The 69,362-nt window shown below is 45.2% G+C and overlaps 5 protein-coding genes and 1 long non-coding RNA gene across 11 annotated transcripts in view; 4 read left to right on the top strand and 2 right to left on the bottom strand.

The window, feature by feature from the left end:
• her9 (hairy-related 9) overlaps positions 1-302 on the bottom strand; it is a 1,910-nt gene extending 1,608 nt beyond the window's left edge. The window contains exon 1 of one of the 2 annotated variants that reach the window (XM_057042239.1): positions 1-302. This exon is cut by the window's left edge and continues 51 nt beyond it. In XM_057042239.1, the coding sequence (XP_056898219.1) occupies positions 1-57 (57 nt within the window). In that variant the 5' untranslated portion in view covers positions 58-302. The other variant, XM_057042240.1, reaches the window with a different exon arrangement.
• A 21,459-nt stretch (positions 303-21,761) lies between these two features.
• LOC130529997 (uncharacterized) lies at positions 21,762-29,809 on the bottom strand. The gene is made up of 3 exons (XR_008951692.1): positions 29,688-29,809; positions 25,600-25,678; positions 21,762-21,890 (listed from the first exon to the last, which is right to left on the bottom strand). It is a non-coding gene; the product is annotated as an uncharacterized LOC130529997 (long non-coding RNA).
• On the top strand, positions 25,561-37,864 carry tmem201 (transmembrane protein 201). Of its 4 annotated transcripts, none has more exons than XM_057040771.1 (11): positions 25,561-25,716; positions 30,251-30,371; positions 30,500-30,694; positions 30,786-30,965; positions 31,284-31,642; positions 31,713-31,913; positions 34,849-35,069; positions 35,159-35,221; positions 35,291-35,575; positions 35,740-35,871; positions 36,595-37,864. In XM_057040771.1, exons 3-11 carry the CDS (start codon positions 30,536-30,538, stop codon positions 36,708-36,710), a joined length of 1,716 nt encoding a protein of 571 aa, XP_056896751.1. In that variant the 5' UTR covers positions 25,561-25,716; positions 30,251-30,371; positions 30,500-30,535; the 3' UTR covers positions 36,711-37,864. The 4 variants fall into 4 exon arrangements, with proteins under 4 accessions (XP_056896751.1, XP_056896753.1, XP_056896752.1 ...); XM_057040773.1 differs by having other exon boundaries at positions 25,566-25,716; positions 30,251-30,384; XM_057040772.1 differs by lacking the exon at positions 25,561-25,716 and adding an exon at positions 28,825-28,963.
• Positions 27,403-29,442, top strand: foxl2l (forkhead box L2-like). The gene has a single exon (XM_057040774.1). The coding sequence runs from the start codon at positions 28,241-28,243 to the stop codon at positions 28,991-28,993; it is 753 nt and encodes a 250-aa protein (XP_056896754.1). The 5' UTR covers positions 27,403-28,240; the 3' UTR covers positions 28,994-29,442.
• Positions 37,865-39,412: 1,548 nt separating the features above from the next.
• On the top strand, positions 39,413-52,688 carry pik3cd (phosphatidylinositol-4,5-bisphosphate 3-kinase, catalytic subunit delta). Of its 2 annotated transcripts, none has more exons than XM_057040982.1 (22): positions 39,413-39,707; positions 40,623-40,804; positions 41,883-42,111; positions 42,471-42,700; positions 42,961-43,137; positions 43,659-43,814; positions 44,078-44,164; positions 45,002-45,223; positions 46,070-46,166; positions 46,650-46,780; positions 46,886-46,936; positions 47,016-47,305; positions 47,401-47,544; positions 47,622-47,721; positions 47,835-48,001; positions 49,168-49,277; positions 49,420-49,498; positions 49,579-49,746; positions 50,138-50,261; positions 50,449-50,594; positions 50,683-50,815; positions 50,892-52,688. In XM_057040982.1, the coding sequence occupies exons 2-22, from the start codon at positions 40,664-40,666 to the stop codon at positions 51,027-51,029; spliced, it is 3,120 nt and encodes a 1,039-aa protein (XP_056896962.1). In that variant the 5' UTR covers positions 39,413-39,707; positions 40,623-40,663; the 3' UTR covers positions 51,030-52,688. The 2 variants fall into 2 exon arrangements, with proteins under 2 accessions (XP_056896962.1, XP_056896961.1); XM_057040981.1 differs by having other exon boundaries at positions 44,075-44,164.
• A 245-nt stretch (positions 52,689-52,933) lies between these two features.
• On the top strand, positions 52,934-66,649 carry ctnnbip1 (catenin, beta interacting protein 1). The gene is made up of 4 exons (XM_057041015.1): positions 52,934-53,108; positions 59,228-59,342; positions 60,152-60,242; positions 64,527-66,649. The coding sequence occupies exons 2-4, from the start codon at positions 59,247-59,249 to the stop codon at positions 64,583-64,585; spliced, it is 246 nt and encodes an 81-aa protein (XP_056896995.1). The 5' UTR covers positions 52,934-53,108; positions 59,228-59,246; the 3' UTR covers positions 64,586-66,649.
• Positions 66,650-69,362: the final 2,713 nt, after the last annotated feature.

The raw sequence follows: 69,362 nt of genomic DNA, 5'->3' as shown, positions 1-69,362 counted from the left end.
TGCAGGAGCGCCGGCAATAGGAGACGCCGTCTGCTTTTCCATAGTGTCAGCTGGCATTGTCAAAACCAGTAAAAAGTCTTTAAAAGTAAATCCTCTTTGGAAGCGAAGGTGGAGGAGAGGGAAAACCAAAACAAGGTTTAAAACACCCGCAGATGTTTCAAAAAAAGTTCAACTGAGGCGCAACACATTGAATTGGGGCCTGAAGATCCCACCAGTCACTTGGTGTTCTGTTATCACCGAGCTGCCACCTTCCGCCGCGCTGCGACTCGACGAGCCTCTGCCGCCGCCACGCGCGGCCGCGCTATTTATAGACGGCTCGCGTGCTCCCGGTTCGTGTGAATCCCTCTCTGCATTCTTTCCCACACTCGCCTCAGCCAATAGCAGCGAGGACTCACCCATTGGGCGCGGGGCCGACCGCTGATTGGACAACACCCCCGCGGGCCGTCAGTCACGCGCTGCTCAATCAGCCCTGCAGGGACAAACAACAAAGCGGAGCGAGCGGCCGCGTTGCGCTGCGCCGCGCGTGATAAGGGAGGAGGGAATGCGCTCGATGTTTGCCTCCAACTTTAAACCGAGCTCGTCAAAAATGTTGAAGGCTACTGTTCGCTCCCTCTCCCTCTCTCTCTCTCTCTGTGTGTGTGTGTGTGTGTGTGTGTGTGTGTGTGTCGTTAAATGTGGTCAGATTTGTGCAGATGGTGCACGAAGCGCTCCAATAATTAAATTGAGTTTTACATGGTTTCCTCCATATAGTCGTCACTAGAACTCCATAGTGGGATGCTTAATTATTCAGAATCATAGACCTAACCTTTATTTTATTCGTGAAACTGTCCACTTTAAGATTTTTCAGAGGGAGCGGAGGTCTGTAATGGCACGCGAGGCGGCTGCAGTAGCACGCACCAGCCCAATGGCATGCGGCCACTTCAAGCAAATCACGCAAGGAGCTTTTTGATTGGGTGTGAACTGCACCGTGTCAATCATCCCGGCGCGGGAGCCGTTCAAAGGCGGAAGGAAGGGAGGAGGAGGGGGCGGGAGGAGGGGGAGAAGGGGCCCACATCTGTCCGCGTGCCATTCCCACAAAATCTTCTCCGGTCTAAGCGGAGCACGTGCCACAACCAGCAGAATTTAGGCGATAGACCAAGAGCCATAAAATATAAGGCTTGACAAGGAAGTATAGGATAGAATAGAATAGAATAGAATTATTTTTAGCCTGCATGAGTTTTTTTTCCCAAGGAGTTTAACTTTAACCTTTAGGGGAAATATCACGGTAGGCGAAAAGGAAGAATTTAACAAACTAAAAGGTCAATTCCAACATTTTACCAGTCATCATAATTCGCTGCGCTCGTTGCCAATGCTGTTTGAACGACAACAGCGTCACCTAGCGGCTGATGTGTAACATAATGACAGTGGGCTCCAAAAAACAAACTGCCGCAGAAAAACTGTGTGTGTGTGTGTGCGTGTGTGGTGTGTGTGTGTGGAGAGAGAGAGAGAGAGAGAGAGAGAGAGTGCGTGTGTGTGTGTGTGCGCGCGCCAATCATTCGACAGTCTTTATATGCTCATTGAACTTTGCAGATTTTTTTGGACAAACGTGGTAAAACTGCGGTCTGTAAGAATACAGAAAAGTTTATTTCTTACTGTATCATGATGACCACAAGAAGGCGCATTTCTGACCGAGAAAACGACACCTTCCCTTATTGATATAGGACAAGAAATGGGGAAACGAAAAGATGTCATTAATAGCATCAAAAATAAATGTTAAAATTCTACAACTTACTTTTGAAAGTAAACAAAACATTTACATACATTTGTATTCTTTTTTTAATATTTCAATCCATGCACACACTCACACACATTCAAAGGTCTGATTTCGCTCCGTGTAGATTGTTCTGATGCAGTGTTTTTCTCTCTGTCTGGAACATGCAGTTCCATCATGTTTGAGCTTCATTATTCCCGGGAAAATGTTGGAATGCATCACTCTGTGACACACAACCAAGATGTGACAGCTAAACAAAAAATCTGCACTAAGTCACACAGAAACTATGAAGACTTTGTTGTTTGAGAGACATTGGCGTGAAAAACATTAATGGCAATGAAACCATTTTACCCTCCCGCAAGAAAACAGATAAATGCAAATTCGGCTGGTGAATCCCTGCATATTCTGCAACAAAAGGGGCATTATGAAGTCTTAGGAGTCAAAGATGTCATAGTAATCAGAAAACTGACGACAAAAGTCTGTGATCCTCCTTTGGTTGGCAGTCTATTGAAAGTGACCAAATGTAATAAAATTTTACTAAGCCCAGCCTCAGTGCAGTCTCTAGTGGAGTATCAGCCATTGTTCAGTGGCTCATGTCCCCCACCCCACCGTGGGTGAGCTGTGCTGAGGCGTGCTGGACACATGTTTACCAAGGATCCCGAGTCTTAAGGGCCAGCTGTGTGTGCTTGGGCTCAAATGGCCATTATTTGCTCACAGATTGGCCCAAATGATGCAGATCTAATTCTGCAGATCTCCACAGATTACAGGATTGCAGGATTTGCAGCATAACGGCCGTGCACAGGTGCTACGGCACCTGTGGGAGCCGGGCTGACGGCACTTGTTGCGCCACATTCGGTCCATCTATAATTCCCTCTCCTCATTCCTGCATTTCAAGGATATCAGGCTCAGATGACAAAGGGAGCAGGATTTCCCCTCCACCGGAACGTTGAGGAGCCCGCCTGCTATTAAAGCATCATTAAAGCTGATCACCGGCCTGAGGAATGTAGAGCACAGAAATCACTGCCGTTTATTAAAGCGACTAGCAACACTCACCAGACGAAAGCCACAAGTACTTGTGTTGTGACTTAGCTTCATAAGGCAGGTGTCTGCAGGAGGAGATGAAAGGGCCGGAGAGGGGGGAGAGGCTGTATTTGCAGATTTAGCAGAGTTCAGTAGTCTGTTGTTAGGATGCAGGGAATGCTCCGCGGGTCCTTTTGACTGCTGCTTGCTTAATTTGTTGTTCTACAATGAGCCAGTGCTCTTCTGAATATCCAGGTCTCGAGTGCACAAGGAGAGTCAATTACATCTGCATTAGCTGGTGTTGGCTGGACGATCCTTTTATACACACGGCCCAATAAAGTGGTAACAGGCGCTGAGTCGTCACAATGGCCTCGCTTCACATGCAGGGAAGAAGGTCAAAAAAAAATCCAAAAGAAGCTAGTTAAAAGTGTAGCAGCCATGAAGGGTTCTACTACCCAACACGTACTGTGAGTACTGTAAACAGCCTCTCTTCCAAGAGCCGAGGGTGGCCCATAATGTGATTTTCGGCAACAGCATCCACAGGAATTTCCAGTCCAGAGGTTCAGTGTCGTGGGTGCGTTCAGAAATGACGAGTAATACAAATACTTGTGTTCTTCAACCACTAGAAATAAAGCTCTACAATGAGTTGGCCACTCTAAAAAGCTCCTTTTCTCTGCAGGATTTGGACCTGTAACGACATGATTTTACAGCGTGGCGTTCTAAACGTGAGAGACATGATGGCGATCAGCAGACGACCATTTGATGTTGTGTTTCCAAATCAGAGATGACAGAACACTTCAAAGGTCCTGCTAGTACTAGTTAGCCCCGCGCGGTTCCCGAAACAAGTCAAGAGCCCCAGCTCCAGCAGATCTAAGCCCCTGGGTGAAAGGACACCTGTGGCTGTTGCATTCACCTTCCACTTAAAATAGGGGGATTTAAGGAATAAAAAAAACCCCACAAGCTTGGAAATTCATTAGGGAATTAAATTAAAGAAGGGGAGAGTGTGGGTCAACAAATATTTGTGCGTAAATGGGTTTTAAATTTGGCAAAAGATCTGACGGTTAATTTTTCCGGGAAGGCTGAAATATTTTAGGTGCTTTGGGGTTACGGATTTTTCTTATATTCAATTTTACACCTATCAAGTGTGTTGGGTTTTTTTTTTTAAAGCTACTTTCCCATTAGCTGTTCCATGTTTGATGTATTACCAGCCCAGCGTGGTGTTTCTTAAGAGGCTGGGATCAGAATAAATGAATCTGATGTTGGGAATACTCTCATGGCATCGCAGGAGTGGCCGCATTCAGCCGCAGACTTCAAAGCTGCATGTTTGCACCACAAACGTGGGAGAAAGTGGTATTTTTCATGGACTTTGACTTTATTCATCCTTAATCTCATTACTTCTTGGGCTGTTTTCATACCTGCATAAAAAAAAACCAAGATCAATTATATTTGCCTCACTTTTCAAGCGGCTTGTTGTCATTTTGCCATCTGCAGACCAGCATGTCCAGTACAATGTGGTGCATTCAAGGAGCCCCTTTTGGCTTTCTGAACAGAGAGAGAGAGCGGGAGAGACCCTTTTCTCTTGCTTCTCGCCCCAATTCAAGGCTTTCTTCTCCCTTTTAAGTGGGCTGTTGATGAGGTTAGTCTAATCAGATTAAGTCAACTCACATTGGTCTCTGCAGTTTGTTTTCCTTCCAAAGGCGTCCTGACATCTCCTATACTTTTCCTTTATCCCTCTCTCTGCACTTTTCATCCAGGCTTCCACCAAAAAAACCCTTTGAGCAGAGGTCCCAATGGACTCCTTTATACACCGCAGTTCCCCGATGATATAGGTTATTTAGAATGGGTCACTAGGCTGCTATAGACGGGAAAGGCCTTTAAAATTGTGCACTGACGCATTTGGACATTTCCACTGGTGTCTGTGTGAGTACCAGAGATTATGTAAACACAAAGCTCCAAATCAAATTTTGTAAATTGCTGGAACCTCTAATTTGATGCCTAAATAAATGTCTGAGGCATGTTTTGTAAACTACACGGCTAATGCAATCTGCACTTTCATCAACTCGCTTGGACCGGAGTGGCGCTTCCATGGACAACTTGGTAAATACTTTCTAAGTGAAATGAATAGAGTTTAATTGTTTTCATTCCTCAAGATGGGACTTGAATTGCCAATGGATGAAGGGATATGAGGCATTAAACAAGATTTAATTCTGAATGGAAAGAATGAAAAAAGACGCACACAACTTCACAACCATTTAAATGAAGCCAAAAGTGTGAAGCTGTAGTTAAAAACTGAAAACAAAGTTATGCCCCATACATCCATACTGCAGCATTGTTTATCTCATCTGTATGAGGACGTGATGTATAATCATTTTTCATACATTGCTTTAAAACCTGACTTCCGGTAAAGCAAAAACTCAAAACCCCTCAAATAATTCCTCTAACAGGGCTGAAGCAAATGTACATTCACCGAACACTTTCCACTTTCTTGGAAAAACAAATCTTCGTGTGCACGTGATAAAGTCAGAAATCAAACCTCTGTGTCCTTGCAATGACTGATAACACTGATGCACAAATGCTGCCGGTAGACTAAAAATTACACATTTAGCCTTGTTTTTAACTACGAGCCCTTTTAAGTTCTCATCAGTTTGGTAACTTGATTCCTCTGCTAATAACAGGCTTTCAAAGACAATGAGCACAATGAGTACAGAGGAGGTCTTTTCAGATGACTTACAACCCCCCCACCGCACCCTGACACACACACACACACACACACACACTCTTCGCAGGCCTCTGACTGAATGGGAGCTGCAGAACCATTTCAAGCTGACGGATCTGAGAGACTGTCCGCATAATTACATTAGAGCACTTCAGCAGCCCTCTGAGCTCCACACTTGCAGCTCGGGCGCGCCGCAGCACTTCATTCATATCAGAGCTCCCCACTGGAATGTGCTATGACAGACACGGCCCTCTCGGGTACTCTCCAACAGGGTTACGCTCCACGGGACTGGCAACCCCCTCTAGATACAAGCTGTGGGGGTTTCAAAGCAGAGGGTGGGCACGGCAAAGACAAAAGATCAAATGTGGCGGCCGGAGAAAATGTAAAAAAAACCCAAAAAAATCAACTTAGTGTCACAAGCATAATGTGCATATTTTCCTATTAGCCTTGATTACTCTTCTTGACTTGCTGTTAAAGTCACATGATGACTTTTACTTTCAGCTAAATGTCCCTGAAATGAGCGTTACACAGGCGACAATTCAGGTTGCAAACAGCTAAAATTCACACCAAAAAAATCAGGCAGAAAATTGTCTTTTTTCACCCTCTGTTAGTTGAAACCGGGCCTTGTGTCTAATCCGTTCCATCCAGCCCAAACACGTGCACGAGGGGAACACACCGTGGCGAGCGCGGCTGAATAAGTCAATCAGACAAACACACAGCAGAAAAAAAGGCGGATTTGTCGCCGCATTAGCATACAGACTCCTCACTCACTTTTGATTTATAGCATCCTGCCAAAGCTTTACAGGCCAAATTACTTCAATCAGAACCAATGCCGTCGAAATTCAGGACCAAAAGCGTGAATTTCACACACTAAGATGTCTATTCTGTCCCCTCAAACCAAGTGGAAAATCTTTCAAACCAATAATCTAACAAAGCCACCTTTTTTACTCTTCCCTCCATATCTTCTGGACAATAAAATGACTTCTATTGTGGTGGAGCAAAATCAATGCAAATGGATCCTTTATCCATTTCTCTGTGAATTATTCAAGCTTTAGTTTGGGTCCGTGAGCTAAAGAAATTTATTAGAGAGGTGGAAAATGGCACCGTTCATTGGCCAGAGCGAGAGGAGAGATGACCCCTCTTGTGGACCACAAAGACCTTTTTATGGTGCTGGTGTGAACCCATGAAGCGGGGCCATTCCGCTCTGACTGACCGGCACCGCAGGAGATCCAGCACGTGCGAAAATGGTGACCCGCTATAACCAATGCTTCTTGCTACACAATGAAAGGAGGTTGGAGAGCTGGAAAAAAGCCCAGCCGTAATCCTGTGAGGGAGGACTGTGACACGGCCAAAGTGCATTAGATTAATGTCACCAGGAAAGTTTCCTAACGCAGAATCTGCTAAAAGTTTAGCATGACAGCAGCAATCAGGCAGTCTTAGATTTATTGAGCATCACGTCTGCATGGAAAAACAATTAGGTCACTTTTGGTCTAAGGCGATGCAGAGAACGCCTTTACATGACCATAAATAAAGATCTGATGTCATCTTGTACAGACAGTGATAAGCTTTATCAGATCACGGCAGTTATCCCATTAGCTAACGACAGGCCTGAAGCCGTCGCCACCTCCCAAAAATGAGACCAAAGGCTGGAAATAAATCAAGAGGTTTGAGTCTGACTTCACTATACACGTACGCCTCCTGAGAGAAACGCAATCAGTGGGCTGAAATATGGAAACTGGATTACTCCCAGTTATCAGAATTTTACAGTTTGAGACACATTGGGTTGATGGGAGAAAACAAACGATTTCTGGGTGTGTGAGTGAAGAGCGTGCATGCCCAGTGATGGACTGGTGACCCGTACAAGGTGCCCACCGATCACTTGGATACATCCCAGCACTCTAGGATACATCCAACAGATCCAAAGCAGCTGGCCGCAGGTGCCGCCAGGTGTGTCAGGCTGCAGCGGAACAAAAACGTGAGTTTTGTGCTGAGTCAGCAGGATCTTTAGATCGTCCCTGTCAGGACGCTGAGCTGCACCGATTGTGAAGGATTAAAGGCCGATATTTATGAGCAGACACAAAAGCAAGACGTTATATTTCCATGTTTGGGGGGGGGGCTGTGGTGGGTGTGCCATCCCATCATCAAAGGCCTTACTCCACCCCAAAACACAACCGCTCTTCCTTTCCCCTCTGATGTGGAGATTCGCACACTTCAGAGTGCAGCCGCGCTCCGAGCTCTATTTTGGGCCAAACACGGCGGAGTTTACCAGCCGCGTCCGTGAAAACACCACGTATCAATCACATCAAACGGCCAGGAAACAAAAGCGCAGGCCTGGCAGCGTCAGACAAACGCTCCCATTAGTCACTGCATTCTCTTTCAACGCGCATCACAGCCCGGGCAAAGGAGGGCGCGTTTACACAGCAATATCTGCACTGTAAAGGCGGAGAGGAGCCATTCAGCCGCTCGACCTCCGTGCAGCCGGCTACAATCAACACCGATCAAAGAGCAGCGGAGGCACTTGTGTCTCAGGATGCACCATGTGACCAGAGACGGACCTCACACTCCCTCTTCCCACACTCATACACAAACAGTCCATTAATAAGGTCTGAAAAGTTTGATTTTCAGCTCTCCCCTCCTGCGTTTCTCCTCCTAGCCCCCCGCCTGGGGCTGACCCAGCCAGCAGACCCCCCCTGTCCCCTCCATGCCCCCCTCCCTCCAGCCCTGGGAAGAAGAGGCCCACGCCTTTGCTGCGACTGGAGCTCATTAGCGGCGCCCACCTGGAGGCCGGCTGCGGGCTAGCAGGGGACAGCGGGGGCCGAGGCCTTAATCTGCTGTCTTGAGCAGCGAGGCGATACACGGCGGGGACGGGGGGCACCGACGGCCAGCTCCTGTGTGGCGTGTGCTGCATCCTGACCTGACAAAGGTGAACCTGTTAGCAGAGCCGCACCCTTCCGTGTCCACAGAGCCTGTTTTTATTGATGTTATCGTCACACTTGTCCTCTCTTTGAAGTCCAACAATATGCAAATCACCATCCGTTAAGTGGCGCCTCTCCCTCTTTATTTTGACTAACAAATCCAAAGTTTGGCTGCTGTTGACTGTCAGTTGTGATGTGGGGTGAGGTGGAGGTAGGAGTCTGTTTGCAATACTCCAGCAGGTCTGGACCCCCCAGGGTCAGGTGGCCCGGGTCTGGAGGGACACAAAGGAGGGACCAGCGAGCCGATTCATGAGATTCCAGTCACACAGACCAAAGTTGCCCTTCCACATCGGAGTTTCCGAACAATAAATCCCAGACAGAGATATCGGCCTTGGAATTATTCGATTTTACATACTTTCACATGATGATGTTTAAAAACTAATTTCTGCTGCGCTGATTAGTCTGATTAGCCTGAACAGGTTTTAAGAGAATATCAGTTGGATCCCTGAAAACAACAGCAAATGCTGAAATGTCAACTTTCGGAAGTCAATAGAACTTTTAATGGTAGTTTTGCTGTAAAACACACTGATTGATTTCTGATGGTTTTATTGCATGTCCCATAAAATATGTAGATGTTCTGCACAAAAATGCTGTGTGTTGCAGTTGCATCTGCAGTGCTAATGGCTGCTAACGCTAACGTTTCCAGCATATAATAGACAGAAAGTGTCTCGCTAAAGAGCAACATTATCAATTGTTTCAGGAAATGCAAAAATAAAAGACAATAGAGCAGTGACATCTTAAATGATGTGTAAAGATAAGCTGAACATGACAAGATGAACATGTTCTGATTGCTCTTTCATAATCCGCGTTCTTCTATATGGCTTCAACCCAATTCTTCCTGACCTTCCTGGTTTTAATTTACGGGGATCCTCGGCTCTTCACATCAAAGAGGACGGCTCCGGGATGCTGCGGGTGAAGTCGGACGATGGGTTGGTCATGATGACTGGTAAATCTCAGAGCAAGCACATCAAAAACAATTAGCATTAGCTTGACTCTCCAGGCTCACCCCTTAATCAGGATGAAAAAAGAGTGACACGCTGACTAAGCACATTCCACCTGCAGCCAGCAGTTCAAAGGGCTCCCATGACGGTCGCCCTCCTCACCCCACCACAGCGCTCCGCAGCTATCCAGGCACCAGCTGCCCCGGGGCAGGGCTCCCCCTCCTCCACTCAGTGGGTGAGCCAGTGGGTCCATCAGCGTCACCCCGGCTCAGTGGGACTGCTCAGTGGCACTACCTGCCAGCGAAGTGCCTCAGGTGGTGTTCCAACGGGCTTCACTTTAGCGACCCCCCCCCTCACAGAGCTCACATGAGGGAGGTGACATATGGCCATCTCTGATGAATTCCCCTACTGTTCCTGCAGAAGCTCCAAGGCCTTCGGGGTGATCGGAACTTCACGCTCCTCTTTAATAGATTAAATCTAATAAGCTCCCAGTAACGAGACTTTAAATCCAGAGCGGTAAAACACACGGGGCCCGGGGGTTCTGCTGGACACAGGGAACGGCTGTTTCCCCCTTAACACTTTATTTTATGACCGCGGGTAAGAGTTTATGTTCCTCGTCCACTTTCGCCTCTCCTACAGGCAGCAGAAGAGACGTCCTCATGTCGGAATTGCAGGGCACAAAAGAACCATTATGGAATAATTAGGGATAGGATTTTCAACTATGAGAGATGAGAAGCTTTTCCTTTCCAGGATTTAACTCGAACTTTAAAAAGTGCTTGATTTTTCTATGGCTTGAATAAAGGCTTGCTAGAACCAGAGACATCCGACATCTAATAGGTGGTGGAAAACATTTGGAGATGAGCCTGTAAGACAGCATTTCAGCTGTGTCATGAATGTTTAGTGGGTGAGGACAAAAATATAAAACTTATCACTGCAGTTTTGAGCTGCAAATGTCTTCACTGGACCCCCCCCCCCCCCCCCCCCCCGGGGTCTGGGGTTATTCATTGACCTGCAGCGTCCTCTCATTTAATTTGGAGCTGAAGTTGTTGATGCCAATAAGAAATGAGATTTTATACAGGTTTACACCCTTGGTCTTGATGGGAACATCTACCTAGAGATCCGGGATGCTCTGGCAGCAGTGGTTTCCTGGATATTTAACTGGCTCGTGCAGTTTGGGTCCAGAATATGTGTCTCCACTGCATCTACACCCATATCATGCCTCTGATATACTGAAAATATCAAACCTTTTCAGTTGTTACACACCGTTTGTGAAATGTTACCGGTCCATCAGCAGATAAAAAATAAAAAAGACAATGGCATTCCAGACCGGAGACATCCGAGACCTCCTGACCAGGAGTAGGGATCCCCAGCTTGACGGTGTCTCTTTGGGCCTCATGCCAGACAGCCGACTAGAAAATGCCAGGAATGCTAGACTGCTGCTCGATAGGAGACCATGTTCCACTTATTGGCTACTGGTGGGCAGATCCAGGGGGACAATGTCCAAGATGAGTTCCCACACAATAGGAAACAGACATTTATGACTTCTCGGCCCAGGAAAAAAATGAAAGGTTCTCGTCCTCCCACCGACTCACCGGGAGAGATGCTGCTCGGGGCAGACGCCGCTCACATTTTTGGATCATGTCTGAAAGGTTGAAGAAAAGGTCTCCCCCAACTCCGCCAGGCTGTCCCATTTGGGGTGATTTAAAGGGCCCGTTATTACCTTTCTCAGCCATTGTTTCCCTGCTGGTATTCCAGCCTTATGTTGCTTTTAATTATGGTAGGTGCCGTCATTAGACAGGAACCAGCAGAATCAGAAGCCTGGAAAGTTACTGGTGGTAACCATGGTAACTGGTCTTTGGCAAATTTAAGGATATTTTCTATTATTAATGTCATCAAGAAGTATTTAAAAATCACTTTGATTAAATTAATGTTTTATATCACCAGCACTTAATCAGTCAACATTTATGAGCCCAGGATTACGGTTATTCTGACGACCGAAGCATAAAATATAAACAGTCATCATAAATTAGTGAAAAGATGGCCAGTAGCAAGAGTCATAGCTGGTTTTCATTGAACAAATAATTTAATGTTTCATTCAGAATCTTAGGAAAATTGGGATGAATTAAATAGAAAAACGCTGTAATGGAAGTTTGTTGGTACAAGTTTGTACTATCCTGTTTGAATTACTCGGTCTTGACCAGAATAAATCCTGAAATATGAATAAATGTATAAAAGAAGGCCGAGGTTAAAGCATTATTGTATATTTATTGCGCATAACATCCTTTACACTATTGATGATTGGTGAAAATGCATCATTGGTCCTTTTTTCTGTGATCACAGCAGAGAAAATCTGATCCTCCGTATGTGAAGGATTTTGGGCTTGCAGTGCCACCTACTGGTGACATGTAGAACACCGCATATCTTTAATTCGGCTTGTAAATAATAAAGGAACGTTCAAATATTTCATATTTCTTAAACATTTAAGACAGTCTTGAATGTATTTGTTAAGTAGAAATTTACTTTCGTTGGTTAAAGAAAAGATCCCTTTTAAAGCCCGTCACACCCTCATACTTCCAATTAGCAGCCTCGATGTTTAAAATCCTTTTCACGAGCCTCCCATGTCCTCACTAATGTCTTTTGTACCGCTCACTGCATCCACTGCTATTTGAACCCCATATCCAGACCTTTCCCAATTAGACCCACCTTCCTTTCGGAGGTTTACATCTACAACAAGGTGACAGAGAAAACAGAGTCCTTTAGCGGGAGGGCCTCTCTCTCTTGTTCACATGGGGAAGTTTACCCACATCTGTCTCAGCACCTAACCCCTGGAAGAGAGGGGGTCAGATCCAAGGCCAGAGGTCAGCACTTGTCCCATTGTGAGCTAGAACCAACATGAACCCCAGTCCTGCACCGCGGTCAGCGGGAAACAGTGCACGGTTGGTTTTTAGGGCCACGGATGTGTGAACTGAACAGGAGTTGTGCTTTCAGGCCGCCTGCTTGCATGGAAGCATTTGAAAGGGACTCTTTGAGTTTCTTAATTAAATAAAGAACAAGTAGGTGCCCTGCTTTGCGGTGTCTTTTCTGTACCATCAATGGTATGGACATAAATAGACAACAAAGCTGTGGCTGGAGAATTCGCAGGTGTGCACGGATGCCTGTGAGACGACTGCAGGAAACAGCAGCGCCGAGAGAATTAAAAAAAGAAGAGAAAATCAAGTTTGTGAGGCACTCGAGAGGGAGGTCCGTGTGAGAACAGATCTAGTTAAGAGCGACACAGCTGATCCAACGAAACAGGTGGCCGGGTCGGGCCCGGCCTGCAGCGGTGACCCTGCGGTATTCACCCAAACGATTAAAAAAAACAACACAGTCCCACTCCCTCTCCCTGGTATTCGCACTTTCTCTCCCTTTCTTTCACTCTTATCAGCAAGCCGCCGTCCATAATTGACCTGATTCCCAGATTTCTGTCCCTCTGACCACCCTTGCTGTAGCATAAAAGTGGGCAGCATAGGTGGCAGAAGCCTGCCCGCCTGATGGAAAAAGAAAGTATTCTTCCAAAATTCTGAAAGAAAATGGGAAATCAGCATAATGACCATGCTTCCCTGCTGCACACACACACACACACCCTGCCTGCAACCAAATCTTGATTAACCTCCTCTCCCACTCCCCCTTTCCCACCCACTCACATTCACACATACACATGGACACAAAGTGCCATAGAGGCCCCCTGACAGATGGGAAGAGGGGTTTTTTTTCAGGGGGTTCCTCTGAACAAATGGCACCCTGGTTTAGCGCGGTGTTGTCAGGGTTTGAATTGATCTCTGGGACTACAGAGGCTTCTCTCTGCCAGTGTGTCACAATGGCAACAAGTGTGTAGAGCTGGGAGCAAGCTTGTACAGGCATGGGACCCATACCTCATGAATGATAGCTTAGCAAATGGCCCTCCATTCACCGGCCCTCATTGTAGGAGCCATCTCTCGTTTTCTTTCATGACCTACTCAAAAAAAAGAAGAAGAAGAAAAAACTTGCCCGGCTTTGTTAGTTTTATTGGGTTTGATTGGTTTGAGATTCTAAAACGTGTTGGTTTTTGTGTGATTTTGTGTGTGTGAATTTTGGGTGGGAGGTGCGTGTCATAGAAGGGAGTGTGTAGAGGAAGATGGGGGGGTATTTTTTGTATAATTTTTGCTTGTTAAATTGATGGGTCGGGGTCTCACGGTATGGTCTGCAGATGCAATGATGTAAAGCTATCTGTCATTGGCTAAAGGCCCTGAATGTGATTCAGTTGTTTTTTTTATTTGCAGTGGGGGGGGTCATGAACAGAGTTCCTGGGAGGTCGTGCTGTTTTTCACTCGGTGAGATAAACTCCATGTGTGCCATTTCCACTGCTTTCCATAAATTCCACAGGACTCACAACGATGAGACTTTCCCCCGTCGGTTATATGTCCTGTCTTGTCAGCTGGGATCTTCTGAAAGACTTCTTTAAGGAGCGTCCTCGCTGCTAATAACATCCTGTTTCTTCAGAAAAGGCATAAAAATCCCTTGCATTTAGTTTTGTCTTTTCAGTTTGAGCGCTGTATATTTGCCTAATATGCTCTTGTGTATTCCTATAATGAACCCCTGTCTCCTCCAGAAGATAAAGCCCAGCTGAACATCCACTGTGACCTGTAAGCTGACCCCGGAGAGCAGTTTACGGGCTCAGGAACAATCGCCCATTTGGCAGATAACAACGGCATCATCCCTCTGGGCTCATTTCATCACTGTCACTTGTCCTCACTCTGGTTAATGTTTCCCCTGGTCTTCTTTTCCGTCTTCTTCTCCCCCTTCCTCAGCCTGAAACTGAGGGGCAGAAGAAACAGAAGCAGAAGAGACTTGGGTAATCACAAAAGGAAAACAGAGGGTGATCGATTGATTGGTAAACAAACGGGCCAGGCAGGCAGCGGCAGAGGAGACGGTCCCCAGGGAGTCAAGCCTCCTTATCTTACACATGTGACATCTCCATCCATCATACCTCATTACCACTGGTGTGACAGGAAGGGACTGACGTTTCAAAATAAGGCGCAGGAAAAAAGCGCATTGCTAGAAATTAAAACTTTATATCTTGAGATAAATTAGCTCCAGTAACTGCCTCCAGCCAGACCAGTTAGGTTCAAGCATATGTACTTTCAAAATAGACTGTCCAGTATCTCTGAATCACGTTAGTCTACACTTGCTCATTCAACATAGCATCCAAACATGCTGAGAGGATGTACCGTGGACAGATGGTAATCCATGTCCAAGGCACACCCAAGGGAAGTATCCAGTCCCACAGACATGATTTGGCAGGACATAGAGAATGTGGAGACAGGTGAGACCTTTCAGTTCCATCAAATATAGGATCCCATAAGTTTAGCGTGTTTGGGTATGTGTAAAAAATAGGCCTGAGACTGCACCAACAAAGCTGTGTTCTGATCGGGGGCTGTGTTTGTGTCTTAGGGACTCACTTCTTTTTTCATTGCACACTGGTGGCTGGATGTCAGCTTGAGTTCCACTAGTTAGTAAAATGCAGAGCTCTTCCATTTAACTGGTTAACACGAGGGCCACACCCCAGGCTACGGTGTGGGTCAAAGGTACACATCTCATGCATACCAAAGTGTCAGGACGATGCTCTCCCTTGCTCACTTTTGTGTCGTCCCTGCCGCACAGCAATAGCAGCTAAACTGCCATGTGTTTGAGTCAGAGGAGCTAGTTTGTATTGGCGAGAGGGCTGCACATTAAGACAACACGGAGGGAGAACAGGCATTTGAAAGGGCCTGTGAATGAGAATCAATTAATTTTCATTTACCTCCATTAGCACTGGGTGGCAATTTGCATCCGTGAACCCAGTGTTAGACTGGCAGTAGCCCTTTTTTAAGTTGAGGGAGTAGACCACATTAAGCTAATGATGGGGGGCAGAGGGAAAGACAAAGGGCAGTATGTGTGGTAAGGGAGGTCTGGCCGTCCTCTTTTCTCATTAGCACCACAGTGCTCTGCTCTGCTGTCACACACTGATTTCTCTCAGGCAAATCATTAACCACCGGCTGGGAGATGAAAAATATTCATCCTCTCGAGCACCTACACACTTTCTGTGTGTAGAACACTAAAAGCTGTTGTAAGGATTCACATCTTCTCCGCATCTGTTTTTCCAGAAGAGCAACAAGGAGCCTCCTGGAAAACCTGGAAAATGAGAAACTGTCACAGAACAGAAAAGAAGGCCTACAGACGTGTGTAGAATCATCACTGAAATGATGACGCAGCCATCATTTCATCAACTCGCAGGTTGCTGGAGGTTACACGAAAGAACCATCAGTCACTGTCTGACTTTCACGTCTTCAAAATCCATATTACAATGTAAAATATCTCATAAAAATCAAATGTGCAAAACTAAGATGAGTAAAAATGAATAATATCAGTTAAATAAGGGAATCAGCCATTAAAGAGCTCAATCTTCTCCCTAGCAACAGATGGTATTCACATTGAGGGGGGGAAAGGACAGATGTCACTAAACATGCTGGAAGTCTGCAGATTGTGTGTAAGAATGTACAGAGTTCGGAGCGGAGTGCACAAGGAGCGTGGCTACTATGTAAAAACTCACAGATAAAAGGTCCAGACAGCCTGTTCTGGAATCACAGGTCTGAGAATTTATCCTCTCTGCGAATGTCGACCTCAGAGAAAGGTTGAAACAGGGGGATGACGCACCGGAGTCTCGCCTCCACGTGTAGGGAGGAACCTAGACGGTATGAAATGGAGCGGAAGGTAACAGCAGAGAAGGGAATGAAAGGAAGAATGGAACAAGGGAGTAGACAGGGACACAGATGTGACATTCCACTAACAATGAGAGAGACTGGTTTAAACTGTGCAGACATCCCATCCTGGTTAAAGCTGTCTCCCAGCTGTTTAGTTCACCCATCTATTAAAAGTGATATATTTCTTATTGTCCACTCAAGAAGAGACAGGTTTATCGGGCTTACAAGGAGGACGCATGAAAATGGAGTTCTGACTTGAAAAGGGCTTATAAATCACCTTTCCTCTTGCTGGAGGGGACCTAGCACCCAACAATAAACAACAGACTTAAGTAGTCGCTTCAGACTTTATTCATTAACAATTGAATCAATCAACAGCAAAAATAAAGAAATAAAAAAATCAAAATCAAAATCTTGAAAAGGCATCTGAGCTCCAGAGGGCCACCTGCTTGCTTGCTTTACATTGATGCGCAGACAGATATTGAAGTGACCTCGAGCCCTTTCCTGTACTCGGGCAGCCCCCTTCTTAAACAAAGCATATATAACAAGAGGAGAGGGGAGAAATCAGATGGCTTAATTGTTCCCTGACAATTAGACCATCACTCAAGAAGACACTGAGTAACCCAGAAAAAGTGGCCGAGGGAGGAGGTGACTGAATAAAGAGATGAAAGAAGAGGGCACTAAAACCCCCACTGAGTGAGAGGGAAAGAGGGAGAGGGTCTTGCTATTGAGGCTCTGACATGGCAAAAGGAGCAAAGAGCAGTTTACAATCCTGTACAGTGCTGTTCTGCACCATTAAGTGGCATGGAGGGCAGCCGTGGGACAATAGGCTTCTGTCCCCAAAGAGAAGGCCAGCAGCTCCAGAGGAGTCCTCCTTTTCAGCCCATATGGTTGCGGCCACCTCGCAGGATGCTCCGCTCGCTGCGGCCGCCTGCTCGGCATCTGGACACACGAGGTCTGCTGTCTCTGCCGCTGCAGCGTGAGGGAGAGCAGCAGGGTCTCCCTGGTAACACCGCAGGGATGCACAAGGATCCCAGGCAGTACTCAAGAGATTAGGGAAAGGAAGTACTTGTGGATGGAGAGAAATCCCAATTTTGTTGGATTTAGAGTCACAAAACCCCCACAGAGCAAAATGCCCCGATGAACACGAAACAGAGGGGGCAGAATTAGCCCCATGCAGATAACAAGCGTGGTTTATTCAAGAGAGCCTCACAAAAGCAATAATCATGGCAGGGTAAACTGGCCAATAATAACAATGGTGTTGGTATTTGTCAAGATTGTGAAGATTCTCTGCATACCTGGAGAGCTGAGATCTTCTTCCAGCCACAGAAATAAATGTTAAATATATTTTTTATAAGCAAATTCAAAAAGAGCAGAAGCCGACACGGAACAGCCGCGACTCTCGTCCCGTTTGGACAATTGGCAAAGAGCCGTCAGAATGATGGATTATAAAATTGCTGCCTGACTTTCAAACAAGCGACCTGCTTTCACTCCTGGCCTGGCTTAAACAGAAACCCAAACAGCATAAAGGAGAGGAAAAAAATATATAAGCAGGAGGAGAAAAGAAGCCAGGAGTGAGGCTGGAGGAGAAGAATCTTTACAAGTGTTTACCCTCTTTCTGTTGCCGAGCTGTGGAGCAGTAGCCTACCGTATCGAAAGGCTGTGCCTTCATATGCTCAAACACAACGATCAGTCTTGCATAGTTCCATCTTGAGTGAAATTCTCTTTCTTGCAGCCGTTCTCATAATCACGTGCCTATTGCAGGCTCCAGCAGCATTGGTGGTGTTAATACCTGCTACTACAAAAGCCCAGCGGAGCGGCATGGCGGGAGCTTCGCATATCCGGAGAGGGCTGGATTAGACCGTTCCTGGTCCACTTCCTCCTGAGCCCATGGGCCGCCAAGGATTATGTCGGTGAATTTAATCATCTCCACTTGTTAGGTTAACAAGCAAAGTTCAATGATGTTACAAGATCCAGTCCTTTCTCTTCTGGGCCGCAGCAGCGTTCCTACAGAGAGTGACCCTGGAGAGAAACATATACTCGCTCAACGGCACAAAACACATTATGTGTGCAAGAATTGAACTGCAGGTTTGACTGAGTTTGCTGGAAAAACGACGCCCAAAAAAAGACTCGAGCAAAACTGCAAATCCAATCTATCCTCTCGTCTGCCCTGCTGATGCCACGTCTCCATCCTCCTCGCTCTGCTGCAGCCTTGCGATCACAGAGCAAACCTCAAAAGATGTTGAAGGGCTGGTGTTGAAACAGAACTCTATACTTTTGACTTTTTAAAACAAAGCTGAGTCTCTTAATTATGCAGACCCACATCCCTGTGAGTCACAGCCAGGTCACTGCCCAAAATCTCAGAAAATCCAGAAATGAACCCTGGAACAATGAATCAAAGGTCCTATGAGCGTCCGCCTGGAACTAACTGAGATCCATGAAAGCATTAAATCTCTTCCTCTGCACAATCCATTTAGCATGGCTCTGCCACACTCCTCCAGGGGGGTGCTTGTGCTGGATACCAGTCATTGCACCAGGGGAATAATTTATGCACCCAGCGGACCCAGTATTTGTGTGAGTGTGCTTGCCTCTGTTTTCTCTGAGTAGATGTGCGTGTGTGGTGTATGTGGAGGATTTTCCTCTTTTCTGGGACACCGCAGGTCCTCATGAACCAACATAAGCCTGTTGGACACACATCAGTGGGGTGAAGGGACGTCACTAGAGGTGAACCGGGCTCCCAGGGTCTTACAGGCCCTTAGGAGGAGCAGGATGACCTTTAATCAGGGATCAGGTGCCTGGGTTGCAGCTGGAAGACCACAGGAGTCCTGATTATATTCGAAACACCCCCCTTCCCCTCCAGGTCACACCCCCCAGCTGGCTGTCCACCTTGAGCCAGGACACTGACACGGCAAGATGAAGCACTCAGTGCAAGCATGAGGTGTACATTTATGATGAAGCCTCAAAGTTGATCTCCAAGATCTTCATCCACCCACTGAAAATACCATATATGGTCCAGAGACTCTACATGTTCAGGATTTTATTTTATTTACCACTCTTCCAAATATTGTGCATCTCACTGAAAGATCAAAAGCAGCAAATCAAATATTTTGGCATTCATTTAGCGAGGGAAAATTGGCCAAACTTGCAATTGTTGTCATGTGTTGGGTCTGTAAATCAGCACTGACTTCTCAACTGACTTCTTTGGAGTGAGAACTGACGATATCTTATGATGCCATCACAGCATTGAGACATTCTGAAGGAATTTCTTGAAAAAGGAGAAGTAACACTCCTGAGCTAAAACAGATCCATGATATTTACCACTCAGACATCGTCGGTATGCTAATAAAAGCAGACATTTTGTGCCACATCTTGGAAACCCCAATAAAGCTTCAAGGTTTTCAACCCATTGCCAAGGTCTGGAGAACCAGTTTTCCACAGAAGGTTGTCAGGGTATGTCTAAATCAATGATGCTATTTTGGCCACGGTGGAAAATACATTTGATTTAAATCTGTTGGATGTACTCTCCGACACACACGCCCTAGGGTGTGTTTTGGACATAGCATGCAACGGACCAGTCAAACTCCCATCTTTCATCCCTACAGCTGCGTGGATAACGCTGTACGGTGTGGCCAGATTACATGAGCAATGTTAAGGCATCAGTACAAGTGCATTTTTATCTCTTGGATTGTTACATTGCGAGCTAAGTATCCACACCTTGTGCACCTGCTTGGGCATGTATTGCTAACAACTGCTTTAATCTAATGATCAGTTGACTTTGTTTGATGTAATATCTTATTTAATCCTTGAGAATCCAAATCCGCCCATGCAAACATGCCTACAAATGCCCCTTGTTTATAGATGATGGAATGGTATTAGGGGGGTCCCGCAGCATTAGTATTATTATTGATAATAATGTTATTATTCCTATTTTTATTAGTATTTTTGTTATTGTTATTAGAAGGAACAATAATAATACCCACAGCCTTTCAACCACACACACCTTGGCCCTGTAGGGGAGTCAAGCCCCCCTCCTATCGGCCACCCCAAGGATTAGCCCCCTACCCCCTCGTCTCCGCTCATTGCCATCCCCTCTTGCCCTATTATCATATTTGATCCACGGCTACCCCCCTCCCCCTACCTTACATATTCACCCTCCCACATGCACCACCAGCAAGGCATGCCCCCTTTTCTATGACTACTCTCAGGAAGAAGAAGAGGAGGATGAAGAGGCAGGGGCTTTCATGGTGAACAATCTGCCAGGGAGATGAAGAATGAGCGGGCACTCAATTAAGGGCTGCCCATTGAGCCCGCGGAGTGAGCCTGAATGCGGGCCCCTCCAAAGGAATGGAGTCCCATGAATAGATTGTGGGCCTTCATGAAATATTAAAGAGCGGACGGATTTCCCACAATATTTGTACACCTCCCTTTGTGGGGATTTCTCTCTCCATTGAGCCTGAAACTGTTAACACATCCGCTCTGAAGCGCGGCCCGCAGACTGTGCTAAAGAGCCTCATGGTCCGAGCGTATAATGCTCCCCACCGTCACCTCTTTTTACCCCTGCTGCCCTTGTCTGTCTCCCTTTATTTTATCTTTCCTTCTCTATCTGTCCATCCTTTGCTCTTTCCTCTCCGTGTTCCTGCCCGTGAACTATTCATGGAGGGGATTACAGCGGTTTTAATGACCACCTGTCTTTCTTCCACTACTGTATTGTGCCATGCCAGGCCAAGCAGCAAGCATTCCCTCGTGGTATTAAGGGGTCATATTGCTAACTGGTGATCCTTGTCTCCAACAACCCTTCCCTGACAGCCGAAGCCACCCAGACTTCCCCTCCATAATTAATAACCTCAGTCCTGTCATGAGACAAAGACCAGCCTGCATTATTGGTGTAAAAAATTCTATAATTCAGGTGGACAAGGCCATTTTTTCACTCTGTATGTCTGTCTCTCTCTCTCTCTCTGTCACACACACACACACACACACACACACACACACACACACACCACACACACACACACACACACACGTACACACAGATCAGGCTGAGGGGAGCTATAGAGACTGTGGTCTGTGTAGTTAAGTAGGTGGTTAAAGCACCATTAGCATCAGAATGGCTGCATATTCCTGCCATGAGTCAACATTAGTTCATGGCGGAGTTGAAGACTTGAGGTCGGGCAGCAAACTAAATCTCTCGCCGCGACTCTGAAGTGTACTCAACTCACGGTTTGATTCCCGTGGGTCAAGGCGAGGGTCACCGTGCAGATGAATATAACGAGATGTGGTGGATATACAGACTGAATCAAAGCGCATTATATTTCTGTCTTTGCTACAGGAATTTCCTGTATGTTTGTCAGTGCATGATTGCGTAAAATAATATGGGTTTTTTTTAGCCTGTAAATAAATAATATTGAGGATAATGATTATTTATGATTGAGTACTGAATAATTATTCAGATTACATGTATAGGAATGGAATGTCAGGGTTAAAACTGATGCAGTCTTTATCATTTCTGGGTCTCTCAAGAAAATTTACTGTCTCTGGCAGAGAAAATGTATCAGACACATCATGAAGGGGGAAGCTCGTCTTTTTACACATGATGTTTTGACATTTTAAGAGTTTGACTAAAAGGATTTATTTCACGACGGCTGGATTTCATTTGACAACTTTAACCAGTAGGGATTTCAGAACTTCCTCCTCGTGTCTTTTAGAGGTCCATCGTGTTGGATTTGGCAGCACCTAGTGGTGAAAGCACAGATTTCACAATGAGTGAATCTTCAGTCAGGACAAAGTTCAATTTTACACCGCTGCATCAACAAAACCAGAGGTTTGTTGTTTTGTTTTAGACATATTTCAAAATTACCTCTGAAATTTGATCTTATTTTTCCCCTAAAGTTTTAGTTAGAGAAATGCTATTTATTTTACTTAACATTCCAGGCTAGTGTGGAAACATGGTGGGACAACACTGATGCACTAGTGGAGAAGTACCCGGCTCAATGTCTTACTCACTTCATGCTCCAAAGTGTCCTAAATACGGATATTAACATTCAAGCATGTTTATGCTCTTTAAAAAGCCTTTTAATGCACATCAGAAACCAGAAGTAACAATAGAACGTTATCTTTCTAAGACAACACGAGTTCCTCTGTTCCACGAGTTCCACTATCACTTGCTTTTCATACATTTAAGACATAACTTTGCATTTTCCTTAGGATTTATATGTAGTAATTCCTCATTAGAGGCTTGATTGGAGCATGTTTTGTGTGGAACAACCTCATTAATGGGATAATCTCAGCAACAGATTCTTGAAAACATTCCAATTTGCAAGCGGTGATTTCACTAGATGTGAAACCTTTAGTTCCTGCCAGGTTCTTAGTTTATCTCCTGCAATCTGATGTCTGAAGGGCGTCACAGAGGGAGCATGTGCTGGGAAGAAGCTCGGCCGTCCATTCCAACAGATCCCCAGCTGTGGAGCACATGGGAGCGCAGCCCTCTTGGTCTGGCCTCCATATGTTGAGGTCTGGGGTCCAGGCTGTCAGCATAGCTCCAGTACACGGAGGGCAGTTGGGGGGCACAAGAGAGGCGGGGTGGGTTCTTGGTAGATGTTGGGGAGGGCAGCTGGTCCACCAGCATTGTACCAGGAGGACAAGAGCTGAGCAGGGCCCAGCAGGAGAGTGGGGGCCTTTTCTAAAGAGCGATCAACTGGAGCTCCTTTTCTCACACCCTGCTCACTTTATCCCGCTCTGTATCTCCTCCACACCCTCCGTCTTTCCTCCATCCTTCCTTCCTTTATTCCTCAGATTGATACACTGGCTGAAATGTGATTTTCTTGTGTCTTTCTTTATGAAATGGCATTCTTGCCCTTCCCGCATCCCACCCACTTGTCCAACAAACCTATTCTCCACTGGAATTTAATTGAACCACAGTGCTTTGTTTTTTTTAGCCATCAAGAGCACATCAAAGTCACTCATGAGAGGAGGCATTAAAAAGACGAAGGGGCCACGGACAAGACAAATCTCTTTGGCTTTTCCCGCACACAATGCTTCTCATTTGAATTTCCCCATATATTGCTGATCACCATTCAGAATGGTGCCCCTGATGAAGTGTTGTTTTTGTGGTTTCTCGCATGAATTCCAAAGCCCCCAGGGATACATTTTGCTTTTTGTCTTTGACTTCAAAGCTATCTGAAATGGGACGTGTCGGAATGACGAAAATGAAGGGTCGTTGGGTCCAATTCTGGGTGTTGTTTACCAACGTTCACACCGAGCATCAAATACGGAGTCACCACAGGGCACAGCACAACACATTTCTCAAGCTCTGTTGTTTTTTCAGACTGAATAAGCACAATGGGTCAAACATTCTTGCTAATTGTGCCTGGGTCTAACGAAGGCCCCCTTCTTTTGATAAAAAATTTAATTTATGAGATGCACCCTGCAGTGAATGAGTACATAAAGGCTCATCCAGTTTGCACCCTTGGCCCTCGTTTTAATGTATGATGTCAACGCATGCGGTTATGGGGGCAAGTTATGGGTGTACGAAGGCATAAAGCAGACATATTTCCTACAAAACAATCTGTTTATGTTACTTTTAATGGTTTGTCACAAATAAAACCAGCAAACCAATGATAAGATTGTTTGGTTCCAGGATATTACAAGTCGATCTTTCGTTTTGTGTTTATTTTACATGTTTTAGTTTTAAGAATTTGCACTCTTTCATCTTATGTGTGAAAGATTTAATATATGTGTGTGTGTGTGTGTGCGTGCGTGCGTGCGTGCGTGCGTGTGTGTGTGTGTGTGTGTGTGTGGTGTGTGTGTGTGTGTGTGGTTGAAATATCAGGTTGCACATAAACGGAAAAATAGACCCGCGACTGCATGACACAGCCTTGAACACTGCTCTTCTGCCGCCATCTAGTGGTTTTATGTAAGGATAGCATCTAAAATCTTTATCTCTTTAGCGGATTTATCAGCAGAATGGTTGAAATATCCATGTGGCAAGGTTTAATATTAATTATGAAACAAGCGTTTTGTAAAATATATAGCCCACCTATAAGAACTGAGTTTTAGGTATATGTTTAGCTGCATTTTAACTTGGTTACAACCACGTTTTAATTCTATTAGTAGTCTTTCCACTTGCCTCCACAAGATGGCAGAGGATAGAAAGAAATAGATAATTTGCAGTACAATACTGCTGCTACAACACTACAGTCGATGTAAGATTTAAGAAATGATGCATTTCCTATTTAAATTCATTTAGAAATGTAGGTTTTTGCAAAAGAGAATAAATACAAAGAAGAATCAGACCTAAATCAAGGCTACAGCTGTGTCATCCACAAATAACTTCAAGTTGAGTCACAATCTATAATCTAATATACAACATACATTATAATTGTTGGCTGAGCAAGTGATCACAAGTGATACATTTCCATTGCATGCATTGTTTTTATAAATTTGACTACTGGGTGAGTTCATCAGAAGGTAACTGAGGTTAATTGTAATATAAGAAATGTGGAAAACACTGGATTCCTCAGAATGTAATCTGTCATCTCGGGAATCCTTGTTATCTTTCTTTTATAGACAGAATAGATTTTATCTTTCAAAACTGACAGGAGAGCATAACAGTGTTGTCTTAACCTCAGGAGAGGAACGTCTGTTCCAACAGCTAAAACCTGTTTACTGTAGCAGATGCTGTACTCTGTTTAGAGAATCACGCCTCAGAATTAAAGGATGTGAAACGTGTCCGGGGTCAGACCAGTCGAGAACTGATCAAGCAGAACCCTATTGAATGAGCAATGCATTGTGGGAGCTGAGTGACATCATGAAGCCTGCTGGCGCTAAGAAGGGTATGATAGCGCTCTCATGGGCATGCGGACATGACTAACAGATTCCATCGTGCTGATAATAATGTCTTAACTGATCCTGGTGTGGCGATCAGGTGACAATCCCGTCACTGGGACAGGAAGTGATTTCTCTGAAATGGTGGTGTCCGCTGTATGAAGTAAAGAAAGCTGGTTTTTCAACACCAAAACAATTTTAAACATTAATTTAACCTGCTCTGACTAAGTTACCCTAATGAAATTAAGGTTATAAAAGAGAAAACAGAAGGTCAATTTTATTTCCCATTCAACCTCCTGCAGTCATATTATGCTAGTTTATATCAATCAATCTTTATTTATATAGTGTCTGTTACAATCAAAATTGTTTCAAGGCGCTTTCCAGAATCCCAGGGCCTGACCCCCAACAAGCAACAGTGGCAAGGAAACTCCCCTTTAACAGGAAGAAACCTTGAGCAGGGCCAGGCTCATGTAGGGGGACCCTCCTGCTGATGGCCGGCTGGTGGAGATCTTTGCTAGATTAACAGGTTAGTGACATCCAAACAGATAGTTCACAGCAAATTCCTTTGGTGCACAGTTGCATGAGTCCAGAAGATTGAGTCGAACTGCCAGTGACAAACCTTCTAATGCTGACCAGAGATCAGGTCTTCAACGTCAACGTGAGATGTGAAACTGACAAAGAATTCAGGATCTTTCCATCTGATTGAGACAGAAGGTGGCAGCGAACGCGTTAGCTTGTGAGTCATGGGTAATATATTCAATTCATAATTCAATGTACCGGTAATTGACCCCAAGGGTCAATTTTAGGTCCAACCCTTTTTAATCTTTACATGCTTCCTCTTGGGGACGTCATCAGGAGCCACGGCATCAGCTTCCACAGCTATGCTGACGATACGCAGCTGTACATCGCCGTGGCTCCTGATGACACAGGGCCAGCTGATGCCCTTTTTAACTGTATTCTAGATATCCAGTCATGGATGGCAGAAAACGTCCTACAGCTCAACCAGGACAATACAGAAGTCTTAGTCATTGGTCCTGAAGGTCAGAGAGAGAAACTTGTACCAAAGTTAAAGGATTTTAAGCCATCTCAATTTGTAAAAAATCTGGGTGTGATCTTTGACTCTGAGCTTAGTTTTATTCCACACATCAAAAACATAACAAAGGTAGGTTTTTACCACCTGAAGAATATAGCCAGAGTCCGCCCGTTTCTCTCTCAGGCCAGCACAGAGGTGCTGATGCACGCTTTTATCTCTTGACGTTTAGATTATTGTAATGCCCTGCTCGCTGGTCTTCCAAAAAAAGAGCATCACAAACCTACAGTTATTACACAACTCAGCTGCACGAGTGCTGACGAGGACCAGAGGGCGGGAGCACATCACACCAGTTTTAGAATCGCTGCATTGGCTACCCGTGCGTTTCAGGATCGATTTTAAGGTTCTTTTATTAGTTTTTAAATGTCTTAATGGTCTTGGCCCGACTTATTTATCAGACATGCTTTTATATTATCAACCCTCACGGACTCTGAGGTCCTCGGGCACCGGCCTTTTAACCATTCCACAAGTAAGCTCTAAAACGCACGGGGAAGCGGCCTTCAGTTATTATGGTCCCCGACTGTGGAACAGCCTGCCGGAGAACCTCAGGGCCGCAGAGAGACTGTTGAGATTTTTAAAAAGAGGCTCAAGACACACCTTTTTAATCAGGCCTTAACTGATTTTCTGATTATTTTTAATTTCTTTTATGCCCTCATGCTTTTTTATGTCTTATCCTTATTTTACTTGATACTTTTACTGTTTTACTCCCTCAGTTCTTATTCTCAGTTTTTAGTCTTTTATCCCATTTACTGTTTTAGTCTGTTTTAGTCTTAGTACTGTTTTACTACTTCAATTCTTAGTTCCTTAGTTTTTAGCTTTTATACCTTTTATCCCATTTACTGTTTCAGTCCTTCAGTTTTTAGCTCCAGTGTCTCCTCATGGTGTTTCCTCATGGGGGCCTGCCAGGCTGGGAGATGTTTCCGGTCTACCGCTGGAGGTGCTGTCCAGTGGTCGACTCTGGCCTGGGTGGTTAGGGGGCTCTGTGCTTTGGTGTGGAGCCTCCGGTCTGTCCGGGTCAGGGTGGTCTTTGTGGCGGTACCACCTGTGGTCACAGACCGTGACCTCCCTCAGCATGGTGGGCCCCCAAAGGTGGCGTCTCCTTCGCATCAGGTCTCGGTGCCCAGCCATGTCTCAGCTTGCCTCAGCTTGTTTATGTGTGTGGGTGTGTGTGTAAGTGTGTTGTATGCATGTGTGTGTGTGTCCTTTTCTTGATTCTCTTGTTCTCTTTGCTGTTTTTATCCTCTGTGAGACACTTTGTGCTACCTAGTGTATGAAAAGTGCCATATAAATAAAGATTGAATTGAATTGAATTGAATAATTAAATTCATGTTCTTTACAAAAAAAACAACAACTATGTAATAATCATTTAACTAACGTCTTTAATAATTGTAATAGTCTTTGACACACAGTGTATACTCAGAGACTTTATGGCTTACATTTTATGGCCACTTTCACATTCTGCTATTTTAAAATCAAACTAAAAATGATATCTCATATTTAAATGCTGCTGATATCTTGTAAAACGTTTCCTTGGTTTAGGCCAAAGAGGGAAAAACAATAAAAATCGCCGCACGCAATAAAACTGTTAAAATGTTGAGAATAGCGGCTGAAGCTTTAACAGTAATGAATAGACATTTATCATCTGATTTGATGTCCCTGGTGATCGTGAGGAAGTCGTGAGAAAGAAATTCCTGTCGTTCTTGGGTTGCCACACATTTTCAGATGAGTTTCATTATCAGCGTGTGGGAGCCGCACAGTCTGGAGAGAAAGCGTGGGTGCTCATTATCTGCCAGCCTTCACCTCAAAAAGCCCTCTACAGTATACATTTAATGTGAGATGAAGGCACTTTGTAAGGCTTTGAGATTCACCGCACTTCAAAACGAACATAAAAGTCTGCAGAGGTGATTTTAATCCTTCCTTCACATCCATGCGCATTATGCACAACTAAAACCGCTGACATCAAGCACCTCACAACTTCTGATTTGTTTTTTAAAAACATTCTGGCGACTCGTTTCAAGCTCGGCTACCCTGAAGTCCACTGAAGTGTCCAAAAGACCGTGGGAACTCGCTGAGATGAAACAATGCACCTGTGGGAGGAGTGCGCGCACCTGCGACGCAAGTGCACTCCCGTCCTATTTCTGCCCCGAGTGGACGCGCAGTAGTTCTGCACATGCACGTTGAACCCCCGACCATGGACGCAAGGGAGGAAACACTGGCCGAGCAGAAGGAGCAGCTCCTGGACATCAGCTCCAGCTCACCGGCCCTGAAGGCCCCAGATGCGCAGGACATCTACAGCCCGCTGAAGCCACCTTATTCCTACGTGGCTCTGATCGCCATGGCCATCGGTCAGAGCCCGGACAAGCGGCTGACCCTCAGGGGCATTTATGACTTCATCACCACCAGGTTCCCGTATTACGCGAAGGATAAGAAAAGTTGGCAGAACAGCGTGAGGCACAACCTGTCCCTGAACGACTGCTTCCTGAAGGTGCCCATCAAGGAGACCGGCGGGGATCGGAAGGGGAACTACTGGGTGCTGGACCCCGCGTTTGAGGACATGTTCGAGAAGGGAGACTACCGGCGAAAGAGGCGGGTGAAGAGGCCCTGCAGACCCCCGAGTCTGGAGTCCCTGTACCTGCAGCCGTACGTCGGAGCCCGCTGGGGTGTGGCCCCCCAGCCCCCTGCATACCCGACATCGCAGCTCTTCCACGGCCACACGCACCTGGTGTCCCCCACCGCCCCGGTGACGTCGTACTATCCGCCTCACTTCAGCCACCCACCTTACGGCTCCTACCACCTCCACCCGCCCCCCCACAACGCGTGTCCCTACGGTGCCGTGACCCAGCCACTAAGCCCGGAGGGGGGGTCGGTTTCCATGGCTTGTAACTTCCAGCAGGTCAGCTCTTATGCTGTATTTGACATGTGAAGCTCACCGGCTCCATTATTTCAACGTCAGTTCTTTAACGCTGAATCGCTTGTTCGTTCTAAAAGTATTTTTGATACATTCTGTTCTTACTGTAAATGATTTTTTTATTTGTTGGACAGTTCAGTTGTTGTAAGGTGAAGTTGTGACTCTGTTATTTATTTTATTTCTGGTGGGGGGTTTTCACCCTCACATTTAGCACTGACAACGTCCCTTACTAAATTCTGAATGTTGGCTGATGTTAATTGACTCTGTGTTTAAATAAAATTGACTTTTGCCTCAAGATTTGATTCAGCCAAACTTGTGGCTGATTGCATATACAGTATTTGAGCACGGTCTTGTTTATTCATTTTGAATAACTAGAACATTAATTATCATCAATAAATGTTATCACTGCGATGCCAATGTTTGCTCTCGTTTTACAATAAAACGGTCTATGTTTTACAATCAAATTAGCAGCTTCAAGTTTCAAATGTGTTTATATGATTGTTTAACGCATGTCATAAAAGATATTAAAATAATCTATAAGCGAGAGTCTTGAAATTCAAGGCTTGAATCGATTTGTGTAATTAAAAACATAAAAAAATGTATTTTGCACGAGGTTCTGCTTAAAACTGATTTTTATATTTCTAATCTGACATGAACTTTTACAAAACACATGTTGCGAACATAAAACTGCCATTTTCGATTGACTCACCTTTGAAGCTGACAATTGCGCGCGCCCGAGTGGTGACGTAGTTTCCGTTTCCGCTGCCCAGGCGTTAACAAAAGGGCATCGTCTTGCCGCGTGCACCCCTGAGCCTTGTGTTGCGGTACGGTTAGCTAACCGAGCTTCTCATGTTTTGCTAGCGAGTGTACCGCTGCAGCCGCAAATGGAAGCGTTTAACCATTTAATGTTGGAGTATCCTGAACTGTTGTACAGCGGGGTTGGAGCTACTGCGTTTCTCGCCGGTGGAGCACTGATATATAAATTTATCACCAGGTATGAGTTAATAAGAACATGCTTTTATCGTTTTACCCGGTACAGTCCCAGGTTACGAAACGTTGTTTACAACTCATCTCTGTGGTTCGAAACATCAGAATAAGTGTTTGGATTCATGAGATTGTTCGGCTAACTCGATCGATACTGTTAGATGTTTGCTAACGCAGTTATTAGCTACCACAATATGAATATGCAGTGCCCCGAAAGATCAAATACATATATATTTCAGTCGTATACTTCAAGGCTAATGAATTGCATTGCATCCCTTTTTTGTACAGAAAGAAGCCGATCCACGCAAACGTGAACTGTTGGTTCTGTAACCAGAACACTGTGGTCCCATATGGGAACAGGAACTGTTGGGACTGCCCAAACTGTGACCAGTACAATGGTTTTCAGGAGGTGGGTTTGAAAAGTATGTGGTCCATGTGTATTATTTCCTTCCCTTGGTTGTCAACTGTCACCCTTCCCTTTTGTGCTAAGATCTGTGTTTAAAGACCTTTTGTGTGGTTGATGTGCTTCGTCTGCAGAATGGGGATTACAACAAACCCATCCCAGCACAGTACATGGAGCATCTGAACCATGGCGTGTCTGGTGGGCTTCCTACATCTGAGGCACCCAAGACGCATCAGTGGGTCAACTGTCAGATGCTGTTATGTAGGAAGTGCAACAACAATCAGTCTTTAAAGATAAAGAAATTGGCCTCTTTCATCCCAAGAAATGAAGTACGTACAGTGGTCTTGTTTCGGTATTACACAGTTGTCACCCTTTAATTGTTGTCCGTACCCCAGGCAGTAAATTAGGGTTTGTTTTCAGGAGAACTATGATGAGGAGATAGAAGCCTACAAGCACCACCTGGAGCAGACCTACAAGCTATGCAGGCCATGTCAGACAGCGGTGGAGTACTACATCAAATATCAGAACCGACAACTGCGAACAGTACTTTTAAACCATCAACTTCGACGGAGCCGGGAATCAGACAGGGCCTATTTAAAGGTGTGTAGTACGCCACTGTTCCAGAGTGACAAAAATAAATGTCAGTGATTTTATAGGAAGCACGAAAAGGCTGGAAGTTTTGATCTACTTATCTTATTACATTGTTATGAAATGCTGAGCTATGTTTTGGTACCTAGTTGTTGCGTTAGTGTTTGACTCTATAAACAGGTAATAACTAACACTAGAAAAGCAAAGCCAAGCAGATGATTGAAGAGAGAGATCAGAGTTGGCTTCCTATTCATACCGCTCCACAATGTTTTCTATATAGTCAGAAATCAGAAACCAGGATTTGTTTTAAGGTTGTGCTCTCTCTCACAGAGAACCGGGTTTGTGGCTTCTCCTCTGGGCGTCATCCTGTTGAGGATCCTCGCCCTCCTCCTTTGCGCTTTCATGATTGCGGCCACTTTCTGCAAATTGCCAGACAAGTCAAATTCACCGGGTGACCAACAGACCTTAAGTGGTGGAGTCATTCCTAACAAGCCCACCAATGAGTCCAAACCCAACGAACAAGGCACTCGAGGACCGCCAGCATTTCAGGACCTGCTGGAGCTTCTCCCAGATCAGGTCACTGAAAACGCCCGGGTCGTGTGGCAGCACGGGAGAGACAACCAGATTGCTGTAGTTTCTCTCGGCCTGTTGACCTGCTTGACTGCTATATTTTTAGCAGGATCCGTAAGGTAAGCATTAGCTTAGCACATTTCTTTGAGACCGTAACAAAGCTTCAACCACATCCGTGTTACGTTTCAGGTTGAGGAGGATCGACGTGATGGCTTCTGTCCTCTGGTTCATTATCCTGTGCCTCTACCTGTCTGAGAGCTACTTTACTGTTACCTTGAGCTGGATGGACACAGCCAAACGCTGCACCATCTCCCTCTGTTGCCTAGTCTCCTTCGCTGCTGCTGTCGCTACTCACAAACCGCTGGGTCCGAGAAGAGCCCGATACCGAAGGTCAGAGCCCGAGCAGTAATGTTAAAATAGTGTTGGAGGAAAATAGGATGTTATGATGTTACACTTCAACAGTACAAAGAACACCTTTTTAGATGATTCCCACTCTTTTTACTTTAAGTGCGACACACATCACAGTGCAACAAAAGCAAATAAATCTCAGCTTCCTATGAGGTGAAGGTTGCATCAAGGGCATTGATGCTAAGGAATATTGGGCCAAACTAATCCAACATGAGAGAGTTTTGCTGACTTTTGAATGTCCTCCTTTATTAACCCTAGTTCCGTGTAGCTGTGGGTGAGAACACTACCTTTGCATGAACTACTAATGTGTGAGAGTACTGCAGCATGGCCTTTGCCCTCCTGTGTTCAGTGTAATCTAAATCCATCATCAATCATCTGAGGCTACTATTTTATTTTTGTGGAATTGCAGAGGATTACATCATCGGTGACATAACCGTTGATTTTAGAATCAAAGATTGAAGTTTGTGTTTGTCCTGACTTGGCTGACTGCGTCCAGTCTTCATTAGTCCATCGATGGTGCTTTCAGGCTGTAAAGTACCAGCGTGGAGATCATGATGCATCTTCATTCAGCTGGGTTTGGATACCTGAAGCTCCTCCCAGTGGTTTTTATCTGTCTGATACTCTCTGCTCCTATTTTCTGCCCTTGGACTTGGAATGATTGCGTCGCTGTAACAACAAAACTGAGAAGAATCATTTGCATGTTTAAAATTAAACCCATGTTAAGTATTAATTCTAAACACCCAGAGGTAACCCCTTTAACACTAACAGAAACACGATATGTTTTGCTTTTACCTTTACATGATTCCTTTAAAGCATCTACAACAGGTTACGCTGTAGCACACACAGTGACGACTGTGCATCATTGCAGTGTAAATAACCAAGGAAATTCAGCATCATTGTAGACTGGAGAAATGTTACCATTTGAGATGCAGCTTCACCATCTGAGGGTCGAAAGCTGAAGCCGTACTCTGTTAAACGGTCGGGGTTTTATCATTGTTTTGGTAAGGACTGAATGTTGATGCTTTGTGTGTGTCGCTGCCAGGTTTTGAGCCCATGTTGACTTGTGTGATTATCACATGGTTTGTTGTTTTAAAATGTGTTGGCTTATCTCATCCGTTGCAGAATTTAACTGCCATTTACTTTATTTTTAACTACTGACCAATATTTAATCATTTTGAAAATGTTTCTCATTTGCAGCTAAACTGATAAAATACAGTTACTAAGCACTTCTTTTCATTTTTTTGTCGAACTTTCCTTTAGTTTAACCCAAATACTGCGTCAGTGCTGAGTAGAATAATGGAGTCATGGCAGAAATAGGTAAACGTGTTACAAGTAAAAGCTGTGATGGATTATTAGGTTGCACTGAGTAATGTTAATTTTGTATCTTGCATGCCATGAATCTGGAGTCACAATATGCAAGCTTTTAAGGTTCAGTGTGTAAGATTTAGTGGCATCTGGAGGTCAGTTTTCAGACCACAACAGTAAAACGGTACACTCTAAAACCTTTTTGGCTTGAAGGCTCGGGGCCTTTGCTAACTGTGGGCCATCCAAATGAGTTATTCCATGACAAATATCTCCACAGCAGTTATTATTATTATTACCGATGTAATATTAGCATATATTCAAGTTTGTATTAAAGTGTTTGTTGTGGACTACTGTTGAAACATTCTGTCACCCACAGAGGCCCCACATTAATGTGTACAGAAATACCTCCGTTTCGATATTTTAGACACTACAAAAGCATGTCTGCTCATATAGATCGTTCAATATCTTACGCACTGGACCTTGGAATTGATGATTTTTACATGAATAATGTGAGATGAATGCTTAATTCTGATACAGAATGAATCCTGGATGATTAGTCGGCATTGGAATAAGAGTATTAAACATGCTAATGCTGTAGCATACGAACGTTTTCTGGCCGTCTTATAAACTGCATCACGCCAAGACCCTGCTGTTGAAACTGTTGACAAAGATCAGATTTACTCCTGATTATGGTCAGCCTGCTCTCCTCCGGTACGCCCCGAGTTGATCTGCTGTACTGAAGCCTGAAACTGTTGCGGGATAAAAGCCTGCACGAAAGAATCTTGTGGGTCTGATCTGCATCTCGCTGGGTTTCATTTCAGTATCTGTTTTTACATGTAATCTGAAATTGTTTTATCATTGCCAAAGTTATACCTGTCATGGTCTCATCTTTGTGTTTGCTTTCAAGCCTGTGTGCATGTTCATGTAGAACATTTTTAACTTGAGTGCATTTTAGAAAATGTGCCATCCCAATAAGCTGTATGGCTTTAAGCACTATGAACCCGCAACTTTGAAATCATTGCTAGAAGGATTTTTCTAATGTTTGAACGCACTGTTAAGGAATTTCCAGTATGTAGCTAACCCTTTTCTGTAATGCGAGTTGCAGTAATACTAACAGGTTTTTAATATTAGAGCAATAATTCTTCTAAACTAGTGTGACCTGGTCAGTGTTTGTATATTTTTATTGCAGCCTCAGAGGTTTCATCCATGTTGGGTACTGAAGCTGGACATTTTGGAGTCCCATCTGAGCATTTTGTGAGAGCGTTTGCTGTAAATGGAACATAATAAACGATAAATATAATCAGACTCGTCTGCTTGTGTGTGTTGATCTATCTGAAAAGATAACGTGTGCGTTGGAAATGTGAGCGTGTCCTGTTGCGTTACAGGGCCGCGTTTGTTATCACAACAGCTGCAGTGACATTTGTCTGAAAGCTGTGCCGTCATTTCACACTCCAACGGGGGACGGAGCTGAACTGTAGACGTTGTGTGCGGGACATGAAGACAGCTAATGTCCTTAAGCAAAGTGTCCCGCGGTGATGTGGAAGTGTTTTGCACGTGCTGGTTTTGATCACGAGTTCATGTTGGAGTCTGTTGCGTTGCTCTTGTGTTGCAGATTCCTTGCAGGTAGCTCGACGGCGCCCCCCCTCAGCGGCCAACCTCTCTTCCCGCCTCCTGACTTGGTGGAATCCTTCATCCCTGCCCCACCGCCCAACCTGTCCAAGCTCATCAATCACCATCAGAGTCCCCGGGAGCGTAAGGCGTCCCCCTCTTCTCTGCCCGGGCGCCTCAGCAGAGCCCTTTCCCTCGGCACGATCCCCTCCCTCTCCAGGACGGGTATGAAAGAAAAGTTCAGGGCTGGGATGTTGGAGACAGACGTCTAAACTGTTTGGTGGTGTTACAGCTTGCGATTGTCTCATTTTCAGATTCTGGGTTCCTGTTTAGTGGCAGCAGACCGGCCTCGCTGTACAAGGAGTCTCCGTCTTCAGGTATTCAATCATCAGTTTGTGTCCCTGTCTCTCAGATCGTTTGACACTTTTGATGTCTTTTTGTCTCAGATTACTTTTCACTGAAGTCAGGAAGCCGTCCATCGTCCCCAGGCCCCTCTCCAACTCCTTCAGTGGCTGGGTCCGTTACATCCAGTTCAGGTTCTGCCAGGCGGCGTCCTCTCATCAGTCCCGCTCGCCTCAACATCAGCGGCCAGAAGCTCCATTTGTTTTCAACCGAACAGGAATCCCCCATCATGTCTCCTCCAGTTTCTCCGCCATATTTTCTGGCTGAGCAGAGCTCCATTTACAGCAGCTGCTTTTCTAACAAAGCAGCACACTTTCAGAGCCACAATGGTAAATTTAAAGTTCATTAAATGTTGCAGTAGCCGCTTGTCATTCATGGTGCTGCCACTAGATGGCAGAGTAAAACATTGTCCAAAGCTAGACACGAACGCTTGAAAAGACTTTACACTCATTAATATTTAGTTTTTTTTAAAAGTGAATGAATTATCTTTCAGATTTGAGTTCTCTACTAAGAGACAGCAGGGTTATTGAAGAAGAAGACGACAGGCGAGGGAGCTCCTCGGACTCCTCCACCTGTCTGGTTGGCACCACTACACAGGGATTGGGTAGCGCCACTCCGCAGAAAGGTAAAATATTTCATGTGAATACAGCAGAATGTTCCATATAGAAACAAATAAAAGTATAGATTTAGAATCAGACGTCATCTGGCGACGGTTAGGGCTTGGGCTTCTAGGTCAGTCAGGGTCAAAGGTAAGGAACTTATTGTTGCTGTGGACCAGAAGCAACAGACTGAGTTAGTTTTGATTAAAGCCATCCATAGGTGGCCAGGGTGGGGACCATTACTCACATAGGTGGGTAATAAGTGAATAGCAGAAGGATATAGATGGCTGTTTTCATTATTCTAATGGTTACTCTTACAGTTTTCATAGGTTTGTTGTTTTCTGTTTGCCATTATTAGGTCTGCCACCATTCATTTCAATTAGCTTAACGAATGAATAAAATCTCTGCAAATGTAAATATTAATATTCAATGTAATTAATAAGACAAACTGTCACGGAGTGTAGAACAAAAGCAGTGAAACTTGGTGCTTTTCTTTGAACAGACAAAATTTATCATCCATATTTGCCCCGGCTGTACATGTTTGTTCGGGAACACAGACACTCCCATACACGCTCTAATATCCACCCCGTAGCTCTGCCACTGCTACCCTCACAGACTCAAACTTACATGAGAGAAGACCAGGAAGAGTTTCTTGTCAGCGTTAATATTGCAGCAGTGGGGACCCTGACACCCTGAGCATGGAATGTGCGTCCTCAGAGCAGGATCTGATGCTGCTCTGCCCCCTGCAGGTTTCCTGAAGCGTTTAATCTGGCCGGGGCTTTTACTGACCAGCCTGACCGCCAACCTGCTGTTCGCCTGCGTCTACGTGTACCACAGGTGGGGGTCCGCCACCGTGCCATCGTAACATGCAGAGTGAGTCGGCCTCCATCACGTGTGGAGCAGATCCCTCAGCAGCCCAGAAACACACCTCCTCTGGTTTTTCCCAGTCGTTTAGCTGCGTGGTGGAACCCCCGAGACTGTTGTGGATCAGCTTGATTCCTGAGCGTGTCGCTGGCCTTCTGACACAAACACGCAGGTTTTTAAAGACTTGAAACGGCTCTTCACAGCTTTTCAGATCCGTACTGTTGAAATGTGCAATAAAATATGTACTGTTCTGTCAAAACTGCTTTGCTCTCATCCCTGCTCCCTCACAAGGTTCTGAGTCTTGCACACAAATCCAGTAACCTGTCAGACATCCTCTGGTGACTTAGCTGTAGGTCCCAGTTTGTTTTTGGTTTTTTGATAAATGAGAAGAAGAATTGAGAATAACTGTTAAATTTGAGAGCATCTGAAGACCGTCTCCTAATTTTGAAATCCTACCCATGTTGAAACAATCTTTTGGAGAATAATTTTAAAATGACTTCCACTCCTAACAATAAGAAGAAGAAATAAAGCGCAGCCCTGGTTGGTTCTCCTGGTCGACTTGATCTGTAATCCTCCTCCTCTTGACATCCACTCGTCTGACCAAGGGATTTTTAAACGCTCTGTTTTTACAGCGCTGGTGCTCCTCTAAATGTTCAGCCGTGAACGTTTGTACATTTTAAACCCCGTTAACGGTAGTTGTCTCTTTAACTCAGGCAGCAACAGCAGTGAGCAGCTTGGGCTACATTCATTTCAATTCCACAAAAACATGTTAAGACCTTTGGAAATTCCAACAACTGAGCTGATCTAATTCATAGCATATTTATGATCAATTTGAAATATTTTTGCACCTATTTGGTTTAAATTAAAAAACACCTGTTTTAATGTCTATATTAGACAGACTGCTGAATTTTGACGTTCATGTTTTATTCTTGTTCTGCACTTTGTTCCTCGGCTGGCGTAGCTCTTGGAGGATGCTGCTCCCTTTAAAAACCAAATTACATCCGAGTTCTTGAGTAAACTGCATTTCACTGTTGGCTATTGTAAATACACAACTATAACTCAAATAGATTTTCAGTACTTAGACTTCGACATTTATACTTCATGTATAAACTGTGTGCATGTATGTGTGTATAAATAAAGATTATTACAGGTAAAGTGGAATTTGGATTTTAATTTGTAAAAATGAAAATATATATTGTATCTTGACTGTCCAATATAAATTTAATCTATGTAATTATGTTATTATCTTAAGTTCATATGTTGGTTTGGGTTTTTTTAAAACTTGGTTAAGCCGAATTTTGTTATTTCATTTACGCTCCAATTTATTTTTAGATGTTTTTAGAGAGCGGTTACAGCGCCCCTTCTGGTCAAATAATCTAACTGCACTTGTTTACATCGCAGTTTAGTTTTTTCTCTTCTTTGGGGAAACAGCTCATTGACTGGTCAGATAAATTAAAAGGTCTCCTCAGATTATATTAACACTTGTAAACTGCTGCAGAAGTATCAGAAGTGCTTCAGTAAAATCCCAACCTGATGGGTTTTTTCTTCATCAAGCTACAGCAAACGGTCATTTCATCTCCAACATTCATTACTTGGTTTCTTTTGATCTTTTAGTTATTTCCTCTCTTGCACATTTACAGGTATAAACACTGCACTCACACTCCTATTCCAATCACCTCTCTTCCAGGTAAATGGATTTCCTGCAGCATTTGTCTTGCTTGATGATCTCAAGGTCATGAAAGCAGCTTCAGCCGTATTTGTTGGACGTTCATGCTTTGAGCCGTCTGCTCTGGCCAGAGACTTTCACTTCCTGTTTTCATTGGCTGCTCTAAATTCACAAGCACTGAGATCTGGTGTGATATCACACAACAGGAAGCCAGTCTGCAAGGAGAGACCATCGGCACCTGCAAACCGAACTGGAATAAAAACAAACACCACGGAGAATCTTGTTATTCCTCTGCGACGTCTAAATTGCGCACACGTCCGTTACGACCCGAGTCAATATTTGTAGTGATGATGGAAAGCCCGCAATTTCCTCTTTTTAATAAAGTGTAACTGATGTGTCTTCCACTCCCATCAGAGCGATATCATGGTTCATGTGAAGGTAAAACAGGGCAACAAAGAGAGTCACAACAGCTCCACATCCCATGCTTATTCATGATATTTACACCTTAAAAAATCAACCCTTATATTATACCCTTATATTATTTATCATTATTTATCATTTATCATATCATTTATCCCAACCTCTTTTATGTAAATGTAACATTATGCTCATATGTAAATTATATACATACACACACACACATATACACTGTTCCACAAAAGAGGGAAGTACTGTACTACACCTCTATAGATTTATATGAATTGGAGCGTGACCTGGCCGTGGTGTCCCTAAATGTTTATCAATGTGTACAAATAAATAAAACGCACACATATTATTTTAAACATTGTACTCTTTACTCATTTTCTATTTCTGACTTTTAAACGTATATTTAAAAAAAACAAAAAAACAACAACTTGCAAACGATTTTTTTTTTAAACGAACAAAACAACAAAAAATACAAATATTCAATACATCTACTGACGTATCGGGAATCTAACGATCCTCATTCACAAAATTTTACTTCTTTTTTTTTCTCGGAATAACAGCCAAAAGGAGGCGGAGGGCGGAAGTCAGAGGGAGGGAGAGACGTTTACTTTCACTTTGCACAAACTGAAGTTTTGGTGGACGGTCCCTTGGCGCTCGGAGAGCCGCAGAGTGCAGCCCGGAGCGCGCACGGAGCAGCGCGCAGTCCGGCTCAGCGCAGACACATCACTGCGGGACCCGAGACACCTTCGCCCGACCCGACCTACCGGGACGGGGGAGAGCGGTCCGTGTGATCTCCAGCGTTCGTGCACGGGTCGAACCGCAGCCTTCCGACGTCACCGACGCGATGCTCCAGCCTCCATCTTCAGTTCAAGCCGTGAGGAGATGACCGGCGCCCGCAGCTCACAGGCAAGTGTCCGCGCTAACAGGTTGGCGAGGATTCGTGCGTGACAGCGGCGTAAATGGAGTGATTAGGCAGTGGGGACGGAGAGGAAGAGGGGCGCTTTTCCTTTAGGCCATGTCTGTCCGTGCACCTGTTCCCTGGACACTATTGATGGCTATTGGAAACGGGTTTTTCTGGCCGTGCTCTGACAGTAATTGCAGTTTTTATTTATAGGAATAAGACGGCGCGCAGCCCCGTAGAGGAGAGCTGCCCTCACAGCAAGTTTCTTCTTACTCAAATCAATAGTCTTGGATTACTTTATGGTAAACTACAGGATGCCTATCTCTGTTTGCACCATCTGTCTATTTACAGAAAACTGTACTTTGCATTTGTCTATTTATTTATTCATTCTTTCAATTTGAATTCTTTATTTATAATATTGGCCTTCACCTCATATGACCCCAGAGCAGCTTCTTTATGGAGGTGAAATGGGTGCCGTGTCTGTATACTGAGGCATTATTCCGACTTTCTTTTATACCTAATATGAATATAAACGCATTCAGTTCATCGTGGAGGGGTCAGGCGGGGTCGTTTATGTCCCCTATGCAGACCTGACCTTCACGGCAAAATTAAATATGGTGAAGAGGGACCTGCCGCTTCCACGATTTACAACGTTGATGAAGAGTCTGTTGACTGAAGAGCGAATTAGAATTTTGGAAGACTTCCATTTTGGCTCTTAGATGAAGCACTTTTCGATCCATTTTAATGGAACATCTGTGAGCATAGCTGCATAAATGCAGATTAAGTGCACAACTCCTCTCATTGCACTTGTATGTGTACTGCAGACGCCTGTTAATAGTGAACATATTAACCTGTTTCCTGTGTGTGTGTCTGTGTGTCTGTGTGTCTGTGTGTCTGTGTGTGTGGGGGGGGGGTTCCAGTGAGCAGCAGAGGAGCTGACGGTAAATGAGAGGCCGTCACCATGCCCCCAGGGAAGTATGGGATGCAGGAGGAGTGGGAGAAGGAGGGGGACCAGCGGATCGTGATGGACTTCCTGCTGCCGACTGGGATCTTCCTCAAATTCCCTGTGTCTCGAAATGACACCATCGGAACCATCAAAAAGGTGCAGCCCATTCCAATTTAATCAACGTTACTCCAGATACACCTCAATTGAACTTTCTGTTGCACAACTATATGATGAAATTCTGCTATTCATGCGAGGAAGATTATGAAATCAGTGATAACCTCCGTTGTTATTAAGTCGACGCGCTTTTAAGCAAATTGATTGACTTGCGTTCCCTGCAGACATTAGGCTAATTAAATCGTCGCACAACCCAGACGTTGCCTCAGATTGGCTTCTGAGGCTTGTTGGAGTTGGAGGGAGCTGCAGTGTTCCCCGCCGAAGCAGCTCTGCTGCTAAATGTGAACGTGTTGGTTTCTATGCCAACCGGGCTGCCACTTCAGCCTGTCTGGTGTAGCCGCGTTAAATTTTGAATGCCAATGACGCAGATTCTAACAGGATTCATATTATTGCATTCAGGAAGTGAAAAGGCCTTTTTGGGAAAGTCTAAAGTTGTCCACACTCACTTTGAGGTTTAAATCCATTCTCACAATAAACAATTTTGCTTCTAATATGTTTATGCTTTTACCTGAAGTGTTGTTCATTGGTGCAAAGAGGACTCTTGGAGTTACACTGTGTCTGAATGAAGGGTCCTGTAGGGCTTTCGATGCAGTATAGATTAAAGGAAAAGTTCACCTAAAATTTACATTTACTCATGATCTGCTCTCCACCATGCTGGGGGATGGGGGGGTGTTCCGGTCCTCTGCTGCCATTCATGTTTTAGCCTAAACCTCAACAGAGTTCTTGCAGCATTCATGTTCAACATCATGCAAATGTGAGTTTATTCCATCTATAAACGTGTCATAATAACTTGATTTTACCCAGTTTCCTACAAAAAGTTTCCATTGTTATTTAATGTTTAGAGAAGTGGCCCGATGCAGTATTCATCTGGGAATTTCTTCTTTTTGAGTTTCTTTAATTAGCTTTAATGTTATGAACAAAACTGAATTAATCACATTGTGCATGTACATAAATGTAACACAGGCATCACCATGGTAACAGACGTGACAGCGGGTAAATGAAATGAAGCGGTTTGAAATGAATACAGACAGAAACCGGCGTGGTTGACCTCTGATTTCAGATGGTGTGGAAAAACGCCCAAAGTGAGGCCCTGTACGCCGCGCTGGGCGACCCAGACTCGTACGTCTTCACCTGCATCAACCAGACAGCGGAGAGGGAGGAGCTGGAGGAGGAGTCCAGGCGAATCAGCGACGTGAGGCCCTTCATGTGCGTCCTGCGGCTGGTGGCGAGGGTGGGCGACCGTGTAGAGAAGCTGACCAACACCCAGATCAGCCAGTTAACTGGCAAAGGTTAGTGACGGGAAAAAAAGATGGATTTATTGGTTTAGTGCAGCCTTCTCATCGACCGATCCATCGCTGAGCACAGTAGAAATGGATAACTAACATTTGGTAGTACTGATGATGCTGCGCTACGTGTCTGACTATCTTTGTCACTCATAACAGTGAAATGCAGGGGTGTTGTGTAACCAGAGCCACATCAACTCTTAACGCTCTTGTTGGTTTTGGAATTTTTCTTAAAATACTATCTCTTTATAAAGGAGAGACCTTTTTTCTCCCTCATCTGCTTGTATAATTCCCATTAATCAATCCACGTCCTTCACTCTTCCGTCCAGGTGTTGTACCACTAACAAGGCCGTTTTGTTTTCCAGGGCTGCACGAGTTCGAAGCCCAGAAGAACCACGAGGTGGACGAGTTCCGGGCCAAGATGCGCACGTTCTGTGAGGAGAAGGCTCAGGAGCGGCAAGTGTTGCCGTGGCTGCAGTGGATGGAGTGCAACTTCCCCTGCGAACTGGAACCCTGCTCTTCTCCGGTAGAGTGCGGGGGTGTGAAGTCAAAAAATACCAAGATTTTTATCAACGTCAAGTTCGAGGCCTCCGACGTGAGTCTGCTATTGCACTGTTTTCTGAATTGCCTGCAAATGTTATTCGTTCTAATTAGTCTCTATGGGACAGCACTGACAAATCCCCAACTGTGGGAATAAAACCTGAAAACAGGAACTCTGTGGAGGCTTATTTTGAATATTGTAATCGAGAGGCACCTCTGGAAAGCCCCCTCCAACACCTCTAACACCTTCAAAACTGAGCCAAATGTCAGAGTTACAGTTACCTGGAAGCTTGATGCCTTCATTTGCTGCTTCAGGAGAGCTTCATGCTGCAGCAGGACCCTCAGGACCTCCCGGCTGCTCTCATGAGGGCCGCCCTGAAGAAGAAGGCCACGGTCTTTCGCTCGGTGCGTCAAGAGCCGGAGGACTACACCCTCCAAGTCAACGGGAGGTGGGAGTACATCTATGGGAGGCACCCGCTGTCTCAGTTCAAAGTGAGTGGCCATGAGAAGCCGTGCAGGCAGCGTCCTCCATTCAACGTGGAATAAACTAGAGCAACATTCCACAATGTTGGGGAAAAAAATTCTCATTCCAGCTCATCACAGTGCGTTTGTGAAATTAGTCTGGGGCATAAAAAAACCCACTGAAAGCAGGTTTTAGATGTGTCAATTCTCAGACTTGTTTTTGTCCTTGTCTGTGCGTTTTCACCCTGCGTAGGAGGCCAGTAGTAGCTGAAACGATCTAATATCAGAATGAGTCAGGCCTTTTGGGTAGCAGGAGACCCCAGTGTTGATTCTGAAACCCCAGCTACCTCCAGGGGTGACTCATATCTGTCTCTGCAGAAGGCAACTGCATCTATTTACACATAATGAGATTTTGGCTGCATTAGCCTACAGTGAATGAACAGCCCGCAGGAGTCAGCCGCGGCTAGTGGGACGCTGAGAAGTATCCGTGGGAAAACCTGTAAATAAAACACGTGTCCTTTGCTCCTCCTCTCCTTGTTTTTTTCTCCCAGTACATCTTCTCGTGTTTGAGAAACAGCCAGAACCCTCACCTGACCATGGTGCACCACTCCACCATCCGTAAATATCAGGAGGAGCAGGGTCGGGCGTGCAGCCAGGCGTACAAGTGTCATCGCCCGTCCAGGCCGCCTCCACTGCCGCTGAAGAAGGTAAGAGGTCAGCGGCCGGAGGCTGTCTCTCATTAACAGAGCTGCTCTCTTTCTCCCTTCCTGTCACATCCCTGTCCTCATCCCAGACTCTGAACTTTGAACATTCTCTGCACCACTGCGTTGATAATTTACACCCCCCTTTGCTTTATGTCAAGCTAGAGAGATAGTTATCAGTTGCGTCCTCTTTATTAAGCTCTTCATTTTATAAGTAAGTACAGGTGACTGGGGAAAATCAAGCGTCTCCCATGACTCTCTCCCAGCAGAACACCTCGTCTCTGTGGTCCATCAATGAGCCTTTCCACATTCGCCTGCTGCACGGCAGCCGAGTCAACGCAGCCGAGGGGATGAAGGTTGGTGTTGTTTGCTGCCAGTATTGTTCCACTTTGCAGCTCAGCGAAAGCCAAGTGTGTTTGCTAGTGTCTCACTTCAAGATCACAGTTCGGGGGTGACATGACAAGGAGTCACATGGTCCTGACTATGTTTCTCATAATTCATCAAGGCGGTTGGTTGAAGCTTCAAAACAGGAAGTGGGGACGGCCTATCTTATTTTTGCGTATCACCCTCAGGCCTAGATTCTAAGAAAACAGACAGTTCACAGTCTCCCCATCTCTTGCTTTCAACGCACTTTTTTCCCCCAGCGCATGCATTTTGTTACTATTACAAACAAAAGTCAAGCGTAAATGTAGAAAGGATGAGAACAGATTTAAATACAAAAGAAAGAAAGCGCACATGGCGGCGTGTGGTGTGTTTGCACATCTCTGTGTGTAAATGGAGCTTGTGGCTAACAGTGTTAGCGTTCTGATGGGTGATTAAGTGCACTTCCGACTGCGCCGCATCATGACCGATGGCGGATTTGACCTGTCACATAATTATCAATCATGGCCGCTGCTGGCCATCCAAGGCTTGAAAACATGGCCTTGGGGAGATCGTCCGCTGGTGTGTTTACTAATATAGATTCAGCCTATCTTGATTTGCCAATAGGCACAACCTTAATGGCTTTTTAACATTGAATTTCACCTGCTGCCATTATTTATCTAACCAGGACATTGTAAGGCAACACCACCTGCTCGGATTAGTTTTGACCCCTGAGTCACGGCCTAGGTGACACAGGAAACTCTGAATCATATGGTGACATACGTCTATCTCACTCAGTTGTCAACCCTACATTTAACTGTTTCCCCATCCAGCTGGTGGTGCAGGCCGGCCTGTTCCATGGCAGCGAGCTGCTCTGTAAGATGGTGACGAGCACGGAGGTGGCGGTGTGCTCTGAGCCGGTGTGGGACCAGAAGCTGGAATTCGACATCAACTTTTCCGACTTGCCTCGCATGAGCCGCCTGTGCTTCGCTCTTTACGCCGTCATTGAGAAAAACAAGAAACCCAGAGGCACTAAAAAGAAGAATAAGAAGGCGGTAGGTGCCTGAAAAGGTTTATCACAACTATTGGTGCTGGTGGGGGTGAGCTTGTTAACAAGCATAAACAGATCCACTTCCTCTCCACTGTGTGTGAGTGTGTGGGTGGGTGGGTGTGTGTTTGTGGGTGTGAGTGTGTATTTTGCTGCTGCTTCTGGTTGTGCAAGTGTGTTCAGCGGCTGCGGTTAACTATTCAGCCACCCTTTTATCTGCTCACCACTTAAAGGAAGGAAGTCAATGGCAAACATGTTAAAGGAATTCTAAATCCATCTCTATCATTGCTGTTCATGCTGCAGTCTGCAGAGTCTCCCTTTTTAATTTAAACTACTAAACATCCTATGTAAAATGCACCAAACTGCAACATTTAAAGCTTTAAATCAACAGGAATGTACAGTAAATGCCCAGTTTGACAGAAACTCAAGTGAGCTTTAGAAAATTTGTCTCATTTCCCAACACATAAAACATACTTCTTCAATCACCTATTTAATAGGTAATAAATCCCCTTATTCCTCAATGAGAGTGTTGAAAATTCAATGATTTTACCTCTGAAATAAAGACAGCGCTAATTGAAACTGCACACATCCACTGAGCTCACACCAAAAAAAACTCTTTCTAGTTTGTCGTGGCTTGGTGCCCAGGTGGGCGCTAGGTTTCTGAGCATCGAGACCACTTCTGCTTTCTTTGTGACTTCTGCCTTTTTTCCCGGAACCAAAGTCCTGCAGAGAGAGAAAAAAAAAACAGAAATACAGACAGAAGCCCTACTTTAGTCGCTAATCCCACATTTACCCACGCAGCAAACATCACTTATGAACATAATTATAATATTCTGCATGTTTCTGCTTCCAGGACTGTCCGATCGCCTGGGTCAACACCATGGTGTTTGACTACAAGGACCAGCTGAAGACCGGGGAGTTCCTCTTGTCCACCTGGCCGTCTGTACCTGGTGCTTTAATCTCTGCCTCTGCACCAACACATTGCATGTTTCCTCCATACCAGATAATATTTTTCTTATTAATGGCTCATTTTTCAACGGTGGAATTGACCCTTTCTGTTGCTGCCAGATTGTCAGAAAAACAGTAACATGTGGCCGTCGGCAGCATCAGCACCAGCAACAAACGCACAATAGCCGCGTTGGACGCTTACTTCAGGCCCTGTTGTAACTGTTGTAGTACCTCAAAGTAGAAGCTAAATTAGACTTCTGAAAGAGGTGTTTCTGGGTAAATAATTGTGCTGTGGGAGCTACAGAAGCTTCTCTGGCCTGTTAAAAACACCTGATGGAAGTTCTATTTCTGCTCATGCTAATCATGCTAGGCCACATAGTGCTACGTTTATCATGACAACAACCCCCCCCAAGAATCTGTCATGCAGGAATAGAGTGCTGACAATCAAAATGTTACAGTTGATATTTGACATTGTGCCATCACAGATGACAAAGGGGACCTGTTGAACCCAATGGGAACAGTAGAGAAGAACCCCAATGTAGACAGTGCTGCTGGACTGCTCATTCAATTCCCCAATGTCCGGCCGCATCCTCTCTACTATCCACCGCTCGAGAAGGTACCTGTTCGCTTTCTTTAAGGGCAGAAACATGGTGGATGTGCTGAAATTTCAGCAGCACAAGTCAGAAGACTAAGAAAAACCAAAGTGCAAATTTGTTTCCAGATTAGTGACCTGGAGAAGAATGGGTTTGCTGTAGTTGCAACAAAAGTGGAAGTAAGACTTTTACATCATTTGCAGATGTAGAAACAGCCCTGGCTGCTCTTGTTTACCCATGAGTCTTTGCTCTCTGCAGCACATCAAACTAAAGGAGATCATGGACAATAAAAACTACACAGAGATCTTCGAGGACGAGAAAGAGCTCCTGTGGAAGCTGCGGTCAGTAGTTTGCGACCATTATCCTGAGAGCTTGTCCAAGCTGCTCCTCATCACCAAGTGGAATAAACGTGAGGACGTAGTCCAGATGGTGGGATTGTTGCGATACTGGCCGGACCTTCCCGCCATCCATGCCTTGGAGCTCTTAGACTACAGTTTTCCCGATCCAGCGGTGCGTGCCTTCACCATCAGGTGCCTCAGGAAACTCAGGTGCACACACTCATGTATTTGCTCACACCGCCACCCAGACGTCACCCAGACGTAATGGGTTTTTACGACTTCTGACACATTTCGTCTGCACGCAGCGATGAGGAGTTGCTGCAGTATTTGATCCAACTGGTCCAGGTGTTGAAGTACGAGTCCTATCTCGACTGTGACCTCACCACGTTCCTCCTGGAGAGAGCTCTCTCCAACAGCAGGATAGGACACTTTCTATTCTGGCATCTCAAGTGAGTACGGGGGCTATAAATTTACGCGTTCCCATTTTTATGGCTGTAACTGAAGACTAGCTGTCTGTTTATTACAGGTCAGAAATTCATGTGCCATCTGTGAGTTTGCGTTTTAGCCTGATCTTGGAGGCCTATTGCAGGGGAAACATCTGGCACATCAAGCTCTTAATCAAACAGGTAAAGTTGTAGGCAGCTCAAACCTCTGAGCGCTGATCTTTGCTTTTTTTGGCGCCATGCCACCAGTTCTAAGCCTTCACCGCATCCCCCCCCACACACACACACACGCACAGAATGAAGCCCTGCTCAAAATGAAGACTTTGAGCGACATCGTCAAGTCGGGCTCCCAGAAGATGACGGTGGATGATTTGAAACTGTGCATCAAGCAGGAGTCCTACCTGGAGACGCTGTCAGACCTGCTGTCACCGCTCAACCCCAGCGTGGTCCTTGCTGAGATCTGGTTAGTGCCAGACACACACATACAAAACATTTAACAGAATATGTCCCACATTGACAGATGAGTGTTATTTATAGCATCCATAATCCAGGAACTCTGCTGGGGGGGTTAAGCCCGTACGTAAATATCAAATTTGTCTGTTCTGCAAACCAGGTTTTGTTTACTGCAGTAAACACAGGGTTAAATGGACAGAGAAACAGAGCTGGGTCACTTCAAAACACCACCATATTACCCTGCTGCAGAGGAGGTTGTGTTCCAGATTAAAGATAAATCAAAGGTCCGCCTGAGCAATCAGATCTCTGGAAAATGTCATCATCATTCATTGAAGACCTTGAGCCCAGGCAGCACGCATGGTCTCCGGCTGTAATATCCTGCGATGAAGCATCTCCTTTTTATTTTATCAACTTTTCTTTAACACACACACACTCCTCTCCCTCAAATAACCCACCACGGCACTCCCTTTTCATCACAGCAGACATGGTGTAAAATGCAAAAGGGTTGAACTTCTTGTTCTGACACAAAAACTCCAGCGATGTCTATGGCCACTGTGATAGAACAGTCTTTGGCTATGCTCAAATGTAACTGAAGGCTGCATCTGTGTGCACAGTAATGTAAAGCAGTGGTCTATGGACATGTACAGACAGTCTGTGGTTCTGTTTTCTGCCAGCTGGGTTTCCCCAGCTGCAGCTGAGTTTCAGTTCAGAGTTTGTGTTTGCCTCGCGTTATTCCTGTAGCTGACACCGGCTTTGCCAGCCAATGTGCCATTTTTATGCTAATGGCCCACATGCTGCCAACCCTCTCGTCTCTTTCGTGTAAATGCATTTGTGGGAATCTTCTAGTGCATAGAATGACAGTGACTAACTGATTTCCCATTTTGTGATCCACTCATATTGTCACTCAGTAATCTCTACAAAAGGACAGACACAATTTTTTCCACTGCTTTTCCAAGAAAATGTCGCGCAAAGACCAGCAGCTGCTAATTAGCTCAGCTCAGATACTGAAGAGCAGGCCCCTAAATTAATCAAATGACCCTGCTAACAGCTCTAAACGCTATTGTTGGCTGCCTATTTTAACGAGAATATTATATAACAGTAGAATAGGCTCCTGTAAATAAACGCCTTTTCAAGAACCTTTCTTTGGGACTAATTTGACTTTGTTTGGCCCTGCAGTGCAGACAAGTGCAGGTTTATGGACTCCAAGATGAAACCTCTGTGGCTGATGTATAAGAGTCCCTGGGCTCAAGGAGATATGATGGGCATCATCTTTAAAAATGGCGACGGTGAGTATCAGTGTGGGGTTTTAGCTGTATTGATTTTAGTAGAAATAAAAGGTTTGGATGCAAGCTTGAATGTGAAGAACAGTTTTAAGTAAACTGTATGTTAAAATTTTAAACAACTAACTCTTCTTCGGTCTCAATTTAGATCTTCGACAAGACATGCTGACCCTCCAGATGATCCGACTTATGGAGATTCTATGGAAGAAAGAGGGCCTGGACCTCAGGTACAGCAGGGGGAGCACCCTATCTCAGATGAGCTTTCATTGAATCGATCCCAGCAGTGTTACTGTCGCCCTACACCCAGGATGATACCATACAGCTGCTTGTCCACCGGGAACAAGATGGGTCTCATCGAGGTCGTGAAGAACTCGGACACCATCGCAAATATCCAGCGTAACAGCAGCAACAGTGCCGCCACTGCAGCCTTCAACAAGGACGCTCTGCTCAACTGGCTCAAATCTAAGAATCCGGAGTGAGTGTGACAGTTTTCATCAAAATATTTGTAGTAGAAACCACGCAGTCGCCTCATATGTGTATATTGGGAAGGTTGTCCATACACATTAGCTATGGAATCGTTTTCGGGAAGATGCACAAAGAAGCGTGCAGAATGTGTGCAGATTCACAGTAAAAAAAAAAAAGTAATTCCAAGCAGACAGCGATGAGGAGACTTCCCGATGAGAAAACGTAGCTTAAAAATAACAAAGTTGGTCTCCCAAAGCACCAATATCAGTCAAATAAATGATTGGTGTGGACGACTGAATGCAAGCGCGGCCCCTGCTGAGTGTACGAGAGAGACGTAGGAATGTTTATTAGAACAAAAGCCACTCGTGGCTCACTTCCTTGTCCTGTCTTATTGTTACTAGGGGCAGACTTGAAAAAGCAATAGAGGAATTTACGCTGTCCTGTGCTGGCTACTGTGTAGCTACTTACGTCCTGGGCATCGGGGATCGTCACAATGACAATATCATGATCAGGGAAACCGGACAGGTAAGGTGATATTTGACTGTAATAGTTTGTCTATGTGAAGAGGGTTGTTTATAATCCTTCACTACTCAGCACCGACGTAGATTCACTGGCCTGGGACTTGATCAAACTCCCTGTTTCATCTATAGGAAGTGTCATTTTCAAAGGTTCTGCAGGGTTTCGTGTGCTGAACGTTGTCTTTGCTCCTCAGCTCTTCCACATTGATTTCGGGCATTTCCTGGGAAACTTCAAGCGGAAACTTGGTATCAACAGGGAGCGCGTTCCGTTCATCCTGACGTATGATTTTGTGCACGTGATTCAGCAAGGACGGACCAACAACAGTGAGAAGTTTGAGAGGTAAAGTGTCGAGAGGTGAAAGGTAAAACCTGTATCCTGTTCACAGGTTTATGTGAGTAAAGGTGGATCACTTTGTCCGTGTTGTCAGGTTCAGGGAATACTGTGAGCGGGCCTATAAGATCCTGTGTCGGAACGGAATGCTGTTTGTCAACCTGTTCGCTATGATGAAGGCAGCAGGTCTGCCAGAGCTCACGTCCTCCAAAGACATCCAGTACTTAAAGGTATTAAAAACATCAGCGATGATGCGGCTGAGTAACAGGACGCAGCGGGTTTGACTTTGCTCTCTGTTTTCTTAAGGACTCTTTAGCTTTGGGCAAATCGGAGGAGGAAGCCCTGAAGAATTTCAAAGTGAAGTTCAACGAAGCTCTGCGAGAAAGCTGGAAGACAAAGGTCAACTGGATGATGCACTCACTGGCCAAAGACAACAGACCTTGAAGAACAACAACTGAACCTGAAGGGCAACCAAAAATACTGGATTTCTGTTTATTTATGGTCGTACATTACATGGAAAGGAAAAAAACAATGTGGCATTCAAGGCTGTTGACATGAGACTGATGAACTCATGGACGTCACGATCACGGCAGTGTTACTGCAGAAGAGATATTTATGCTTCACACTCCTCATTCCCCCATCAAAGAATGAACCGAAGACCTGCTAAAGGACGTAGGAACTTGTTAAACTGTGCTTCTTACTTGAAAACTGTGTGAAAATAACACCAGTCGCTTGAGAACAGGTAGAAACTGAACCTCGCCTCACTGACTGCATCACTCAAAGGGACGTACTTTTGTCATTACTTTACATTACGACATGGAATACATGAACGTTTCCACCTCCAAACTTTAAGGTTTACAACCCTTGACTACTATTTTCTGTTAAAGGGCCTCTTCGCCAGTGTCTTGTTTTCTTCGACAGAGTCTTGTTTTTTTTATACAATGTTATTTTAATTTGCCAAAAGTCATGATGGATATTTTAAAAGACGCGTTTTACTGCTGTATCAGTTATTGCTGTGTGATACTGCCTTGCACTAGAGTACAGTATGTTGCCTTTGTAGAGCCAGTAGACAGGAAGCATTGTAACATTTGCATATTAACCTAAAGTTGAATTTAAATGTCAAATTGACGTTTTATGTTGATGGTATCTCTGTGTGTTGGTATCTTTCTAGCCACTGGTGTGAAAGCAATTAAGCAAAATTGTGCAAAATTTCCTTTTCTTGCTGTGATTTGTCAGCCTACTCATATCTTAGATTAGCATTGAGCCTGGAAGCAGCTAGCCTGGCCTACCTGCAGCATCTTTAATGAAAAACACTGAAGGTTTGTTAAAGGTTATAGTTTTACCAGAAACATAACAAACAATCACATTACATCACACGTTTAAGGAGAGAATGATGGTTGACCAGAGGGTTTTACAAATCAGATTACTGTAAGGAATCTAAACTTGTAGAGGGAGAAGCCATAGATGTGTGGTTGTGTTTCTAAAACTGTTGTACTGTGCACGCATCTGTTTTCTAACTTTGGACAATAATGTAGAGTGAGTGTACAAAGACTCCGTGTCCGCGCTTGTGTTTATTTCTGAGAGGTGCATTTAAGTGTCATTCCCATCGCTGATGGACCAGGTGCCATATATTCCCACAAACCTTTATGCTTTGGTATAAAATATTATATGCTGTGTGATACAAGTGTGTGCGCTGACATTATTTGTATTATGCTTATATCTTGTTGTTAATCCTCTGGAGAAGACACAGTGGTTTTATAATCTGTTATGCTGTGCATTTTTTTTAAATGTCTAATATGCACAATGGTGACTTTTATATAAGAGAAAGAGAGAGCTGTGGGAAGCATATTTAAAAAGCCATACTAATATATCAAGTGTGTGTGTAAGTGTATGGAGATGGGCTATACATTCAGCAGGCAACAGCAGAACATTCTGAATCTTGATGCCATGCAGCCATGAGCCAAAAGGTGTAAAATATACAAAATAATGAGCAATGGTGAGTTTAAACACTCAATTCTCCATCCTTCTCCATCAGTTACTTTTTATCTATTTTTTTACATCATCAGTGAAGGCTGATCATGAATAAAGACCAGAACCATCAAAGACAGCTGTATTTTTCCTCATTCTTATGGAGCAATACAAATATTTAGGAAACGATTTTTTTTTTCAAAGCCTGAAAATTTGATATATAAAATCTAAATTAAAATGCATTTTTAAAAAAAATACGATGGTTTTTGTTTTTGTTTTTTAGTTATTGAGTACAACGTGCTTCTATATTGACACGATATCACAAAGGTGTTTTCTTTCGGGCGATGATCGCAATAGACTGTAGTTTTTTGTCAGTGCGCGGCTCGACAGCGCCCCCGGCGGCCGGCGGTGAGCGCAGCCTCCAGCAGCTCTCGCCTCGTTCAGTCCTCCGCAGCTCCGCCGACTGGAGGGATGTGACCCCGGAACAGGACGCCTTCCTTCAGCAACACACCATTCAAACGGAGCACAGAAGAAAGAAAACCTGGACCAGGAGGGGTAAGCTCGAGTGGTTCGTTGTTCAGGCGAGGGTTTGGGCTTTTTCTGTTCTATCAAAACTATCTTTGTGTTTGAATTCCGGGCTTCCACCTCGGGTAGAGCGGCGGTACCTGGATGGTGTTTTCACCCAGAGGAACTTCATTCAGGCTTTTGTCTCCGGCATGCTAACAAGCTAGCATGCCTTATTAGCTTTGGATGCTTTGCTAAGAGTCGCGCCGGTTCGGCGGACGCTGTATTCGGCGTTTATGAAGTCAACATACGGAGGGATTCAAAGTCAACGAGAACGCCGGACCATTAGTCGCTTTGTGTCGATTGTTGCTTGAGAATCGAACCGAAATGCAGGGAAGGTTTGCTCCTCGCTAGCGAAAGCTTGGCTACAGTTAGAGGAGTCTGGGATCTGGAGCACAACAACAAGCCCTCAGTCATGTTTCACGTTTCTCACCCAAACAATTTAGTTTTCTGTGCTAATTCATTCTCATTCACACACACAGATATATATATATATACATTTACACAAATATATATATACACATGCACACAGACCCGTCCTTTTATATTATTATAGTTTTCTCCTAAAAGGAATTGGGCAGAAAATGGTACATTTACAGAGCAGCATGTTTAGCTATTACCTTCTAACATTTCAAATGCCCTTTAAGCAGCAAGAACAAGTGATCTATTCATTTTTGTGTTGATATTTGTTTTCCCATCCTACATTAGTTTTCTATTTTTGGTTCCTGCCACCTTTGGGTGCATTGTGCCACCCTGCCTTTTATAGTGTCTGCTTTCCCCCACTTGTCAGATAGCTGGCAGTCCAGAGCGTTGAAGCAGACACCCTGTCGATGGCCGGGGCACTGACGACGGCTGCACCCAGTGGGGATCCAGGCTGCTGGCAAACGCTCCTAATCGCCCTCAGTGGCAGCAGAGTGCTTCCCGTCGTTGGTTAAAGCATGCCTGGCTTGTATTCCTTTGCACATTCCCCTGGCTAACACAATTTTGGAGTGAAATTAGGACCCTGGGCCTCACCTCGTCTCGTTCCCTCGCCTCTTCATATTCAAGGCAGGTGCTTTCCAGCACTTGGCACGGCCCCCTTGAGCTGGAGGGGGACCTCATCAGCTGCCTGCTCGGACTGTTTGGGAGGGTGGGTCATGTCATCTCACAATCTCTCGCTCTGCTTTTGGCACGAGAAATTGGCAATCTGTCAGCTTTAACTGACGCACAGCGTAGCCGGTCGTGGCTTGACTTAATTCAAGAGCCGCTCGCCCCAGTGTGACCGAGGCCACCAAATGAATACAACGCCTTAATGGTTTTTAAAGCTAGCAATCTGGTCTTTTCTGGACGGGATCCCGAGCATTTACATGCCTTTATGTGTGTGTGTGTGTGTGTGTGTGTGTGTGTGTGTGTTTGTTTATATATATTTATATATATATATCATCTCCCATCTCTTTGATCGCACAAGTTTCAGAATTTTATGCACTACATAGACACGGGTGTTTTTGAAAGCTGGCAGCCTTTCCCCCGAGGGACCAGCTTAAGGCAGCAGCTTCTGTTTCAGTTCTTCTGAGGGGCCCTGAGGAGAGAGCTAAGATGTTGTGAGATCATATACCCAATTTACATATGTTATAGAGCATTGTTGTGTGTGAAATTTGGGGCTGCAGAATATCAAGAACACATGCAATATGCATTAATCCTGCTGTGGCGTACAGGCTTTGTATTATGTGTGGTGTCGTAGTCATGTTATATTAATGAATCACTTTTCTTTTCAAGAGGTAAATGTACTAAATGCTCTTTGTACTGTAACTCATTGTCTTGGGGGTCCCGGTGTCACTGTGATGTGGACGGGACGTAGTCAAAGGATAATGAAGCGCACCCTGAACCCCAGCTATGGACCAGGCCTGCTACAGTTAAGCAGAATTGTTTGAGTTCATGCCTCACATGTTGACAACAAGGCCTGACCTACTTATCAATCATCTTTTCCACAATCCACATCAGCAGCATTGTCCCCAAATACTGCCGCCATTGTTGTGTGCACGGTACATGTAAGGAGACGGCACAAAAACAGCGCGTAGCCGCCCTGCAAGTCGGAGCTCTTTTCAATATTGTGCCCGTTTGGCTCACGCTGGTTGTTTTGAGACCCCCCCCCCGCGCTGCCCCGACCCCGAGAGAGTCTGACGCTCTTTAAAACTGATGTTTTAAAGCAGAACACCCGCCCCTGACTTCAGCATCGCTGCTCCATCTGCAGCTTTGTGGACGTTGGTGCCATAGTTGGACATCAGGCAACAGAGAGTGTGTGTCTGTGTCGTCAGGAAACTAGAGTGTGTGTGTACCTGCAGTGCCACAGCTGCTCTGCAGCACCAGAACAGGTTGCTGAAGGTCCAGCTGGCGGCCTCGCCAGACTTCCCACCTTCTTAAATTTCTCACACGTTTCCTCAGCTTGTCGCTGCAGCTCCGGACTGAGGTTATTTCTCCATCCGCCTCGTCTTTCTCAGGGGGCTCACAGAAGTGTGCCTCCCAGTGGCACCGCTGTTCCTGCTCAACCCGCCCTGGGTTCCTCTCTTCTCTGCTTGCTGCTGGAGAATTTGATTTCAGAAACAATCGGACATTGTGCATCCTGTGAGCAGCTGAAAAAGCCCAGTAAGTGGACCTGGCCATGTGTGACTGGGCCGCAGCAGCCTCTGTCCTGCGTGACCCTCAGCAAATGTGAGGAGCTATCACATTGCATACAGTAATCTCTGGAAGCAGATCCTGGCCGCACTATGTGGCCTGGTCACAGTGTTGGAATAGTCTTCGTGTTTTCTGACCCGGCTCATTTGGGCACAAACCATTTTTCTTTGCTTACATTTTGTTTTGTGTCAGTTTTCTGGCCGTTTCATCCTACTATAGCACCAAATGGGCTTTCTGTCAGGAAGAAATCAGGTGTAAATGTGTTAAAAAAGCTCCTTTTTCAGATATATCTGCTAGATCTATCACATCTGCTTCAGGACTGCTGGAAGACTTTTTCTAATATGAGCAGTTTGTATAATTAGCATGAATTTCTTTAGCATAATCTCCACCTATAACGAAGCTGGAATTTCTTACAATCCCGGGTTGCACAGACGGGGGGACGAGAAGCAGAGCAGCATTAAAGAATTCCTTTGATTGTGTCACAAATATTAGCCCCACACATCTGAGGCTGGCTGAGCTTATCTCCAGGGATTAGTGTTCCGCCAGCCCACCTCTACAATCTGACATCAAGCACACAAAGGAGCCTGACAGAAGCCTTATTGTAGTCTACGTTATATGGTTTTTCTATATTTTTGCTCTGGTAGGTGCAGCTTTTAGTGGATCTTGGAATCTGGATTTGTTGTAGTTCAGTTTTGATGCAGATGAAACTAGGACTTGTGTACACGTGTGTGGAATTGTACAAAGTCCAAGCTCATCTGGGAAATGGTTGTAAAGGGTGTTTGTTCAGTAGGGTTGGATGGACGAGCCCGTTATACAATTACGTGTTCATTACTGTCGTGTAAATGTTGTCATCCAGTGGCACGAGTGATGTTTGGCACTCCTGCGCTGCTATTAAGCATAATAACGCTAGTTTATTTTAATCAGACTAACTAAGTTAAGAGGTTAGAGAATCGACAAATCTTTTGTTTGAGGGTGTAAACAACATGACACCTGTTTGTGGCTCGGCTTTAACTGTGGGCGAACGATTAAACAACCATTTTATGGAAAGAGAGGTCAAATTTACATCTGCGGTGATCATGATTATAACGTGAATCCAAGTCATTCAGTGGACCCTTGACCCAAAGTCGCCCACAACCAACGGTGGCTGCTGGTTCCGGTATATAAACTCAATTATTTTTACATTTCTGTCCTTCTGTGTCTTCCTGTCCTTTGTGTTGGCGTCTCCTCGCAGTAAAAGGTCTTTGACTGACAGCTAGGGGAGGGTTGAATTTGACCTGCTTGCTCGGTGCACGGTAGCTCTCTTCCTTTTCATGAGCTAAGGTCGTATAGGTCACTCCTCAGTTTCCTTAACGAGAAAACCTCCAGAAGTCTAATCAGGTTGGTGGTGTTTGTGTCTTGCCTTCCTCTCCTCCCAAAGGATTAGTCTCATACTGTTTTCAAGGTCTGAGAAGTGCTTGAATTATATTATAAAACATCATTTTTTGATGTGTATAGCATAATACAATCACTTTATATCACTGCGATTAAAAAAAGTCAGGGCAAAAATCCCATTTACATGTATTTCTTTAGATATATATTTTATCCCAGTAATGCGGTGATGGAATAATTGAAAGCACCCTTGAAAGTGCTTGAATTTGACCATAAAAATGTGTGGGAACCTGGTAAAGTGTGCCCCCCAGCACACAGCGACTTCAGATCAGGTTGGTTAAAAAAGGAATAAGAAAGAAGCCCTTTTTTTCTCCAGATCTTTCCCTAAACACGTGACGACAGCAGAAAAGAGCTGCCCTCATTTCCAATCTCACCCCATTTCTGCAGCCTTCCATGTTTCCCTATTGGGATCCTTGCAGAAATCTCTGTGAAAGTGGGATCAGATTAAATGTTTCAGATGCTGCTGAGGCTCCAAATGGCGTCTAAATATGGCTGTTTTTCAGACTTCAAAAGCTGGCATCAACTGCCTCCATCATCAAAGCCGCGAGCCTATTTATACTGACGATAAATATGGAAAACATCGGCCTTTTGTTCTGCCGCAAACAGCTAAAATACAAAAACCGTCAAACATCTTAAAATGTACGTCGCGCTCATTACACCTTGCTAGCTTCTCAACACCTTTGTGGCGCTCTAAATCGATCCCCTTCTGCAGTCATTTTCTTCATCTCATCACGTGCTCACGTGCGCCAGCTCGTTTTTTCCCTCCCAGTTTGCACCTGAGTCGACGGCGTTCATTCCGTATGGCTCCTCGCTGGTGGCTCCCTCTGATCCAAGACTCAGCTCCTGCATCCGTTTGAAGCCGGGAGCTCAGACGCACGATCAAACATGTCAATGACACTGACACGAAGGCGCCGCCTCGCTGCGTTTCCACCCCCCCTTCCCAAATACAACCACACACCGCCACCCTGAAGGTGCACAGAGGAGCTGGAACGCAGCACGGGCGCTTCCCCCTTTTCATGTCGGCCTGGCTCGTCCTCTTCGACGCTCTCTCAATTAAATAGCGGAATCTACACAAAAGTGAGCGGCGAGCGTGTCCGCCTGTCCGCGTTCAGGGTCCCGCCGCTGTGTGTGGCTGAAGAAAGACGGGGAGACAAAGTCCCGGTTGCTGTAAACAGACACCGACGGTTGTTGTAATTATAAGGACTGGAAGCAGGAACACGGTCTTTAGCTGCTCTGTATCCTCACAAACAGTCAGTGGTGCTTCATTACCCCCCAACACACACACACACACACACACACACACACCCCAGGCTCTGAGGTGGGGTTGGCAAGCCGGCTGCTCAATTAAACATAGTCCCACAATTAAACATAGTCCCACATCAAACAGCCTGTCAACGTGAATTAGCAGTGTTTTGCGTAGACGAGCTGCCGGAGTAACTGGCAGAAGCATCGCACCCAGGCTCCCGTTTCCCTGCCTGAGATCGAAGGCCACAACAGCTCCCGACTCGCATGCTGATAATCATTTCGTTTGTTTTTGCGTGTGCTGAATTAGATTCGTCCCTTTCGAGATTTTCAGGGCCTTTTGTCTGTGATTAATTCCTTCAGAGCTCTTTCCAAGACGTGCGTCTTTCTTTGTGGCGCGTCACAGATGTGATGTAAATCCAGGCAACTTTGATGTCGGCGTGCACTGTTGCAACAGCACCTACACCTCCTCTGGCACCCACATTATCTTTGGCAGCCATGTCATTGCCCAGCCTTCACTCCTTCCTTACTAGATTTTGTATCATTTCTGTAGACTGACAGGGAAAAATAGGTCATTAGACAGAGAGAATCAGAGATGGAAGCTTAGCAGTGTCATCAGCCGCGCGCTGCCAAACGCCCCATTTGTCTCCTGGTTGGGGGGTTGTTGTGTACGTTCTTCAGTGTGTATGCATCTCAACTATCACCATCGATGTGAGGCAATTAATAAATCATTCTAATCTGAGATTGTTGAGTGTTTCCTAGTCAACATTTCTGCTTTGTCTTTCCAGAGCCACGGGAGAAGCGGGGATGAACCGCGAGGAGGCCCCTGGGAAGTCTCCTGAAGACATGTACATCCAGCAGAAAGTGCGGGTCCTACTTATGTTAAAGAAAATGGGATCAAATGTAAGCAGGATTTACACGTTATTTTAAACTCCTGTTTTCCGCTATGGGTGCCGCTTCTCGAAAAATATCTAAAAATGTAATTGATAACTTGCATTTTACCTTATAACCATGTAGTTGAATAGTTCTGCGGTCGAATACTTGTGTTTGACAAAAGTAAAATTTAGATCTTCTTGCATCTAAATTTAGACTCCCGAAATAATCCTTCCACAGCACAGCCAGATTCTAGCACAGCTGTTTAACATCTGTTTAAAACAGTGTTTTGTAAAGTTTGTAGCTGTAAATATTTCATAAAATATGTAAACCAAAGCCAACATTTGAGGATGCTCTACTTTCGAGTGCGTGACCGCCAACGACAGAACTCGAATAAAATGATGCTCTTTGCACGGTCAGGATGAATAAATGATAAATGGTGCAGCAGCAGCATCACAGCTTTCACTAAAACTTCACATGTACGCGGCTCTAAGAGGTCACATGTTGAAGTAGCAGGTGTGCTTTTTCTGGAGCAAGTTTGTTTTTAAGGCGTCTTCTCTGCACGCGCATGAATAATGCATCAGCCATCAGCACTGTGAAAGTGACATTACCTGGATCATTATGCTGAAACAGAGGTTTTACACTGTTACCATGGTGATCAGACTTGATCGCGTCCATTAGCGCCCATCGGCAAATGTGCCTTAAACACACACAGAGCCACGCGCCCTCATTGAACTCCCTAATAATGTTCATAAATGCACCGTTTACCCCTGCCGGAGAAGATGGTGTTTTCTGTAGCCTTAACATTAACACAATAACATTGTTTTGGTTTTCCTCAGCTCACACCAAGCGAGGAGGCTTTTCTCCGGAATTACGCGGGTGTGGTCCACAGTCAGATGAGCCAGCTGCCACAGCACAACATCGACCAAGGTAAGGCGCTGGGAAGGACGCTCAAACTTCACTCTTACATGTTTGAAATAGTCATCTTGGGAGCTGGTGGTGACGTCAAATCAGTTCACAACCACCGCCTCCACGCGTCCCGAAAGGACCACGTCACACAGCCCGAAAGCAAGGGAAAATCCTCTCACAGGCTGCACCTTAGTCATCAGAACAACAGGCCCGGATTCCCTGAGGGAGCACTGAGGCCCACTCAGCTGCCCAGCGGCACCGTGCGATTAGTCACTGGGCAAAGTGTGGCCGGCTGGGAACGCATGACTCAGGCCTGTTGTGAGAGCTGCACCAGTTTCACTGTCACCGCTCACGGCTGCACTGGTTACAGCTATAGATTCATCCCTCCCCGATGGGGAGAAAAAGCAATATATGTATTACTGTAGACATAAATCCCAATAAGTGCGCGCGCCCGTGCTTTGAAGGGGAGCTCAGAGTGGTGTGGTGATTTTCTGATCCACAAGAGGGCGCTGGAGTCAACCAAATATCAGGAGGCGCTGGGGACGAGCAAGCAGCGAGTTATCAGTAGCTGGCCAGGCTTAGCTTAGCCTTCACACTTAGGGGAGTATTAAATAGAGTCTTATAGATAAATGAATGAGGTAGGACAGGCACCTTAAACAGTCCTCTCCCTCAATCACATCAGCACCAGACTGAAGTGATTCAAACAAGAGGAGTACATTTGGAGTCTGTTCAAACTCCTGCAGACCCAGCTACCATTTGTAATGGATACCCATGTTCTCAGCCTTTCTGCCGTCTGTTAGTTACAGGACTCAAAAGGGCCAAGAAGAGCCTCATTAATTATGGAAGGATGCGGTGAAAGGTGCACGAGTATGCATTATACATCACAGACACATTTAAAGTCTCTGGCATTCTGCCTGCTCTTCTGCGCCCATAAATAATTAGTGGTCTGCGTCTGAACCGTGATTAGGCGTCACGGAGATAGCAGATTTAATCACACTTAAACACTTTGCTGATGGCCTGAGATTATTCAGCAATAATGTCAGGTGATATAAAGAGTTAACTCACAACCCCAGTTCCTGCCTACTGATAGATTGCATGTTTGTTATTGCTTCAGGTAAATATGTTTCTCTCTGTTAAACGGGCTGCATCAAAAGGCAATTTTCATTCCAGAGCTCCATTTACAGGCTGAGGGCATCATAACCCTCCCTGTAATTTAGAGCTGAATCCACTGGACTAAATCTGTTAATGTCGAAGTCGTCATCGGCCATGACTATGGAAGATTGAAGCTGGGTTCTGAGTTGGAAGGACACATTGATTTTAACTGTAATTTGGTAGCGGAGCCTCGGTTACCACGGCAAAGGTCATCTGTCTGTCTGTCTGTCTGTCCGGGAGAGTGTGTGTCAGTACGCTGTCTCCTTGGAGTTTCTCCTTCTAGCCTCAAACGATTCCTGTCGCCGGATGGATGATTAGAGCTTCGGTCGTGCCTTTTGAAATCAGCAATTTTTGGGATATTATTAAACTGGTAAATGCATCGACGGGCAGGACTGGAACCACCGTTAGGGGTGAGAGTTCCAGGCACCACCCAGCTAAAAGGTTTGAAGGAGAGGACAGTGCATGGATGTGCTGATTCAGGGCGCTCTCATACCGGCGTCCTCAGCGGGTCTCTGATTGAAGAGACGGTGTCACGTCCTGGGCCGGGCCCCATCGATCCACCGGCAGCACATTTAGAGGACAGCAAAGACACGAGCAGAGCTAAGACACACTCAGGTATTGATTCCTCCGAGCTCAAGGTTGCGTCATGGACGTGTTAAATAGAAGTGGGCAAGAGCAAACATACTTTTGGATTAGCATTCCTGTCTTCCCTTTGAGTGATAATTCTCTCCAAACCCCAAATCTCCCTCTTTGTGTGGAGCAACTCACAGATCATGCACATTTTTCTATTCCATGGGTCAGAGTCTACATTTAGATGGTTTTAATTGGCTGATTACCATACATGCAAATTCTTGTTTTGCTAGTTTATTGAGGCCAAACGGTTTTTCTGCCAAATGCAGCAGAACAGAGGATCATACTTTAGTGTGGTAGCTGAGTTTGTGTGTGAGTCCAGTTACTGGGACCACCTGTTAAATTGTAGCCGCGTGTTTCAGACAGAACACATGACATCAACCCAGCCGCCTCCCTGTTTGTCTGATTTGATGTGACAACTTTGCTCCTTCCAGAAAGGGCTTTGACAAACGAGCATAGACGGAGGCGTTGCCATAGCAACCACGCTTGTCCTAGGAAATCTAAGCGTCCCTGCGGACTTTGGTGTTGCTGCGACGTGCCGCATCGAGTAGATTAGGGCGGCTGTCGTTAGGGGGCCCGTCCGCGAGCCAAAGTGTTAACGAGAAGGTGTGATGTTCCGGTCAGCCGCTCCCATCTCGCCGTTCACAAACATGGTCACGCCCCCGTCACACTGCAGACTTGTGCAATCCTTGTGACTCCGGTCTGTTCAAACCAGAGCTATTACGCAGAGAAGGGCCCACCTTCGTTACTCAGCCGGACAGGGTGGCACTGACTCTTGGGTTCTTTACTGCAGCGTGAATCAGAACCTCGGGCTGCCTGACTCACACCAACGCCCCCTTAAATATGCTTTTGCCCCCCTCACTTTTATTTTCATCTTCTTAAACAGCAGCTAATCACTCAAATGTCAGAGAGATGCTGCTGTTTGTTGTCGTCAACATGCCGGACCACACAGACGTCCTCGCAGTGGGTCATACTTGCTTCTTAACCCACCCCTGCTGCTGTTTTCCTGGGGGGTCCTTATCCTCTGGGCTGACCCTGCACAGCTTGTGACCTCAAACGCTGCAACCTCGGTATCATTCCGTCTCTGGATTCAGGCAGGAGACCCGATAAGACTGGACGGCTGCGGCGGGGGGTCTAAAATCCTGCCATTTCAGTGTTGCTGTAAATGTTGCTCCTAAAATCTGAGCAATCAAAACAAGGAGAAAAGGAAGGATGAAGCCGCCACCGTCGTGTGCTGGTGGTGTTATTCCTGATGCCGACGGCCTCTTTTTTCTGATTTATACATCTTTTTCCTGAGCCGTGTATATTACTTTGAAACTATTTCTGGAGGTCCTGGCGAGGGGCCGTCTGTGCCGCGATGGTGGCGGAGGCCCGAGGCTTTGAGATGTTCCCTCAGAAGCAGCCGCAGCAGGCGTCCAACCATTAGAGTTGTCTGATTTTTATCTGTCACTAGGCAACTGCCGTGACGAGAAATGTTTGTAAGGACCCGGGACGTGGTTGCTACACACCGTGTTAGACTTGTCTGCTTCTGTCCATTCAGTTATGGAGTCCTTCATAGAGCTAGCAAGAGATACAGGTCTGATAAATTGTCATAATAGGACAATAAGTTATTGTCATCCTGACCAACAGCCTCAGCAGCCTGTTGGTAAACCAGCGGGATCCTGTGAGAAGAGGATCTGGGGGATCCCCTCCCCCCAAACAACTCCAGATGATCACGCTGACCTGAAAAGAAACATGCTAATTAGCCTCCTTGTACAGCTAGCTGAAGAGGGCACAAAACTGCACCATTATGTGCAGTGTGAGGAGGAGAGTCCTCGCAGTTGGTGCCACATGCACGCAGCAGCTCAGCCTGTCCTACTTTTACCTTTGCAATAATTAAAGCTAACGAGCCCTTGCAGGGTGGAGTTTTTCCCGCAGCCAGCGTGCCAGAGGTGCCGTTAAGAGCTCTCTGCGGGTGGAAGGAGGGTGTTAATTATGAGAAAGCATCTTGTCAATTGTACCGCAGTGATTATTGACACCTGCGAAGGGCCACAGAATCTTGCCAGCTGTTGTTTTCCTATTTTAAAAGATGAGTATTTAATCAAAGTTTGAGGACAGACATGTTGCCTCACATTCGGGGCGTCTTTGACGGTTGCGCCGTTTATTTCACGCACTTCACCAATTTATGACGATGCTTTAATGAAGGAGTGAAAGTGGCTTTAGTGTTGGAGGTGGCAGGATCCATCGATGGGCTCATCATCAAATTAGTTCAGCGTCTCTCATCTCTCGGGCACATCTGCGTTTCCACAGCTTAGTGAGTTTTACGTACGTGTTTATAATCTGCCTGATTGGCACCCTCCGATGTAACTGTTATAATAGCAGAACAGGATAGCGCCACCTTCTCCCCCCTCGCTCACAGATGCAGCCGACAGCGTTTACAGGGTAATAATGACAGGAAATCGCTTTAATATGCCGAGTCGTCACTGCTTCTCTGCCCACTACGGCGGTCCAGACAAAGGTGAATAATCTCCTGGTGGTTTTCAGGTGCAGAGGACGTGGTGACGGCGTTCTCGCGGTCAGAGACGGAGGACAGGCGCCAGTGACCTTTGCCCTTTCCCGCTCTCACGCCATCCCACCGCATCCAGCCATGCCCGCCTCCCATCCCGTACGTGACCCACACCGCCAGAAACTCCACCCACGCAACACAACGACAAGCTCAGGGGCGGGGAGGCACCAGGCAGGGGTGCAGGAGAGGAGGGGGGAGGCAGCAGCAGGCCGTTGCCCGGCTCTCTCCCGTCCTCTTAACACCCCCCACTATACAAACGGCATGGAGGAAGTCAGTGAAAACACTCACAGATTCGGTGATGATTATCAGTAGTTCTGTTTTCTGTCTGTCGGGTGTTGTTAGTTTGTATTATTTTGTCTTGAATGAGACTTTGGGCAGTGTTACTTGTGGTATCTGCTGCTGGGGAACTGACCTGTCAGCAGCCAACGAAGCAAAGACAAATACCTTCTTTCTTTTTGGTTAAGTCGCAACGATTGACATGTAAATTATTATCTGCTTTTATCTGCTTGTCCAAACGGGGCGTTTTCTTTTAAATTTTTGTCCTGGGGGCCTCATTCATAAAGATTCTGTGCGTTAAGAAAATGATGCAGGCGTACACAAACACATAAAGGCCACTTTGGCCAAGAAACATTAGCAAGAACTTGTTGGTTTTTTTTCTAAATGAAGTAAGTTAACGTGAGAGGATGGTGTTGAATCATTTTGTAAATGAGGCCCCGCCTGTGCGTGTGTGCGTGCGCGTATGTACACGTGTGTGTGGGTGTGTGTGTGTGTTTTTCCTGCAGCTTTATTTTGAATTGTAGGCTGTCAAGTGCAACAGCGCTTTTGTCACAAGGAAGGCACAAGAATTAAAGACACTAGCAGATACAATCACACCGATCACAGGTGTTCACAAACTAACACTGCTCTTGTGTTATTGTAACATGGGAAAGATCTTTTTAATTGTACAGATAGTTGGGAAAATACAATGTTTAAATGATTGTGCCAATTGTATTTCTTTGGGGTTTTTTTGTTTTTACATGAAAGATTTTAAAAAAAAATGATTAGAAGAATAAAAAAAAAGAGCTGTAGTCATAATTTATTGTTTAGCGAATCCTCCGACACATCATTAAAATCAACCATTTATCTGTGACTCTGTTCACACTAAAATACCCTCAAACTCTAATCTTGAACTACCTGTGAGGAAACACCTGAGGCCAAACACAAGAACCGTGTGCTGTTTCTGACTGTACTGTAACACTTGCACTATTATCAGTGGGATACCTGCAAAAAATAAAAAGTCAATTTAGATTTTTAGCATAGCGCTGTTTGTGTCGATAGAGAGAACAATTTTGAAAACCTTTTTATTCCTTCAGCGACTCAAAGAAGAAAAAAAGCGGCAGACCCAAGCCGAGGTGTTTTTCTAGTGACAGGCTCAATATTTAATGTGTTTTGAGTAACTTGTATAAATTAAGATAACTGTAATGTTTCTGAAGCCAAGCATGTCTGCATCGTGGTCTTTAACGCTCGTTCACCTGGGTCTCTGAAAGCCTCGTCTTCGGCCATGACGACCATTGTATGTACATTCATTTGTGGGAGCTCTTTTTTTTTTTTTTTAAAGAGTTTGAAATGCGTTGTCCATTTTTAACTCGTTGACTGCAACTTCTATTTGAATGTGCTCGGAAATCGCCACAAATGTAAACCCGCCAGCACGCTGTCCTCCTAAAGGACAACGGTGTTTTGTCTTATGTTTACTGTTGTTTCAGAACATTTTGTCTATGCATTTTTATCTTTTTTTTTGCTCTCTTTAAGGCGTCTTACTGTATATTTTCCCCAGCCTTCGTTCAAGCCTGCGCGTGCGTGCGTGTGCGTGCGCGTGCGTGCGTGAGAGGTTATCTGTATGGTTACATTTTTGATTTTTCAGCATGCTGTTGAGTTTCACTCTGACTGATGAATCTTTTTACTGTGATGAACTGATGTTGCCTGACTTGTTTTTGTATTTGATTTTCTTCCCTGTCGACATTAGTTGGGTTCTGTTTTGTACGGCTGCTGATCGTGTCCTGACTTAATGCTTCCAAATCATACACAGTACCAACTGATCCATTAAAGATATTTTAAACACTCACGAGCTGCTTTTGTCTCTTCCTTTAAAAGCTCTGGGGCTTCTTCTGCATCTCTTGATTGTGTTTGAGCTCAGCAGAGTGCGACTCGGGTAACACCAAGCCATGAGGGCAGAACTGCCTGGAAACTTCCCCAACATCTGGAGGAGGATACGAAACTTGGTCTTCATCATCCTCAAACAACCAAGACTTTCAGGGGACAGAGACCAGGCGTCCCTCTGATTGGGTCGGGCTTCTCTGACTGGATCAGACACCTGGAGTGATGGAACCAAGATTAAACCATTTAGACTTCTTACTAATTCTGGGCAACATGTTTGGAAGTGAAGCCTGGGGGGACAGGGACACTGTCCAGGGCTGAGGGGCAGCTGGATGTAGGAAGGTCCAGGGACAAACTGTACTTGAAAACCAGATGTGACGCTTCAAACATGTCTGGGGACACCTGATGTTCCATCCACCCAGAGAGGATCTGCAGAGACCAACATCAGAATATCTCCATGTCCTTCCTGGTTGTCGTCAAAGCCAAAAAGAGGCTGGAACTGCTGCAAAAGGTGCTTCTAATAAGAGCTGAGTGGTTGATGTTTGGGTCTCCATCTACGTCCCTCTAAAATGTACCCTAGTGATATTTTAATAGCGTCACCAAACTCATGTGGAAAATAACCAGATTTGCCAGCAGAATATAATTTGTCATATCAGAAGCTGGGACAGGAGCAATTTCACACCCTGATATCTGCAGCGTTACCATGGAGAAGTGTCTCCTCACCCGTTCTAGTGTTTTATTTTTAACAGTGGTCTGAGACAGCGGGACGGCGGCATGCGGACTGTGTTTGCCACGCTGTGCCTGCTGCAGGCTGATATTATAAACAGACAGTCATGTGACCGTGCGCTCTCGTCCTTCCAGCCACATAAGCTGCCTCTGACTGTACACGTGAGCTCCCATCCTGCCGTCAGAGGGATCACAGCCACAGCCGCTCTATCACAGCGCATTACGCAACTGTGTGTGTGTGTGTGTGTGGAGGGGGGGTACATATTATGTTCAAAAATATGAATGGGTTTCAGTTAGAGTTAGGGTCAGGGGTTGGGGGGGTTGTTGGGATGGTTAGAGTTAAAGTAAAGAGCTGGATAATGTAGTATGTCAGAGCAGGTCCCCACAAAGATAGAACGTGTGTGTGTGTGTGTGTGTTACTGAGAGAAGAAGAACTTTAATTAGAGTTATTCGGAACACTTGTTGGCACAGTTTTCTACAAATTTCATGCTGAAGGTCAATTTAATCAAAACGAAAAAGGAACCAAATCGAGTGATTAAATTCATTTCTGGCCAAGACAAAAACTGCATAAAGGCAGCGTTTCAAGGTCAGGCTCGAAAATGCACGAGAACGTGCCCCCGTCCACAAATGATGTGGTGATTTAACACAAAAAAAAGCACAAGTGACAGAGAACAGCCCGGAGAACAGCTCTGTTGCTGTGTTCTGTAGTTTAAACAGAAGGTTCTAATCCAGGACGTGCTGCCACGGTGCGGGAGGGGACTCTCGCCCTGACTCGCCGGTTAATCCGAGCCGGGAGGAGACCTGAGATGAGCCGTGCAGGTGAGGAGGACACACACTGCGGAGCAAGCGTGCACCGTCACTGGCAAATCTCTGCAGGCTCGGTGAGTCAGGCCTAAACCTCCTGACTCAGAGCAGCTCTGCTCCCACATCCTGCAGCTCGCAGCAAAATTACCTCCCTTGATGTATCAGACGATCAACTTCTCCTGGGTTTATTTCAATCCCTGTGATCTGTTAGAGGGATCAGCCTTTAAGCTCGCATGAATATTTCATGTATCTGAAAATAAGGTCTCGCTCGCAGAGCAGCAACTCAGATTTTTAATACAAAACTGCTTTCCTAGCCCAATTCCTTCTTTATTCTGTTTATCGGGTTGAGACTCGGCCCTTCTGCTTTATTGGATTTGGCTGCAAAGCTGTTTCCTCCTCAAACTTTTTCATCGACTTTCTGGTGAATATTGAAAGTGTTTGGTAAAATTGCATTTTTGAGTTAAAAAAAATAAAATAAAATCCCTTTTTTACTGTCACACCTTATTTTCCAGAACCAGGAAATGAGCAAAACATTCATCCAAACACGCTCCTGCCAACATAAAAGGCATCGTATGATCATTGTATTGCCAACTCGGCTTCACCACACCCGTCATTCAAAAGCTTTTGGATTGATTTTCTTTGTCCCTGTTTTGTTCTTGCTTGGTTTGCATCCTTTTCCCAGATGATGCTCCGTGAGCCAGTTTGCACGTTGTTGTCTCGCGTCTCCAGGAGAACGCAACATGGCGAATGTGAACAAAGTGTGGCTCCACCGCGGGGTTCTGTAGAGGTCGAGCGGTGGGGCTGGAGGGGTCAACAGCAAAGACTGACGATCTGTCTGAACACATTCATATTTCATTCCGCCTCCTGTTTCCCGTCTGCTGGTATATTTTAGATTAATACCTTTGATTCTCCCAGATTGGAGACACCAGTCATTGTTTCCACACAAACGTTGGTCCCTGTTACCCTGAGATAAAACCTTCGATGTTGTTGGAAGCCTTTTTTTGTCTGTTTTTTTCCCTTCACGCTGCACCTGTTTGCTCCAAATCTAGGCCGTGTCGATTTTAGCAAAGGTTGAGTCGGCTCGTGCGTCCGCCTCTGTCACGATCATCTCCTCTTAAGAAACATGCATCCGGTTTCAAGCCCATCAATAA

The sequence above is a fragment of the Takifugu flavidus genome, chromosome 8 (genome assembly GCF_003711565.1).
Source record: "Takifugu flavidus isolate HTHZ2018 chromosome 8, ASM371156v2, whole genome shotgun sequence".
NCBI lineage: Eukaryota > Metazoa > Chordata > Actinopteri > Tetraodontiformes > Tetraodontidae > Takifugu > Takifugu flavidus.
The sequence above is the reverse complement of the archived record's forward strand: the minus strand, read 5'-3'. Positions and strand labels throughout refer to the sequence as shown.

What these genes read in the sequence shown, in the direction of transcription:
- pik3cd (XM_057040981.1), top strand. Translation starts at nt 40,664, where the DNA reads ATGCCCCCAGGGAAGTATGGGATGCAGGAGGAGTGGGAGAAGGAGGGG. An exon ending in CTCCACTGCCGCTGAAGAAG is followed by an intron (nt 43,815 to 44,074) that starts GTAAGAGGTCAG and finishes ACTCTCTCCCAG; the next exon opens with CAGAACACCTCGTCTCTGTG. An exon ending in TCAAGCTCTTAATCAAACAG is followed by an intron (nt 47,722 to 47,834) that starts GTAAAGTTGTAG and finishes ACACACGCACAG; the next exon opens with AATGAAGCCCTGCTCAAAAT.
- tmem201 (XM_057040770.1), top strand. Translation starts at nt 29,863, where the DNA reads ATGGAAGCGTTTAACCATTTAATGTTGGAGTATCCTGAACTGTTGTAC. An exon ending in AGTACAATGGTTTTCAGGAG is followed by an intron (nt 30,372 to 30,499) that starts GTGGGTTTGAAA and finishes CTTCGTCTGCAG; the next exon opens with AATGGGGATTACAACAAACC. An exon ending in CAAGGAGTCTCCGTCTTCAG is followed by an intron (nt 35,222 to 35,290) that starts GTATTCAATCAT and finishes TTTTTGTCTCAG; the next exon opens with ATTACTTTTCACTGAAGTCA.
- foxl2l (XM_057040774.1), top strand. Translation starts at nt 28,241, where the DNA reads ATGCACGTTGAACCCCCGACCATGGACGCAAGGGAGGAAACACTGGCC.
- ctnnbip1 (XM_057041015.1), top strand. Translation starts at nt 59,247, where the DNA reads ATGAACCGCGAGGAGGCCCCTGGGAAGTCTCCTGAAGACATGTACATC. An exon ending in TAAAGAAAATGGGATCAAAT is followed by an intron (nt 59,343 to 60,151) that starts GTAAGCAGGATT and finishes GGTTTTCCTCAG; the next exon opens with CTCACACCAAGCGAGGAGGC. An exon ending in ACAGCACAACATCGACCAAG is followed by an intron (nt 60,243 to 64,526) that starts GTAAGGCGCTGG and finishes GGTGGTTTTCAG; the next exon opens with GTGCAGAGGACGTGGTGACG.